Source organism: Eucalyptus grandis, chromosome 2 (genome assembly GCF_016545825.1).
Source record: "Eucalyptus grandis isolate ANBG69807.140 chromosome 2, ASM1654582v1, whole genome shotgun sequence".
Classification (NCBI taxonomy): domain Eukaryota; kingdom Viridiplantae; phylum Streptophyta; class Magnoliopsida; order Myrtales; family Myrtaceae; genus Eucalyptus; species Eucalyptus grandis.
In genome coordinates this window covers 37,099,063-37,171,151 of record NC_052613.1, presented here as the reverse complement: position 1 = coordinate 37,171,151, position 72,089 = coordinate 37,099,063, and the positions used below count along the sequence as shown (strand labels likewise).

The following is a 72,089-nucleotide window of genomic DNA, read 5'->3' as shown; positions in this document are numbered from 1 at the left end:
CGGTATGGTTATTTATACCTCATGAAGTATAAATCTGAATCCTTTGGAAAGTTCAAGGAATTCAAGGCTGAAGTTGAGAAACAAACAGGAAAATGTATTAAGGCTCTTCGATCGGATCGAGGAGGTGAATACCTTAGTACTGAATTCCTGGACTATCTTAAAGAGAATGGCATTTTATCATAATGGACACCTCTTGGAACTCCAGAGCATAATGGTGTATCTGAACGAAGAAATCGTACTTTATTATATATGGTACGATCTATGATGAGTTACACCGATTTGCCAATATCCCTTTGGGGATATGCCCTTGAGACAGCTGTATATATACTGAATAGAGTGCCGTCCAAATCTGTTCCAACTACGCCCTATGAGATATGGCATAGTAGAAAACCTAGTCTTAATCATATTAAGATTTGGGGTTGTCCAGCTTTTGTGAAAAAGCTGAAAGTGGAAAAATTGGAGGCAAGATCTGAACAAGGTCGCTTCATTGGATATCCAAAGGAAACTCTTGGATATTATTTCTATTTTCATTTAGACCAAAGAATTTTGGTATGCAAGCACGCTTCTTTTTTGGAGAATCAGTTCATCCAAGAAAGTGGTGCTAGGCGGAAAATAGTATTACAAGAAGAAAATAATGAAGTATCAAACAACCGAGTTCAAATACCAATCTCTGTTTCAGTGGGAGCTTCTGATACACAACCTTTTAGGAGAAGTGCAAGAACGTCTCGCCCACCTACTCGTTATAGACACTCGGTTGATCATATTGAACCATTATTCATTATGAATGATAGTGATCAACTTGGTGATCCTAAAACCTATGAGGAGGCGATGTTGGACATCGATTATGGTAAATAGCTAGAAGCCATGAAATCCGAAATGGATTTAATGTATTCCAATGAGGTATGGACCTTGGTGACACCGCTTGATGGTATTGTACCAATTGGCTGTAAATAGATCTTCAAGAGGAAGATGAATGTTGAAGGTCAAATTGGAATTTACAAAGCACGGCTGGTGGCAAAAGGATATCGTCAAAAAGAAGGAATTGATTATGACAAAACTTTCTCACTTGTGGCCATGCTAAAATCCATTCGGATTATGTTGGCTATAGCTGCACACCTTGATTATGAGATATTCCCGGATGGATGTCAAAACGGCTTTTCTAAATGGTTTTCTCGATGAGGACATCTATATGGAACAGCCACAGGGTTTTGAATCCAATAGTGAAAAACAGAAAGTGTGTAAGCTTAAGAGATCCATTTATGGACTCAAACAAGCCTTCAGAAGTTGGAACATCCGTTTTGATGAGGTAGTCAAATCGTTTGGCTTCATAAAAAATCCGGATGAACCTTGTGTATATAAGAAGATCAGTGGGAGTGCAATTGCATTTCTAGTTTTGTATGTCGATGATATACTTTTGATTGGAAATGATGTACCAATGATATCATCGATGAAACTATTCTTGTCACAGAAATTCTCCATGAAAGATTTAGGAGAGGCAACCTACATTTTAGGTATCAAGATCTATAGAGATAGATCAAGACGATTGATTGGCCTCTCACAATCTACGTACATAGACAAAGTGTTAACATGATTTAACATGCAATGTTCCAATAGAGGATTATTGCCTTTTAGGCAAGGGATCCGTCTTTCTAAGGAGATGTGTCCCAACACTCCTGAAGAAAGAGAGCGGATGGCAAAGATACCATATGCATCCGCTATTGGAAGCATAATGTATGCTATGCTATGTACTAGACCTGATATTGCGCATGCTTTGTAAGTATTACTAGCGATATCGACTAATCCAGGAGAAAACATGGATATCGGTCAAGAATATTCTTAAGTACTTGCGAAGGACTAAAGATTTATTCTTGATATATGGAGAATGAGAATTTAAAGTTGTAGCTTATACTGATTCCGATTTTCGATCGGATCCTAATGATTATAAGTCTACGTCCGGGTTTGTCTTTACATGCAATGGTGGTGCAGTTAGTTGGAAAAGTTCCAAACAAAGTATAACTGCCGATTCCACCACTGAGGCAGAGTATGTAGTTGCTTCTGAAGCAGCAAAGGAAGCCGCTTGGATGAAGAAATTTATTTCTGAACTTGGAGTCGTTTCTTCAATTGAGCAACCGATCACATTGTTCTGTGACAATAATGAGGCGATAGCTCAAGTTAAGGAACCAATGTCTCACCAGAAGTCCAAGCATATTGAGAGATGCTTCCATCTCATCAGAGAAATTGTTGGGAGATGTGATATTGCCTTGTAGAAAATTGCCTCAGCAAAAAACGTGGCAGATCCCTTCACTAAGGCCTTACCTCAGTCTTCTTTTGAAAGACATATTGACAAAATGGGTTTGAGGTACCAGACAAGTTGGCTTTAGTGCAACTGGGAGATTGTTGGATGTATACCCTAAAGCTACTATGTAATTGTTACATATTAGGGATTTCAGTTGTACTTTCATTATTATTATTTAATTAATGGCAATGACATATTCATTCATTTGTCCAATTATTTTATATTGATGAATGATTCCATAAGATCAGTTGCAACTAGACTTATTCTTGAGACGTCAAGAATATATGTGACGGGTTCATAGTTAGACTGAATCTTTAAATCATTCCCGATCGATGGATTATTGAGTGGATATTAATAATCCTGTCGAGACCGGTGTGTTCTTAACTTTGCCATTAAGTATTTGATACTTAAGGGAATGATGAGTCACATGTCATTGGGTATTATGATGCCTGAGTTAGAACACAGGTGTTTGTATTAGACAAATTCACTGAACGTGACACATATGGAACGATTAGCGACATGGAAGCTTTTAGCGTTGTCAATGTCTAATTTTTCCTGCTTTGATCTTGTGTAAATAATCCTTAGACGTAAGGCACAGTGTTAACTTGTGTATTGAACAACTATGGTTCACAGGTACACATAATGCCGGGTCATTGATCCGTTTTTATATTTGATGGTCATAGTTTGTTCATATATGAAATTACACGTGTGCGCAATATGGAATCTATCTCCTTGTTATATGCAAGGTATGATAATGATGTCCTATGCAATCTAATTGTGACAATGCATTGAAATCCTCGGCAGGGGTTGTAATCGAGAATAAATTGTCTATGTCTCGAATAAAATGCATGTCAATTAGATTTGTGCATATGATCGAATTAATGACTTGACAAATATTCCATGGTCTTTGTTTGATCGGGACATAGTAAGACAGAGGGATTGAATTACACAGCCAAAGCTGACAGGTTCATTATGTTCTTAAAGTATTCACACTATCCGGGTAGCCATGACATATTGCTAGATGTCAATCATGGCTTGTATGACCTAAAAGATTAATTGGGACAATTAATTCTTTTGGAAGTACTAATGTGTTAGTACAAGTTTTACTACCAGTTTAGTGATGAACCTAGGGATGTCACACACCATAAACAATTAGGATAACGTGAAACAAGAGAGAAACATTATTGCAAATGTGTTTGCAATTACTACAATCGAATTGAGTCGATTTGAAATTAAATTAAATGAGATTTAATTTAATTTGTATTATAGTCACAAGCCTACTTGCATATGATGCACATGCATGCCCAAAGTGGATATATGTTAACATACCAAACAAGTTGGCTTTAGTGCAAGTGGGAGATTGTTAGATGTATGCCCTAAAGCTGCTAAGGATTATGCTATTTTAATTAATTCTTTATTCATTTAATTAATTAATTAACTAATTAAAAGAGTTAAATTAAAGCTTCCTGCATGTGCACGAAGCGTAATGGTCAGCGGTTGCTGACCATTATGCACGAAAAGCATGGATGGTCGGCAATCGCCGACCATCATGCCAAGATCGTGCATGAGCGGTTGCTCATGCATGATGTCGTGCATGAGCCACCGCTCATGCACGATCGTCTGCTGTGGATGATTAGCAACGGTTGCTGATCGTCCATCGATTAGCAACCGTTGCTGGTCGGTTTTATTATAAAAACCATTGAGGGACGAGAGTAAAAGAGCTGCTGAAAAAAATTGAAAAGGAGACTTCGTGTGTTTTGTCTTCTTGTTCTGGATCGGCTCTTCACCATGAACAAAAATTTGGAGTTCTCTAGTTGCTGAATATCGAGAAAAAGTGTGCGTGTGTTCTTGTGTCTTCGAGACACGAGGAAGAAAAACAATTCTCTCGTTCGGGCCGTGACTATTATACATCAAGAATACGACGGATTCTTTCCATGTGATTGCTAGCATGATCGAAGTGGTGGATATCCAAAAGTTCTCTCTTCTGTTAAACGTTCGTTGTTGGTGTGTCTGAACTAGAGGTCCGACGCTTGTGGGACTCGAACTGTAGAACATCCGAACCGACTCGTTTCAAAGCGCGCTTCGAGAGGTATTTCGTTTAACTCCCTTTTATGTTTAGATTTTTGATTAAAACGCACGAACAACGCCTTAGGAGAATCATGTGTAAAATATATTTTTGTTTCCGCTGCGTTCATTTCGTTAATTTTTTTTATACATGATTCATGAAACCCCAACACTGATATGTGAGAGGAGATTGTTAGGATTAGTGAAAGTGGCTGGTAATCAGTTTATAAGTGAAAGAAAAATTTTGCTATTTAAATTAGCTTTTGGGAGTGAGAGAAGTCCAAGACCATCAAACATTCTCACGGCATGCAAGTGTTGATTAGGATTGCAATAGCAAGATATGTTCCTATTATTATTTTGGAATTTTTAGGCCAAAAATAGAGAAATCTCTTCTTCTTGTATTAATTAAAAAAAAAAAAAACCTGGCTTACCAAAACTTTCGGGAAAAAGTTTTCCAGATTTTCCACCATTTGGTTCATAGAAAATAAGCTAATTAAGAAAAACATTTTTCATCAATAAGAAAACATATTCAAAAGTGGGAAAATGATTTTGAAATCATTCTCCATCCCCTTTCTGTTAACCAAGACCAAGCACATTCTCCTTCGTGCACTCCTTTTAATTATTATTTTTCTACTTTTTCTATTTTTAAAAATAATTTTTTAATTGTTTTTCTTTTCTTTTTTCTTCTCCTTCGGCTTGTTGTTGACCATACCCAAGGCTACTGAGGCTTGAGCTCGCCAATTTGGTGAGGCTAGGCCTCGTTGATCTCCGGCGAGGCGTTGGCTCGCCAATCTAGCAAGACTCGATCTTGTCACTCTTTGGCGAGTTCAAACTCACGCAAGGCTAGCTTAGCTCAACTCGTCAAAATCGGGAAGCTTGACCCTTGCTAGCCTTGGGTGAGCTTGTTCCTCACTCATGGCCGATCGTCAACCATTGCTGTGGTTGGCAATTGGCGAAGGAAAACGAAAAAGAAAATAAAAAATAAACACGAATAAATATTGTCATTTTCTTAAAAAATGAATTATTAGAAAATATTTTTTATAAACTATGAGTTTGCTAAGGTAACCCCAAAAAATAGATCGAAGTTTTCATTTATCATCTTTATCTATCTCTCTCTCCATTTGTCCCTTTTCAACGTTATGCATGGCAGCAAAACAATTGGTGTGCCGTGGAGCCATGCGTAGCGTGAGTTCTATGCTAGATGGGCTTTTAAACAAAGACACCAAGACCCAAACTCACTCCTCATAGGACTACACTGAAATACAATCGAAATTAAGATTATAAACATAGTTATAAACATCTACAATCTGATGGCCATAAAAGGAGACCTACATCATCAATTCTATCCGTTTCTGTTTTGTCACATATGTGACTGGAGTAGGTGCTACTGATATTTATCTATGCTTGTCTAATACTAGTACTAGTGTGCTCAAGATGCGAAGCTTCATAAGTTGTTCCACTAATTGATGAAGTAGATATAGTATCATTGCCTTTGTCGGTCCAAGTTTCATCATCCCTTGTTGACATTTCTGTTGGATAAAAGAGTGGCTTGGGAGGTACTTGTAGATCATCTGCTTCTCCTTCAAGCATTTCCAAGACTTTACGCATCGAAGGACGATCACTGGGATTCAATTGTATGCACCAAAGAGCAACTATTATCATCTTCTTTACTATTCTCTTATCCTCCTCGCTAACCTCTTCCATTGGAATATTCGATCCCTCACTAAGTTTGTCATGAACCCATAAGGGAAAGTAAATATCACTAGAATACTCTACAACCATGTCTGCATTCTTCCTCCTACTAGCCATTTCCATTAACAATTTCCCAAAACTATAGACATCAGCTTTGTAAGAGATACTCCCAATGTTCTTATAGACCAGCTCCGGAGCCATGTATCCCAAGGTTCCTCTTGCGGCAGTTAAAGACACGGTGTTATGGTCTGGGGAGTACAATCTTGCCAGCCCAAAGTCAGAAATTTTTGGAGTTAAATCCTTGTCAAGAAGAATATTGTGAGGCTTAATATCGAAGTGTAGAATTTGCATGTCGCATCCTCGATGAAGATACTTGATCCCTCTAGCCACTCCGAGAGCAATCTTGTACACTTCCTTGCAATCAAGATAAGTCTCTTGTCCTCGTGAGAAAATGTGCTTATCCAAAGACCCATTGTGCATGAAATCGTAGACGAGAGCTTGTTTGGAGCCTTCAAAGCAAAAACCAATGAGTCCAACCACATTAACATGATGAATTCTTCCGATGGTAGCCACTTCACTGATGAAGTCCTGCCCATTTGCTTTCCCATTCTTCAGGATCTTCACCGCAACATCGCGACCACTTCTCAGTCTTCCTTTGAACATAAAACCATACCCTCCCTCGCCTAGTTTGTCCTTAAGACCGCCCGTGATTTTCTTGATCTGCGAGTAAGAGTATCTTATTGGCAAGAAGTTATTGTTAGATTGCAAAAATTCTTCAACGTTTTGATCCATTGCTAAGTGTCTTCTCCTCCATTTGCATATAAGCAACATCATCACACATGGGACTCCCAAGATGAATTTCACAACTGTGAATGCCCCTGTATTTTGGTGAAAACGCAAGAGAATTGATGATGTGTAATTTTTATGATAACCAATTTGTGGGTATGTTAAATGTTTGCTTCTAGAAGCATTAAATCAATTTCACAATGAGAAGATTGTAGTAATGCTACCTATGCCAGCTAACGCGAGCACCCCTTCAATACAGCTGAGCCAAAGAAGGATTGTTCCTGCAAGGGAGATTGAATAAGTGACAAGCTGAAAAAATTTAAAAGATAACCTATTTACCATAATCAACTAATGAGTGTCTTGGTTCAATCCGTTAAGATTTGTCGGCGGAATCCGAACTAAATAAATAAACAAATGAATAAAATGCATTCATTATTATACTTACAAAATACCACAACAGCATTTATCAAACTACTTAATTTTAATGGCCATTTTGAAATTACTTGAGCTCCGAAAAGATATACAAATGACCGAGCTCAATTTCACATTTAGATGAAAATTCACAGCCAGATATATTTGTTGAGAAAACTGAACAAATCATAAGTACTTACGGATCTCTCCTGTGCAATAAATTTGGTTCCTAGCGTTGATGGCGCAGGAATAACAATCTTTGAATTGCATCAGACAGGCTTTTTGAAGCCATGAAAGCTCAAATCCATAAGACATCTGTTCATGAATTTGTGCATAGGAACGAAGATCACTACGATTAACACACCATGGTATCATTGCCAAATGCTTTATAGTGCATGCAGTTTCCACAGACGAGACACTCGCATTGATCATGGCGTATACTCGCCCTCTTGTACTGGAGAAATTCGAAAGTTCGACCCCATCAAAGCATGATGAAGTGTCGACGTAAAGCCGAGAATCAATGGCCTTCGTGCAGTCCAAGATTGTGACAGTCGCGGATGACATGTGATCCCCGTACAATTGACTCGAGCATGCATACCGCTCCCATTTATAGCTGGAGGGGGCACACGACAAAGAGCGGCGAGGAAATGATGAGCAATTTCCCTCTTGCAGCCCGACATCAGCAATCCTAATTGTGTAGTTCGTATAGCTGATGTGCCGTACATAATACTTGCCTGGATACAAATCGAGAATGGTGTGGTTGTTTATGCAGGCTAGCTCATAGTTAGGGTCACCACAGCCCTTTGAATCGCTCTTCAGTCGAAACGGGTAGGTTATATTCGAGATCTCCCCACAAGAGTTGCTGCATTGATTATTTTCGATTGCGATGCTAAACGACTGATGTAATAGTAGTAGAAGGAGAAGAAGAAGATATATAATAAAGACTCGATTTTTAGCATGGTTATGCAATGGCAGAGAGCAGGAATTGAGCAAGCAAGTCGAGTGTTTCAGAATTGAGATGCAAAACAAGGGAAGATAACGAGCGATGAATGGTTTGTGTTGCCCTGTTTCTTTCTTGAAGTAACAACGGGAGAAGGAAAAATCTCCGACTACGAACTCAATTGTGTGGAGCCGAGTGATTCGGGGTGTAGCGACCACAAAAATGGGACGTGTCAGAGGCGGAAAAGATTGGGATCGGTCCGCTCAAAAGTCGAAAGCCGGTCAACGTACGGTACAAGAACAAAGATGCCAATTTATGCACTGTGACGAACCTAAACTTCCATCGACCTCAGGCCCACCCCGACGCTACCAGCTGAGAGAGAACATGGGGCAGGACCGGCCCGGCCTGGCCCAGTGGATTGGAAAGAACAAGCGAAATGCTAAATGCAGGAAGAATATTAATTTTCTGACCAAAAGAAAAAAACAAGAATATTAATTAAATCTTGTGTACAGAATGGTATGTACAGTCGAGTTCTGTATAACCTTCAGCAGATCTTAAGCACACTCTGGGTCCAAGGCCTTTCGGTAATCAAACTCTAACGGGCTGATTTCACTTAATTATAGCTCAATAAGCCCCTTCTCCTCGTGATTTTCTGCCATGCGCGCTCCATGGGCTTGGCCGAATTTTGCTTCATTTGCGGGCGTAGTTTATTTAATCCAATTAAGTTCAGAACCTTTAATCCATGGCTAGTCTAACTGAATGCAAGTTTGATCATCTATTCATGTGAAATGCTCCTAAAAACTACATGCAATTTTACAAAAAGATTTTTTTGTTAGGGGTTGGAGTTGATCCCCAATTTTTGTATATAATAAATAATTAAACGTATTGTCAAAATATAGGTATCAACACATTATCTCCACACTTTTCTATTTTTCACATGACATCTTTGAATCTTTTCCCACACCGGTTCAACTTGTCGTATATCTTGTTCATCGGACTTGCAAACACCGGCAAGGTGTGGGCCTCATCGACACAATTCTTAAAAGCCTTAATTATCAACCAAACTATAACCTCAAATGTGAAACACACTTCGATAGTCCTCACTCCTAACAGATGGGTGCGGAAGCATTCACTGGAGCAACTTGGACGTACAGGTTCTCGCCGCCGCTTTGGTTGAGGTTGACGAAGCTAGGGATTGAGCCGCTCACAGGGGCATTCAAGCAGCTGGGGTGAAAGCTCGTGGGGCGAGCCTCGCCGGAGATCCATCTGGCGGCGTGCTGGTTCCTGGGATGCGCCCATGGCTCCACTGGCATCCCCACGCAAGTGTTGATTTTGACTGCGATTCTAGAAACTATAGCACAATAAAAGGGAGTGGAGATGGAATTTGGAAAAGGGGAGAGACCTCAATAAGATGACGATAGAGAACGATAAACGAGAACCGAAATCAGAATGAGAATGTGATGATTGATGGAGTGCTGTGAAACACTAGCTAGGTGATTTTTTGCATCCATGGACGCATCTTTCCATTATTTTGGATTTGGTCCCCTAAACTTTTCATTATTTATCATTGTATCCCAATTTAAGGAACCTGTTATAAATGTTCTTTACAATTTTTGAAGGCCAAAAACAGAGAAATTGTATCTTCCCCCTACCAAAAAAAAAAAAAAAAAACAGATTGTAAATGATGAAACTCGCCGTTTTATAATTTTTTTCCTTGTTAACTAAAAAATACAAAATGAAGTTATATGATTATTGGGCTTCGGGATAAGGAGCACGTTCACCGGCCGAAAAATCTCAACCTTAAAAGTGACAATATTAAATTCACGAAAATTGTAAATTTTTCATATCCATGCCTAAATTGGGACTTCGTTTGCCCACTATTATTTCTAATTCATTCATTTTGATAGAAAGAGTGTTGTGTTGCTTAAAAATGATAATAGGAAATGTTTGGAATAGTCAACATGATCTTGAAAACTGAACATGAAAATACTTATTTACACTTGAAATGAATTTAAATTTGAGCAAAATACTCAAACCTAATTTTAATAAAGATGACATATATTTTTCCGAATAAAATTTAGTCGTGACACAATAGCCTTAGACAATGAATCTTAAAAGGAAAACTAATACCATTTTTTAAGAGGACATTTACCAATATAATAACTTTAGCAACCTAATAAATAGAGTAAGAATTTAATTAATCGTATGTATTATCTTTATTAAGGGAGAGATGATCTCTCCCGGTACTCTTTGATTCAACTTTTACAAAATCTTTTAAAGTTTCCACTATATATTATTTAGTTAACTATCTTGCACTGCCTTGCCTTTAAATCAAAGTTATTTATTATCTCTCTTTGTCCATCATTTTCCTCCTCCTCGCGATATCTTATTTCTCTGCTTCTTCATCGATTTTTTCATTTAGAAGAAAGACTATTGTTGGAGCTGGAACACTTCACATAATAGGATTTCTTTCAAAAAATATGGCAGTGAATTACCTGGCAACCTTAAATAAAATTCCACCATCATCAAATTATATCCACCACCACCAAAGTCATGGAACAGTCCTAGCCCATCACCTCTTTCTATCACTGACCGTGTGAGGAGGGCAAGGTCAACTCGAGTCCCCAACACCTGAGATCCTAAGGCCTCTTGCTATCCGAAGCCGGAGACCTCAAGGAGTAGACTTTGGTGCCTAGGGCTTGAACAAAACAAAGGCCTAAAGGCATCTGATTCTAAATGAAGTGCTAAAACAGTCCAAACAACTAAAAACTAATTATCATTATGAGTGTGCTTATACGGAATGAGATTTTGTTAAAGAAGTATTCATTATCACTAAAACCAAAGGGCCACTTAACATTAATCAGAAATAAATCATAATATGAAATTTGTATAGATTTGAAAGACATCAATTTTAGCCATAATTTACCTGAAATTATCATAAAGTTGGAGGCACTTGTAGGTAATGAATTAGCTTCATGAGTTGTAATTTTACCCGTAATGGTCGTAACTCATTTACACTAGTAATTTTATGGGTCGTGATTTACTTGTGATATCCACAAATGATGAAATCGAAAAGAAAATCTTCTTTTATCGTTTTCATGTGCACATTTACCACTAATAACCATACAAACCTAGTAAAAAAAAAAGAATTTAATTAATCAAATCAATTAATGTTATTAAGAGAGAGATCATCTTATGATGTCCCCTACTATTCTCTGATTTAATTTTAGCTAATTTTTTATGGAACAAACAGTCAATGAAGATGAGAGGAATGATTTGTATTGCTTTGTTTCTTTCTTGAAGTAATGACGAGAGAAAGAAAAATCTCCAATGACAAACTCAATTGTATGGAGGCGAGCGATTTGCGGTGTAGCTACCAAAAAAATTGGGACGGACAATATAAGCAAAAAAAACAAAAGAATTTAATTAATCAAATCAATTAATTTTATTAAGAGAGAGATCATCTTATGATGTCTCCTACTATTCTCTGATTTAATTTTAGCTAATTTTTTATGGAACAAAAAGTCAATGAAGATGAGAGGAATGATTTGTGTTCCTCTGTTTCTTTCTTGAAGTAACGACGAGAGAAAGAAAAATCTCCGATGACAAACTCAATTGTGTGGAGGCGAGCGATTTGGGGTGTAGCTACCAAAAAAAGTGGGACGGACGAGATAAGCAAAAAAAAAAAGAAGAATTTAATTAATCAAATCAATTAATTTTATTAAGAGAGATCATCTTATGATGTCTCCTACTATTCTCTGATTTAATTTTTAGCTAATTTTTTATGGAACAAAAAGTCAATGAAGATGAGAGGAATGATTTGTGTTGCTCTGTTTCTTTCTTGAAGTAACGACGAGAGAAAGAAAATCTCTGATGACAAACTCAATTGTATGGAGGCAATTGATTTGGGGTGTAGCTACAAAAAATTGGGATGGACAAGATAAGCAAAAAAAAAAAGAAGAATTTAATTAATCAAATCAATTAATTTTATTAAGAGAGAGATCATCTTATGATGTCTCCTACTATTCTCCGATTTAATTTTTAGCTAATTTTTTATGGAACAAAAAGTCAATGAAGATGAGAGGAATGATTTGTGTTGCTCTGTTTCTTTCTTAAAGTAACGACGAGAGAAAGAAAAATCTCCGATGACAAACTCAATTGTATGGAGGCGAGCGATTTGGGGTGTAGCTACCAAAAAAAGTGGGACGGACGAGATAAGCAAAAAAAAAGAATTTAATTAATCAAATCAATTAATTTTATTAAGAGAGAGATCATCTTATGATGTCTCCTACTATTCTCTGATTTAATTTTAGCTAACATTATTCGTAACGATAATTGACCCACCATGAAGATGAGAGGAATGATTTGTGTGCTCTGTTTCTTCAATGGAGTGCTATCAGAGAACGCATATACAAACTCAATTGTATGGAGGCATTGGTGGACGAGATAGCTAATTAATCAAATCAATTAATTTTATTAAGAGGGAGATCATCTTATGATGACTAGAGATTTTAAGCAAAACTTTAAAACCCAGACACGCTCCAAACTCATAGAATTATCCTAAAAAAGTCATCATTAAATTTTATTAAGAGAGAGATCATCTTATGATGTCTTACTATTCTCTGATTTAATTTTTAGCTAATTTTTTATGGAACAAAAAGTCAGAAGATCCAAATGACAACCAATGGACATTTTTAATATGATAATTAATCAAATCAATTAATGTTATTAAGAGAGAGATCTAAAGATGAGAGGAATGGTTTGTTTTGCTCTATTTCTTTCTTGAATTAACAAAGAAGGAAAAATCTCCGACCACAAACTCAAGTGAATGGAGGCGAGCGATTTGGGCGTAGTGACCAGAAGAATGGGACGATGTCTCCTACTATTTTCTGATTTAATTTTTAGCTAAATTTTTATGCAAAAAAATTCAATGAAGATGTGGGAATGGTCGGTTGAAAAGTCAAAAGCCGGTCAACGTAAGGAACAACCACAAGGGGCCAATTTATGCACCGCGGCGAACCCAAACTTCAATGGACGTCGAACCGGCCCGGCCCAACCGGAGCAGCAAGCTTATAGTGAACCTGGGCCAGGCCGTGCCGGGCCTGGCCCAGAGGATAGTAGTTGGTTGGGAAGAAGACAAGCAAAATGTTAAATGCATGAAGAATATTCATTAAATCTTGTGTACTGAATGATGCGTACGTTCGATATTTGGATAACTTTCTGCAGATTTTAGCACACGATCTACTTGACTTTTACTTTTGGCCAGAGACTCGCGTGACGCATTTGGCTTGAAAATAAAATCTTTTTAATCTTGAAGATGTTAAAAGAAAATGCTAGCAGAGTAAATAAATTTTCCCATATTTATTGTTTTTCAATTATGAATCCCATTTTGAATTCTTTTTTAGATGTAATGTGATTTATACCATTCCCTTTGTCTCAGTACATTTTAGGCATGTTGACCATGTAAAGATCACATTTTATCTTGAAAATGTAAAAATAATCAATGTGATGCCACCCTCATCTTACAATTTAGTTGCTAGTGAGTTTACTGGTGGTGGAGAGTGCTCCACCTCTTAGAAGGTCAAAGTCAAAGTCTTCTTGAACTGATAGGCCTTGTGGCGTTAATTGGGCGAGGGAAAAATCTTAGTGCCATAGAATTTCCACGGGAAAGTCTTCATGAAACTTCCTCCTGGGCGCGACGTCTTCCCACTTGGATGACCCCTACACATCATGGCACTAATAACTCTACTTGACTAGAGACGAATTTGACTTTAGAAAATGAGAAGATGATAGCAATGTTACTGTTTTAAATGAGAGTAACGGTGCAGCCTTCATGAAAGGTTTCACCCCTTAAATTAAAATAAATACTTATATAAATCAGATGAAAAAAGGAAAAAGAAAATAAAAATATCTACAGTATAAACATCTTTTTGTTAGCCAAAATAAATGTAGGATTTCTATTAAGAATATCCTTTGAATCTCCTAGATACTTTAATTGCATATTTTTGTTGATATTTGTGAATGAGCTAAAAAGTGTATGCTCGTCGATGCCTAACAATAAGTATTACTTAATGAGAGAGCTCCATTTTATGAATTTGCAAGTGATTCTTTGAGCCTGAACTACTTGCAGTTTCTTTTTTAATTTAATTTAGGAGTGAATCCCAAAATCTATTTTATCTTTTCTCATATCCAATATTTTGACACGTCATATATATAGTATTTGAGCATCTTACTTGAGTATATCAAATTAAAGATTAGCTCCTTTTCCTCACCCAAATGGTCTAGTGACATTTCCTGCTGATCACTTAAGCCTCAATCATCAACTGATTAATTATGATTCTTTGTGAACCTGGCAATGTCAGCTGCTCCCTCAGGCACAGGATTTCTCTCTGTCTCCCATTATGTGATCCAAGAATCTAAAGCGGAAATTTCGGTCACAAATGAATTCATGGCTTTACTTAAAAATCAATTGACGAAATATCAGGTGGATAGAAAATATTCTTGAAAGAACAGATAATATTATGGGTTTGGCCACTGGCCAAAGTACAATTAGATGTCATTTGAAAAGTTGAATTTCATGCTCATTCAGCACAAATTCACTCGCCTTGATTCCCTAACTCTCCATAGCCCAAAAAGTACACAGATTATGAAGCACGAATGTTAATTCCAAGGTGGTGATTGCAATTGAACTGATTTCCAAACGAACGCTACTGAAGAACAAGGTGCCGAATTCTTTGATTTGAATATTTTTTTCGACAACATTCACATATATTGCAAAAATAGGTCAATAATATATGCAAGCAAGCAATCACCAATGAAATACCTCTCCATGAATAAATCCAAAATGTTTTTATCTGTTTATACAGACATGTTTGGCGAGAAAATATGTAGATAAAACCCATGGTGATGCCGGTCATTTTCTGCGAGCGCCTCTGCTTTTCGCAGAGCATCTTCGAACCTCTTCCCACACCTGTTCAATGCATCTCATATCTTGTTTATCGGACCTACTATCACCAGCAAAACGTTGGCCTCAACTACGCCATTCTTAAAAGCCTAATCATCAACTAGAATATAACTTCAAACGTGAATTTGAGGCCTCGATAATCCTCACTCTTGCCAGACTGCATAGAAGCTTTCAATTGAGCGACGTGGCGGATGGGTTCTCACTGCCGCTTTGGTTAAGATTGCGAAGCTAGGGACCAGGCCGCTCGTCGTGGCACTTAAGTGGCCAAAGTGAAAGCTCATAGGGCGAGCCTCGCCAGTGACCCATGCGGCAGCGTGCTGGTTTGCGGGATGCACCTACGGCTTCAGGTGGCCCCACCACGCATGTGTCTCACCGCGCCGCCGCTGATTCACCTCCACCGTTTATCGCCTTCATCTTCGACTTTGTCTTCACCTTCCTCTCCCACGCAAGTACTGATTGGGATTGCAATAGCGACGGATCTTTCTATTGTTATCTCGAAATTTTTGGGGGCCAGAAACAAAAAGAAATTGGAAGTGATGCAACTCGCCAATCTCTGCTCTCTTCTTCCCTTATTAATCAACAAATAACCTCACTTGCCACTAAATAACCTTAGAAACCTCATAAAAGAAACAAGAATTTGAAGTCCCCACCATCTATTGGGTAGGTAGCCGCCTCGCACTCACCCTCCATTAGACCGAAACTGTTTTTGTAATCTGTCCTAAAAATTTTAGCTGTCTCTCTCCGTCCGTCAATTTTCAAGATTACACGCAGCAACAATCGGTGTGCCATAAAATGACTCATACATACACTGCTAGAGTGGCATGAAGCCACATGTAGCACGAGTAGTGTGCTAGTTGGGCTTTTGAAAAAACGAATCCGAAACCCAAACTCATTTTTCGGGAGGACTATGCTAAAATACGGTGGAAATTAAGATTCATAAACATAGTTATAAACATATCCAATTTGGTGATAGCCATGGAAAGAGATTTACATCATAAATACGATCCATTTCTATTAATCACATGTGTCCAGACTAAGTGCTATTGATATTGATCTATGATAGTGTAATACTAGTACTAGTATGCTCAAGATGAGAAGCTTCATGAATTGTTGCACTTGTTGATGAAGTGGATATAGTATTGTTACCTTCATCGGTCCAAGTTTCATCATCCCTTGTTGACATTTCTATTGGATAAAAGAGGCTTGGGAGGTACTTGTAGATCATCTACTTCTCTTTCAAGCATCTCCAAGACTTCATGCATTGAAGGGCGATCATTATAATTCAATTGTATGCACCAAAGAGCAATTACTATCTTCTTTACCATTCTCTTATCCTCCTTGCTAACTTCTTCCTGGAACATTCATTCCCTCACTAAGTTGGTCATGAACTCATAAAGGAAAGTAAATATGATTGGAATACTCTGCAACTGCGTCCGCATTCTTCTTCCCATTGGCCATTTCCATCAACAATTTGCCAAAATTGTAGACATCGGTTTTGTAAGAGATGCCCCCAAGGTTCTTGTAGACCAGCTCCGGAGCCATGTACACAAGGTTCCTCTCATGACAGTTAGAGACACGATGTTATACTCCATAGGATATGATCTTGCAAGCCCAAAGTCGAAAACTTTTGGAGTTAATCCCTGCCGAGAAGAAAGTTGTGAGGCTTAATATCGAAGTGTAAAATTTGTACATCGCATTCTCGATGAAGATACTCAATCTCTCTAGCCACTCCAAGAGCAATCTCGTACACTTCCTTGCAACCAAGAGAAGTCCCTTATCCTCGTGAGAAACTATGCTTATCCAAAGATTATGCATGAAATCGTACATAGGAGCTTGTTTGGAGCCTTCAAAGCAAAAACCAATGAGTCCAACCTCATTAACGTGATGAATTCTTCCAACAGTAGCCATTTCGCTATCTTGACCATTCGCTTTCCCCTTCTTCAGGATCTTCACCGCAACATCATGACCACTTCCAAGTCTTCCTTTGAACATGGTACCATACCCTCCCTTGCCAAGTTTCCTTAAGACCGCATGTGATTTTCTTGATGTCCGAGTAAGAGTACCTTATTGGCAAGAAGTTATTGTTAGATTGCAAAAATTCAATGACATTTTGATCCATTGCTAAGTGTCTTCTCCTCCATTTGTGTATAGGCAACATCATCACACATGGGGCTCCCAAGATAAATTTGACAACCATGAATGGCCCTGTGATTTGGCGAAAATGCAAGGGAATTAAGGGTGTACAATTTTTCAGATAATCAATTTTTGGGTACATTAAATGTTTGCTTCTGGAATTATTAAATCAATTTCAAAATGAGAATATTGTAATAATGTTACCGATGACGTAGGTGGCAAGTGCTGCGATATTCCAGCCGATAAGTAAGAGGATAGAATTTTCCTAAAAGGGAGATTGAATATGCAACGAGTGAAAGCTGAAAAAAATTAAAAGATACCTATTTACCATAATCAAGCAATGAGGGTATTGGTTTAATTCATTAAGATTTGACAGCAAAATATGAAATAAAAAATAAACAAATGAATGAATAAAAATGTATTCATTATTATACTTATAAAATAGAACAACATTTTTCTAACTATTTGATTTTAATGGCCATTTTCAAATTACATGAGCTCTGAAAACATATAAAAATGACTGAACTCAGTTTCACATTTAGATGAAATTTCACAGCCAAATATATTTGTTGAGAAAACTGGACAAATTAGAAGTACTTACCTTCTTTGCAATAAAGTCAGTTCTTAGCGTTTAAGCTGCACAAAAAAAAAAAAAACAATATTCAAAATGCATCGTAGAGGCTTTTTGAAGCCATGATAGGTCAAATCCATAAACCATCTATTCATGAATTTGTGCATAGCTATGAAGATTATTGGCATAACAAACCCCCCAACCCCCAAGTATCATTGCCATATGCTCAATCGTGCAAGAAGTTTCCACCCACGAGACGTTCACTTCTACTATGGCGTATACTCGCCTTCTCGTACTAGCGAAATTCGAAAATTGAAGCCCATCAGGGCATGGCAAAGTGTCGATGTAAAAGCAAGAATCGATGGCCTTTGTGCAGCCCATGATTGAAATGGTCTTGGATAACTTCTGACCAAAGTACCAGTTATCCCAGCAACCATACGGATCTGATGTGAAGCATGAGAAAGAGCGGCCAGGAAGAGATGAGCAATTTCCGTTTTGTAGCTTGACATCAGCAACCCTAATTGTGTAGTTGGCATGGTTGACGTACCGGACATAGTACTTGCCTAAGTACAAACCGAGAATGATGTGGTTCTTCGTGTAGGTTATCTCATAATTAGGGTCAACCTCTAAGCCAAAATGGGTTGGTTATAGGGGTGAGCATGGTCCGGGTTGATCCGGGCCACCCCCTAACCCTAGGACCAACCCGTACAAAGGTGTCGGTTCTCATTTTTTAGGACCGAGGACCGACCCTATTGAGTCGAGACCAAGGACCGGACCGACCCAATGGGTTCGGTCCGGTTCCGTCAACCCGGGACCGATCGATAATTTTTTTTTCTTATTTTTTATACTTCCTAAAAAGCAAATCTACAAATTCAAATTACACATCCATCGACAATACAGCATTGTGCAATTCCAATACATATTTAGCAAATCTAAGATGACACAATAATAAAAATTTCGTACCTACTAACTACTCATCGAGATATGGGACAAGATGGAAAGTTCTTGTAATCATCTATCTTTAATATTCATAATACCATATGCAAAAGCATTTTCCTGCATTCGATCACGTAGAGTCCACTTAACCAAAAAATGAGTTTCACACCACTTGACTAGCAAATCACCGTATCCACCTTGGACTACTCTACTCTTAAAAAACTTCTATCATTTGACACAAATTGAAAAGCAAAGTGCAACTGAAATTCATTAGTACAATTAAACCATAAAAAGTCAAAATACTTAATATAAACCATGAATATATAACTTTACATCTTGTTAATTCACTTGAACTTCTAAACACCTAAAAACAAAACAAACTACATATAATTAATACTCAATAAAAGTTTTAAATTGAAATTATTATTAGTACTATTGATAGAACATCTCAATATAATATAATATAATAGACATTTTACTTAGGTTTGAATATATAAAAGAATTATAAATAATATAATATAATATAATATAATATACGGATTGATCCAGGTTGGACCGACCCAAAACTCTGTGACCGAGGACCAACCGCATAATGTTGGTCTTGAATTTCGGGACCAAGGACCAACCCCGTCGCCCCTTGGGAATCGGACCGGGACCAGGCGGGGTTGGGCCGGTCGTGGTCGGTCGAGGTCGACCCTAGACCGCCGCTCACCCCTAGTTGGTTATGTTCACAACCTTGTCACAAGAGGTGGTGCACGATTATGTTTGACGGCGTGGCTAAAAGACCGATGTGGTAATAGAAGAAGAAGATATTTAACAAAGACTTGTTTTTCAGCTTCAGTTATGCAATAGCAGCAGAAAGATGTTAAAAAAGTTTTAAATCTTTTGTATTTGTGCTAATTTAGTTATAAACATTTTTTTATGCCAATTAAGTCCTAAACATTTTTACATTGTGCTAATTCAATTCTTTCTGGTCAATTTTGGCCGGATTTTGCTGACTGGACGCCGACCAATTGACGTGACTTAATCAGCGCTGACGTGGATAACTTTCAATAATATTTTAATAATTTTGAATTTTTTTTTTTAATTTTAATTTTTAATTTTCTTTTTCTTTTTTCCTTCTCCTCCTATTTTCTCCGGTCAGTCGTCACTGATCGGCGTCCAATCGCAAAATCCGACCAAAATTGATCGGAAAAATTGAATTAGCACAACGTAAAAATGTCTATGACTTAATTAACACCAAAAAAAAAAAAAAAGTTTAGAACTAAATTGACACAAATGCAAAAAGTTTAAGACTTTTTTAACACTTTTCCTCAATAGCAGGGAGCTCACTTTAGCGTTGAGATGCAAAAGAAGGGAAGATAAAAGATGAGAGAAATGATTTGTGTTGCTGTCTCTTTATTGAAGTAACAAGGAGAGAGGGAAAAGTCTCCGACTACGATCTCATTGTAGCGACAAAAATGGGACGTGTCAGAGACGGAGAAGTGCGGGAATGGTCGGCCTAAAAGTCGAAAGCCGGTCAGCGCAAGGCACAAGCACAAGGGGACACTTCACGCGCTGCGATGGACCTCGGCCCGGCCCTGCCCTGCCCACCCCTACGCAGCTAGCTCACTGTGAACCTGGCCCGGGCCAGGGTTGGCCCATTGGATAGGAGTTGGCGAAGAAAACAAGCAAAATGCTAAATGCACAAATTAAACAAGCAATTTTTGCCCGGTCCACCCGGACTCAGCAAGCTTAGAATGACGTGTGCAGTCGACATTTGGATAACGTTCGGCAGAGACTCGCATGACGCATCTGGCTTGAAAATAATCTGTAGAATACTAAATTTTCCCATGTTTATTGTTTTCTAATTCCCAACTTTCTAATTTTGAATTCTTTTTTAGTTGTAACGTGATTTATGCCTTTTCATACATTCAAGTACCGTCCATATGCATTACACAGGTAAAGATCACATATTTTCTTGAAAATGTAACAAATCAAGCGTGAGTAAAAATATGACTTGAGGATTATATATTCAAGTTTAAGTGTTATTAAATAAATGATATGAATTGATTAATCATTTTTCTATTTTTATTTTTACTAACGTACCTCCATCATTGTAACACTTCTCCATAATTCATAAACTTAAAGGGCATATCAGTGAATAATTATCCTCTTATCTCATAATTTTTTAGTCAACAATAACATTGGCAATGACAAGAAAAAATAATAACGTTGGCAATCATATAATCATTAGTTTTTCTTAAATGTCGTAAGTTACTATCTCTTTTAAAATAATCCGATGATCAAAATTTGTTATATTTTTATCCAATGATCCTGATTCCGCAATTTAGATTTCCCTTGGCAATAGAATGATTTAAAAAAAAAAAACATTATGGGAGAAGAGTAATGGGATAGTCAGTCATCAATGTATAGTCATCACTTCGTCAATAATACATGCTAACTTTCACAAAAAATAAATAAATTATAATAATAATTCTGGGAGAAGAGTTATCTGAAGAGAGATATTGGAATTGAATATTCTGGAATTATCAATTCTATTTTATTTATCTTCATCTTCAAGAGAGATATTGGGATTGAATAATTTTGGAATCGAATGAAAAAACGGAGGAAATTCGGGAGCGAAGGCTTTTAAATAGAAGAAAAATCCGCATGCGTCGAAGTTTGAATGGAACGAAATCTGCCGTTCTGTCGTAAAGTCCTTATCAACAAGGGCAGCCATCCCCAGAAATAGAGACGCTCATTGAGAAGAGAGAATAGAAAGAATTTTTCTGGAGATCTTTCATGGCCGTAGGGCGGTGGAAGCACGGAGAAGAAGAAACCAAAGTAAAAGAGGTCGTGAAGCTTTGAGACGCCATTAGCGAGTGGAGATTTTTAGAGAGTAAAACACGTGAATCGCAGGCATTATCTCTCGGCAATTCTCCCATCTCGGAAGTCACTTCTCCGAGACCAACATCCACAACACCAGTCCTCGCCCACTCCGCAGCTTTCCGGCGTCTCATCCGGCGATTCCCGCTGCTACCGCATTGATTCCAGCAACACCACAGCGAGTCTCGACGGCCCGCCGCACTTCCGCTGAGACGACGCGGCCGCTGCTTCTCTTGACCCGCTGCCAGCCCTGCTACAATAACAACGCTGCTGCCGCGAGACCACACGTCGATCTGTTGTCCAGCTGCCGCCCCGTTGACGACGTCCCTGCCCTGCTGATCTGTTCCGAACCGAGAAGGCCCTGCATCGTTTCCTAGCCACGACCTTCCATGGCCGAGCACCACCGTTCGATCCACTGTCCTTCAATCACGAGCCACCGCCACTATATCCCGATCCGTGGTCCGTCCATCCCGATTTGGAAAGGTGAAAAATTTCGAATTTGGTGAGAATCTATCCGAATTTCAATATTCTATTTTATCGCTTAATTTGAACTATTTGATATCTAATTATGCATATTTTTTGATGTGTTAGGCCAAACCGCAAATTAACAATGTGCTTCAATTGATAGTTCGATATCCGAGATATGACTTGCGATTGCACATCTCGTACATGGATAATCTTTTATTGTTGAACATTTATTTCTCCATGTACTAATTATGCATGCCTACGTCTAGAGAGATTGAAGAATGGATGTCCTCATATTTATGTTAATGATGACGTGTATTGAATGGAAACTAACTTTTTTTTTTTTTTTGACAGAATGGAAACTAACTTAAAGATGCAATTTTTGGAATTACAGTAAATAACCAATATCATGAACTGTACTGGTTAACAATATTGAAATCATTCCAAAGAATAAAAAGATTTCAAAGTAATCAAATGAAAATTAATGGAGTACTCAATTAGAATAAAGTATTTTAGTGCCCTTAAGAAGTCTAGTTCTATCAACTCTAAAAAATTTAATTTTTTTTTTGCAATAATTGGATGTCCCCCATTTTAATTTTATTAGAATAATCAACCGATGTTAGAGGGGATTTTTACTTCATTTTATGATATACAAAAAAGGCTATATAACATTTCGCAGTAACCAAGTACAGAACCACTGTTTTGTAAGTCCACTGTACACAAGAATTCTTCAATTAATGAGGAAGTAGGAAGAGAACGGTTGGAACAATACGTGGTCAAATGATAAAGCTTTTTCTTTGTTAAGAAAGTTAGAAAATAAACATTTGAAAGAGAATGCAACAGTACAAATGCGATTCATTTCAAAACTTTAGGCATTACCTGAAGATATTGTGTTCAACGAAGACGCTGCGCTAAATGAATTGATAAAAATGCTGTGTTTCGCTTGCTTTGATGACGCAAGCATAGCTAATCACTTAAAAAGGGCACGAAATCTTGGATGATTGGACCGAATCCGAGTTTGCCCCCATCAACTTTCAACTGCACGGCTCCCTTGGATAGCCACACATCATAATTACGGCCAAAATTATGTCTTTTGAATTTTTGAGATACGCATATTTTGACTGCATAATGGGCATGGCCATATATACAACCCATTTCGGATCACTACACGTAATCATGATTTTGAAACTTTACGTATTATACGGTGATGTGAATTGGACAACGTGTATTTGGTCATATGGATGTGGAAGGGATATTTTTTAAAGACCCATCAGAACGAACACAGCTCTTCTGAAAAATATTTTCTTAAAAATTATTTTTAAGAAAATTATAATATTTTTCAATATTCGACTGAAACTTAAAAATGAAGTAGAAAATTTTCCATCACTTATAGTATGGAAAATCTTTTCCTCAATACAATCCTTTCAATATATATATATATTTATTTTAATTTTTATTCAATTTTCTAATTTTTTTCTTTTTCTTCCTTGGTTAGTAGCTAGCCATAGGCAAGCTTGAGCCTCGCGATAGGTCGGCGAGGCTCTAGCTTGCCGGATACCAACAAGTTTGAGCTCGCCTAAGACGGCAAGCTAGCGGAGGCTCGAGCCTCACCCAACATTGCTAGAGCCTTGCCGACTTTTGGCAACCTCAAGTGAGGCTCACGCCCCGCCTTGGTCACTAGATTTAGTGAGGCCACCAATTGCCGATAGGATAAAGAAGAAGGGGAAAAAAAATAAAGTTAGAAAAATAGAAAAGAAAGGAAAGGAAATTTTTTTAAATGAATAAAATTTTGAATTTAAAAAAAAAAAAAAAAAGGTACATGTATTTGGTAAAAAGAAGTGCTTGGTGTAGAAGTGAAAGAAAGAAGCGAAAAACATTTTTCGGTATTTTAGAAGACTTTTCCATTGATGGAAAATATTTCCTGCAATTTGTTTAATTTTCTATGAAACGAATGCTAGAAAATTTAAAAATATTTTTTTAGAAGTTATTTTCTACGACATAAGTCCCGTGTCAGCCATGGCGAATTGAGTAAGATCTTTTTTATTTCTTTGGGCAATGTCCCAATTGTCTCCCGAGCAAGTCGAGCCATTGCGGCGTTGGTGATGCGCGGCCAGTTCTAATTGTTTCAACCCAAACACAGCACAATTACCAATTAGTCAATGTTAGACAAGAATTTTGACCCCCCTCCAAAAAAAAAAAAAAAACATGTCAGGCAAGAATAGAGTTCGTAGCATCACAAGAACCGACGAAATTACGGGCTTTGTCCTCCCAAATAAACTGAAGAACGGACAACAAGCCAAAGCCAAGCTCATCAATTGCTGCAGTGCTTGCTCTTACAGGACAAAGCTAATTTTTCTCTACTTTGGCCAATAGATGATCGTTCATCTATGTTCCAAGAGCCCAGCTGGTTCTGATACCCTTGGAAAATGATAGAAAACAAACCATGTCCTCCACGGAAGTGCCATGTTAACAAACACCGAAAATAGCACCACACATCAAAGTTGATCCACTCGACTGCTAATTGGCAGATTAAATGCACAGGTTATAAGGCAAGTATCTTAGCTCCTAGGTGGCAATTGCAAAAGAAGCCGATGGCTGATCGTTTGAACTGATTACCAATACCATAGGACCGAAATGTTGTGAGGCCGCCGTGCTGAGCAAACGAAGTCAATTAAGAACAAAGAACCAAACTGCTTGGACTGAATGATTACTCCAACAGCAATCACGTAGATTGCAGAGACAGAATGATAAATATATGGAAGCAAGTAAGCAATCATCTATTAGACAAGTCTCCATGAATAAATCCAAAATGTTTCTATCTGATTATACCAGCATGTTTAGCGAGACAAAATGTAGAGAGAACTCAAGGTAATGCCAGACATTGTCCCCGGAGCACCTCTGCTTTTCCCGTAGAATCTTCGAACCTCTTCCCACACCTGTCCAATGAGTCGCATATCTTGCTCATCGGTTCTGCAAAACCCTGCAAAGCGTTGCACCTGCCGGTCGACAAGCCAGAGTATGAGACGGAGAGAAAGAGAGCGGTGGGAGCCGAGGGAGTCCGAGAGTGCAAGAAGGAGCAGAGCTGGAGGCAGCGGTGGAGGGGGATGGAGGAGGGAAGCCGAATGCAAGGGGCTGAGCGACGGAGACGAGATGAGAATTGCGAAGAGGGAAAAGGAGGAAGGAGAAGAAAGGCGGTGAGAGGAAGATTGAGCGTGACTGCGATCGTGTGAATGCACAACAAAGCAAGAACCTCCTCCGGGTTTTTATCTCTCCCGTTTCACTCTCTATTTTTTTCTTCTTTATTTTTGTTTTTGTTTTTTTGTTTGTTTTTTTTTTTTTTTTGGGTGAGGTTTTCACTTTTATGATTCCGCACATGGCTGGAGCTCCTATCGAGGCTAAACATGAGATCGTGAATTGCGTGACATGACTTGGAAACTGAGATGTGAAATCTTTGGGCCGCTGACGGAAAAGAAGAATAATCAAGGGTCGATGGTCTTTCTAAAGGGGGTGGGCGTCACTAAGATTCTCCCGGGAGGGGCAACGATAATGATAACTCAGGCTAATAATAAAGTGTTAAATTGCTAAAGGGAGGAGAGATGAGACTGAAACTTCATCTTACGTACAAAGTAAAAACAAGTCTTTTACAAAAGACAAAATACATAACGTAAAACACACCATAACTACCCATGTTCCCCATAGAGCACTTACCCCACCAACACCTAAAAACTAGGATAACCAACACACATGACTCCACTAACTCTAATAACTAAAAACCAAATCAGCAATATGTGAAAAAAGGAAATAACTGTTATATTAACAATCCCTCCCTTAAACCGATGTTTGCTAACATTCAGTTTAAAGCCTTGACTTTTTCACCGTGCAAGCACCTAGTAACCTTCTAAGCTTCACAAATGACTCCATCTTGAGGGCCTTGGTGAATATATCAGCAACTTGATCTTCACTCCTGCAGTAGATTAGATCAATTGTTCCATCATTACTAAGATCTCTCAAGAAATAAAACTTCACATCAATGTGCTTGCTTCTTCCATGTAACACTGGATTCTTGGAGAGTTTTATTGCTGAGTTATTGTCACAAAATTTTTTAGTAGGTCCCTGTTGCTTGAATTGTAACTCCTCAAGAATTCTCCTTAGCCAAATAGCTTGACAAACACTAGCTATTGCAGCAACAAATTCAACTTCTGTACTTGACAATGTGACAATTGGTTGCTTCTTGGATGATCACGAAATAGCACCTGTTCCAAACATAAAAGCATAACCCGAAGTGCTCCTCCTATCATCTTGATCTCCTGTATAGTCACTATCAGTAAATCCCAACAAATCAGACTTTTCACCCTTCTTGTAAAATAGCCCAAAGTCTCTAGTTCCTTGCAAGTAACGAAGAATTCTCTTGGCAGCTAACAAATGCATTTGTGTAGGATTCTCCATATATCTACTAATTAAACTCACATAATACATTATGTCTGGTCTTGTTGCAGTTAAATACATCAAACTGCCCACAATTTGTTTATAAAGTGTGCTGTCAACCTTCCTCCCTTCATGATCTTTGTATAACTTTAAGCCAAACTCAACGGAGTGTTTACGGGATTACAGTCCTTCATCCGAAACCTGTTCAAAATTTCTCCCACATATTTCTTTTGAGAAATAAAGATCCCATCATCCGATTGTACCACTTCTATGCCAAGGAAGTAATGCATCATACCAAGATCGACATTTCAAACTCATCCATCATAGATTTCTTGAATTCTTCAAACATGCCATCACAACTTCCAAGAAATATAAGATCGTCAACATACAAGCAGACAATAAGCATTTTCCCTTTATCTCCAATCTTAACAAAAAGCGTATGCTCATAAGGACATTTTGAAAAACCAACTTTAAGAAAATAAGTTTCAATACGACTATACCAAGCTCGAGGGGCTTGTTTTAGCCCATAAAGAGCTTTCTTCAATATATAAAATTTATGCTCATTTCCAATCTTGACATAACCAGGGGGTTGCTCAACAAATACCTGTTCCTCCAAGTACCCATGCAAGAATGCCGATTTGACATCTAGTTGGAAAATAGGCCAAGAATTTTGTGCCGCCAATGCAACCACCAATCTGATCATGTCATGTCTCGCAACTGGAGAAAAAACCTCTGTATAGTCGATCCCATATTGCTGCTTGTATCCCTTGGCTACAAACGTGCTTTGTATTTGTCAACTTCACCATTTTCTTTCAGTTTTGTTTTAAAGACCCACTTCACACCAATGGTTTTTTGTCCATCCGAAAGATCGGATAACTCCCAAGTATCATTTCTTTCAATGGAATTAATTTCATCATCCATCGCCTTTCGCCATTTTTCTTCTTTGACAGCACTCTCAAAAGTCGTAGGGTTATAGTATGAAAATAAGGCAAAGTGAGTTATTGAATCTCCAATTCCAGTTACCTCATAATCTTCCATCCAAGTAGGCTTTCTTCTAACGTGGCGAAGAGATTGGGCTTCTTCTTCATTGACTTCAGTGCCTGTTGGTGAAATTCAAGCAGCTGTAGAAGTTGTATTTGATGAATTTTGGGGCATATAAGGTGCTGAAATTTGCTCTTGTTCAGCATCATTGTCATAAAGAACTTGGGTAGGTTGCTACCTATTCCATTCCCAAGTGTTCTCTTTATCGAAAACAACATCCCTGCTATTCACAATCTTCTTTGTTAGTGGATTGAATAATTTATATGCTTTGGATGCTTCACTTACACCAAGAAAAACACATTTTTCAGCCTTGTCATCAAGTTTCTTCATTTTCACATTCGGGACATGGGTATATGCGATGCATCCAAAAATTCTGAAGTGATCTACAGCCGGTCTTCTACCACTCCAAGCCTCTTCAGTGTCATATTCTGAACAGCAAAAGTTGGACTTACTCAAAACATGAATACTCCAATTTACTGCTTCGGCCAGAAAGTCTTTGGAACTATTCCTCTTGCCAATAAACTTCTCACCATGTTGAGAATTGTTCTATTTTTCCTCTCAGATACACTATTCTGTTGTGGTGTATATGCAGCAGTAAGATCTTTTCGAATGCCATACTCTGCACAAAAAACTTCAAATTCTTTTGAGCAATATTCACCGCCACGATCTGTTCGAAGAGTCTTAATGGTCTTTCCTGCTTCATTTTCAACACGAGTTTTGAAGCTTTTAAATGTGGAGAAAGCTTCTGATTTTTCCTGTAAAAAATAAACCCAAGTTTTTCTGGAAAATCATCAATGAATGTAATTAAGTATCTTTTACCTCCATTAGAAGATGGATTTATGGGACCGCAAATGTCCGAATGCACCAGTTGCAAAACATCCTTTGCTCTCCATGACTTTTAAATTGAGAACGATGCTGTTTGCTAACAACATATTCTTCACAGACTTGGGAATGAACGGTAATTTGAGGAAGACCCGTCACCATATTTTTCTATTGGAGGGTCTTCAATCCACCAAAACTCAAGTGACCATAGCGAAAATGCTAAAGCCATGAGGGATCTTTCTTTTCAGCCATCAAACAAGACTGAATATTTTCAATCTTTAATGGAAATAATCTATTTGAACTCATAGGAACAACTGCAATAGCACCTCTAACAGAATCATAAATTTCACAGACACCCCTCTGAATGGTGATTACATAACCCTTTTCTTGTAATTGGCCAGCACTCAACAGATTACTTTTCAAGTCGAGAACATACAACACATTAGAGATCGTTTCCACAAAACCATTCTTGGTTCTTATCTTAATATCTCCTTTTCCCATCACTTTCACAGTAGAATGATCCCCAAAGCTCACAGTGGAATGAAAATCTTCATTTAGATGAGAAAAAGAAGACTTACTTCCACTCATGTGGTTACTGCAGCCTGAATCCCATACCAAATATCTGACTCGCGCTCCTTTTCATCTTGAACAGCCATCAACAACGTTTCTGCTTCCTTTTCTTCAACAAAGTTTGAACTCTCTGCCTTTTCTTTATTATTAGGCAGCCTAGTATAACATTCAGATGCATAATGACCAAATTTATAACATCTAAAACACTCTACCTTGGCTTTGTAAGGATCCCGTCCTTTGCCTTTGCCTTGAAATTGGTCATTATTGGCTTTGAAATTCCTGCCAACATCTCTATTTCCTCGATCTCCCCTTCCTCTACCTCTACCTCTACCCCTTCCTCTGAAATTGTTGGAATGAGTATTGGTAGAAGCCTTCAATGCTTGCTCCTTTACTGTTGAACTTCTGTTCATCTTCTGTTCATGGACCAATAAGGAGCTTTGCAATTCATCAAGAGAGAGCGCATCTATGTCTTTTGACTCTTCAATTGAGTAGACAACATAATTAAACTTTGATGTCAAGGAACGCAAAATCTTCTCCACAATGGTGACGTCGTCCATCTTCTCGCCATGGAATTGCATCTTGTTGCTGATCTCCATTGTTCTGGCACAATAACTAGTGACAGATTCTCCATCTTTCATCGCTAATGTTTCAAAAATCTTTTTCAAGGCTTGAAGCTGTGCACGCTTCACTCTAACAGAGCCTTGATATTTCTTCTTCATAGAATCCCATATATCCTTGGAAGTTTCTTTGCAAAGAATAGTCTCAAAGATGGAACGATTGATAGCCTGAAAAAAAATAATTTTTTGCCTTCGGGTCCTTCAACTTTCGAGCTTCCACCCCGCTCTCTCGGGGATCCGTCAAAGCCATGCCTGCTGGTGGCTCTTGAATTCAGATTCGACAACCAACCAATACTCATTTGATCGTAAAAAAATTCTCCATTAGCATACTCCAATGGTCATAGTGACCATCACAGCGTGGAATTGCTGGTTGAACAAAATTGTCGGTGGCCATTGGCAATATTGTTGCTGCAATTTCCTCACGAAAGTTTTTTTTTTTTTTTTTAAAAAAACTCTCTTACGTTTCTCTCAGGCTTTGATACCACTGTAAATTGCTAAAGGGAGGAGAGATGAGACTGAAATTTCATCTTACGTACAAAGCAAAAACAAGTCTTTTACAAAAGACAAAATACATAACGTAAAACACACCATAACTACCCATGTTCCCCATAAAGCACTTGCCCCACTAACACCTAAAAACTAGGATAACCAACACACATAACTCCACTAACTCTAATAACTAAAAAACCAAATCAGCAACATGTGAAAAAGGAAATAACTGTTATATTAACATAAAGGGGGAAACAAAAATAATAACTCAGGCTATGAAATTGTAATGCATAAAAAAACTCATCATGATTTAGACAAAATGCCAGTCTTGTTCGACAAATAGTGTCCCAATGACAGGCCCAGTGGAAGTGGATAGATAGCAAGCATATGCCTTCACGAGCTTCTCTCCCGGCAGAATCTCAAACGTCTGCTGAAATACCTTATCCGTCCCCCTCTGCAAGCACTTTTGTCCCCCGAGCAAGTCGAGCCATTGCTGCGTCCGTGATGCTAGGGCTGGTTCTAACTATTTCACAAAAACATAGCACAATTGCAAATTGGTCGAGGTCAGGCATAAATAAAGTTCTTAACATCACAATTCCATCGATTGAAAACCGTGAGGAGACAAGAATCAAAGAAATTACGGGCTTTGTCTCTCACAAGTCACAAATAAACTAAAGAGCAGACAACAAGCCAAAACCAAGCTTATTCAGCTGCTGCAGTGCTTCCTATTACAGGACAAAGCTAATTTTTCTTCTTTACAGGAAAATAACGAAGAGCCAAGAGGTGATCACTTATCTAGTCCAACGTTCAGTCATGCAAAGAGCCCGATGGGTCTGGATGGCTTTAGAAAATTATGGAAAACAAAGTATGTCCTCCACAGAAGTGCCATGTTACACATTTGGCAATTTGTTGTAAGTAGGAATCGACATAGATTAGCAAAACAATAAGCTCTGAAGATAGCACCGCACATTAGAGTTGAATCTCCCCTAGATAAATAATCAAAGGACTTGATCCACTCAACAGCTAATCGGCAGATTGAATACACAGATTATGAAGCATGTATGTTAGTTCCTAGGTGGTGACTGAAATCGAACTGATTCCCAAACGACGTCAATGAAAGACAAGGTGCCAAACTCTTACATTGCAGAAACAGAGAAAAAAAAATATATATGCAAGCAAGCAATCAGGTACGTGTCCAGGAACAAATCCAAAATGTTCCTGACTGATTATACAGACATATGTTGCGAGCAAAAATTGTAGAGACAACTTACGGTGATGCCAGACATTGTCCGTGAGCATCTCCGCTTTTCGCGTAGCGTCTTTGAACCTCTTCCCACACCGGTTCAACGCGCCGCATATCCTGTCCATCGGACCTGCAAACACCAGCAAAGCGTCGGCCTCATCGGAACCATTTCTCAAAGGCCTACAATCACTGATCACTCACTCCCAACGCGAAGCATGCACCTCGATAGTACTCACTCCTGCCAGACGGCGCGGGGGCATTCAGCGGAGCGACGTGGACGTACGGGTTCTCACCGCTGCCGCTGCTGCCACCGCCACCGCCGCCACTCTGGTTGAGGTGGGCGTAACCATAGGCCGAGCTGCTCGGGGTGGCGTGCATGTAGCTGGAGTGGAAGCTGGCGGGACTGCCACGAGCCACATGGGCGACCATGTGGCGGCGGTGACGGGTGGCTGTTCGGTGTTCTCAGTGAAGCGGCTGCTGCGGCTGAGGTTGGCGGCAAGGTGGGCTGACTGTGGCGTTGCTGTGGCATTGCAAGCACTAAATCGCAAGTTGCGACCCCAAATTCAAGTTTTTCTTCCTCTTCAATCTATCACCCTCTTCAATCGTTTTCGCTGCACCAAATCATTTTCGTTGCTCGTCTGTTCACTAGTTTAGCAGAGCATATTCTATGCATTAAAAACATATAGGATAAGATGTGTTCTCTCTGAGGAAAATTGAGAACCAATATAGGGCTATTGGCATTAATTCCAAACTTTGTTGAGGCACATTGAGTTCACAAATAGTATGCCTAAGATCACACACCCCAGTCAACCTTAGTTATAACTTAATCACTACCAAAAAAAAAAACCAGTCAATCAACACAGGTCATAAGCCCGATGCTTTAAAAATACATGCCATAAAAAACCAAACAAAATGTTCACGTTCAAGTGTGCCTAAGTTTCGACCAAAGAAAAAAAAAAGTGTGCCTAAGCTTCCTTCTTGTCATTTTCTCGGTGCCCTTTGGTGGAGTCCCTTTGATAACTTTGGCCTTCAATCGAGGAGTTGACCTTGTCACTCCAACATTGTCCTGGTTATGAGCAAAATCATATGCATCAATTCGGATATGACATTCACTTGAATGACCAACTGACGACTGAGCTGTCTTGTCGGGTTTCATCATGGACTTCAACCTAGATGATGATCTTGTCGGGGTATTAACAATCCTACCACTGTTGTTAGCGTTTTCTTGGGTAGACAAAAGTCCCAGACTCTGAAACTCTTCACTGCTTGGCTCTGATCTTCCTCTGTTCCTTGAATCCCTTTGCTTATGTAATCCACACGATATCAATGAGTTTTTATGGAAGGGACAATATGCAGCAGTTGACTTATTGGCATCTCTATTGGTCCCACTGACCACCTTAACCTGGATTTTCTCTCTATCAGGGCACACTTCGTCAACCATCTCCACATGAATCTCCTGGCCAACAACAGACTAATTGGCTTTCCCTTTCTTATGCACCCATGTAACAGAGACAAAAAAAGAAGAGGAAAATCTTCGTAAGTGATTCAAAAATTCTCCACACTTTTGCATGTTGCTATACACCCCCCCCCAACTAGGTGCTCTCCAACCAACCTCAGAGTCACCTTGCTCCTTGATCATTTTCTTCTTTTCGGGCGTTCCTAGGAGCTTCTTAATTGGGGGTGCAACACGGGTTCCCTTTTTACTTGGAGGCCGCATTGAATCTCCATTAATCGGCTATAACACATTGGCGTATGCTTCTAGGAACTTGTTTTTTTGTACCAATGGGACACATTGTTCTCCATATCATCCGCTTTTTGCTGAATTGCACAGGCAACATGAGGGTAGGGAATGCCATTCAAGGACCAACTCCTACAGGAACATGTCGTCCTCCTCATGTCAACGGCAATTCTATCTTCTCTATTGAGTCAGTTCTTATCCTTCAGCTCCCATTCCAAACTACATGACAAAACGAACTGTTGTAAATTAATCGGCGTCGCAGCGGAAGCGGATCGGAATTTTACAATTATGTCGGGAGCTATAGAAATCGATCGAAATAAAACGAGGAACAATAAAAGGACAAGGACACCAGAAATTTACGTGGTTCGGTCCGAATGTCGGAACCTACGTCCACGGGGAGAGCCAGCAAATCAATCTACTATAAATCGGAGAATTACAGGATTAGAATCACATATGCACTCAAGTATTTCCCAGTCCTACTATACACCCAATACCCACGGTGTTTAATAAAATAACTCACTGAACTCAACTCAGCACAAAACCTCTCTGAGCTCTCTCGTCTCTCACACTCTCTCGAGCTTTTTCTTCTTGCTCTCTGCCAAGCTCCTTTTTTTTCGCTCACCTTGCATCTTCGGACGTCTTCTCCTCATATAGAGAGAAGGGCAGAAAACAAGACAAAACAAATGAAAATAAATGGCCTCATTAAATGCAACGCAGGCGCCCACAAGACAAGCCCACAATCGGCACCGAACGCCCACCATATTTGAAGGCATGCATGCGGATCGTGCATGTGCATGGGCAAGCATTTAATGAGGAGGAAGAGAGTCAACAAACGTGCGCCTATGATCCTTGAAGATAACCGTGAGCTGAGGTGGGCGGCCGTCTTCGAATTTCTTGTTCATGGAGAGAAGCAAGCGTATGACCATCATTCACTGACACACACGTAGAATAGTTTCTGCCTTCTCTCTTTCTTTATTCTGCCATCCCTCTTTCTTTATCAATAAAAACAAGAGAAACCCACAAAAGAGAAAACGTGGAAGAGGGAATTCGGCGCCTACAATTGTTGACCAATTTTCTACGTGCATGGCCATGTGCATGCAGCAGGTGGTGGGTTATTTATTTAATATAGAATATTGTTGATCCCTTCATTTGCTTGCATGCTTGAAGAATAAAACCCCATGCAGCTTTTGGCTTCTTCCTTCTACGCATACGCACGAAGAGATGGGATTAACGCCGGAACAAGAAAATTCGAAGACATCACAAAGTCTCCCTTGAACTTTGTTATTTGACCAAACTTATGCGTATTAATCTAACGGGCTCAAACTTGAGACACAATATAACAATTCTCCACCTTGGCTCAACGTTTGAGGCCAAGTTATAGTGATTATTTTCCTTGCTCGGCTCTCCCAACGCCGCGATGGGCGCTCATACTCTACAGACGCCAATCGAGCTCATACAGAGCTCGAGCTTTGCTGAAGGAACATGCTTCATCATCATATCTGCTGGGTTCTCCGCCGTTGCTATTTTCTTCACAACAATTTTACCCTTCGCTATGACATCTCGGATGAAATGGTACCTGATGTCGATATGTTTTGTTCGCTCGTGATATATTGGATTATAAGCCAAATATATCGCACCTTGATTGTCACAGTGTATGGTGACACTTTTCTGCTCCAGTCCAAGGTCCGAGAGCAAACCCCTTAGCCATATCGACTCCTTTGCAACAAAAGTTAGTGCCATGTACTCCGCCTCAGTCGAAGATAATGCAACATCATCTTGTAAAGACACTTTCCAACTTATTGCACCACCGCTAGCGTAAACACGTACCGCTAACGATCTGCGATCATCCAAGTTACCGGCGTGATCTGAATCCACGTACCCTGTGGTCTCATTGCCATTGACGTTCCTCCGATACATAATGCCGACGTCTGTTGTCCCCTTTAGATATCTGAGGATCCATTTCACGGCTTCCCAATGAGCCTTACCTGGGTGCTTCATGTAATGGCTGACAACACTTACAGCCTGTGAAATGTCAGGTCTAGTACATACCATGGCATACATAATACTACCCACTGCACTAGAATAAGGAACACGGGACATATGTTCCTCCTCCTCCTCAGTTTGCGGTGATAACTTGTCAGAAAGTTTAAAATGTGCGGCTAAAGGGGTACTTACAGATTTTGCTAATTGCATATTGAAACGTGCCACAATCTTCTCAATGTATTTCTTTTGAGACAAACGCAACGTTCCTGCAGCTTTGTCACGCAAAATTTCCATACCCAATATTTTCTTAGCAGCACCTAATTCTTTCATTTCAAACTCAGCACTCAACTGTCGCTTTAACACATCAATATCAGACATATGTTTAGCTGCTATTAACATATCATCAACATATAATAGCAAATAAATCAAAGACCCATCCTCCAATCTCCTAAAATAAACACAACTATCAAACTGACTTTTCGAATAATCTTGACTAGTCATGAAAGCATCAAAACGCTTATACCACTGCTTGTCTAGGAGATTGTTTCAGTCCATACAAAGATTTCTTCAATAAGCAAACATGGTCTTCCTTACCGGAATAGCAAATCCCTCAGCTGCTTCATGTAAATTTGTTCCTCCAATTCACCATGAAGAAATGCCGTTTTCACATCTAGCTGCTCCAGCTCAAGATCCCGTGCAACAACTAATGCAAGTAATACACGAATAGAGGTATGCCTTACCACAGAGAGAACACTTCATTGTAGTCGATGCCCTCTCGTTGAGTATACCCCCTCGCAACAAGTCTCGCCTTAAACCTGGCTGCCTCTACACCGGGAATGCCTTCTTTCCGTTTGTAGACCCATTTGCATCCGACAATTTTCTGACTTTTGGGTACTTTGACCAATTCCCATGTATGATTCCGATAGAGTGATTCTATTTCTTCACTCATAGCCTCTAGCCACTGTGATGACTCAGCACTAGCCATCGCCTCAGAATAGGATGAAGGCTCATCCATCTCCACCTCATCACCTACAGTTAATGCATAGGCAATATCAAAATAACCATAACGTACCAGTGGTTTAATTTGTCTTCTTTGTCTGCCCGTGGCTATGTTGTGTTGTGGCTCTGCTGGTTGTTCAGTATCACTGTCTTCAGGAATTGTGGCCTCATCAGCAATCTCTTCCTCTGTTACCTCTGAGGTCTTTGGAGACTCCGCCTGAATCTCCACCTCACTTCTGACACCATGATCCATTTGCTTTGCTGGTTGAGTCTCAAGACTCCTCTTTTGAAGCATTGCGCCTCGTCGAAGATCACGTCTCGCCGATTAGAAAACCGGGTGATCTCGGGATCGGTGCACCACGGCCGGTAGCCTTTCACCCCTTGTGCATAACCCGAAATATGCACTTCTTCGCCTCGGCTCAAGCTTACCATCTCTCGCATGAGCATACGCAGGACATCCGAATATTCGTAATTCGGAGTAATCAACAGGTTTCCCCGACCATACTTCTTCAAGAGTCTTCCACTCAATAGCAGAAGATGGAGATCTATTAACTAGGTAACACGCCATATTTATTGCTTCGGCCCAAAATTCCTTGCCCAATCCCGCATGCGAGCATGCACCGAGCTCGCCGAGTAGAGTTCTGTTCTTCCGTTCGCTACGCCATTATGCTTTGTGGTGTCCCGAGAACCGTGCGGTGTCTCACAATCCCTTCATTTTGGCAGAACTGCAAAGTCCTTACCACGTAACTTCATGCCATTATCGCCTAGGCACTTGATTTGTTTACTTGACTGCTTCTCAATCAATGCCTTAAAATTCTTGAACCGATCAAATACCTCGGATTTGTGCTTCAGGAAGTACACCCATACCTTCCTTGAGTAATCGTCGATGAATGTCAGCATATATCTGGCACCTCCTTTCGATGGAACTGGAGACGGTCCCCAAACATCTGAATGAATGTATTCGACGGGTTGCTTGGTCGAATGTAGAGCTGTACCAAATTTGACACGACGCTGCTTCCCGAAGATGCAAAGCTCACACAGTCCAAACTTTCCCGTGTCCTCGACCTTTCAACAACCCCTTTTCACTCAACATTGTCATACCTGCCTCACTCATGTGTCCCAATCGCATATGCCATAATTGAGTCAAATTTGAGTCTGACTCACCTGATGAAACTGCAGCAACTCCGGTCACGGTTTCTCCCAGTAAATGATAGAGAGAATTCGCGTTCTTCCCTTTCATCACTGTCAGGGCACCTTGAGAGATCTTCAACACTCCACCTTCAGCTGTGTATTTGCACCCGAGGTCATTGAGTGTTCCCAAAGAAATAAGGCTCTTCTTGAGCTTCGGTACATGCCTTACGTTTGTCAACGTCCGTTCTACGCCATCATGCATTCGGATCCGAACTGTTCCTATCCCCACAACCTCGCAGGCTGCATTATTCCCCAAAAGAACTCTACCACCATCTGCAGTCTGGTAGGTAGTGAACCAGTTCTTATGAGGAGTCATGTGATAGGAACATCCAGAATCTAGCACCCATTCGTCTCCTGACGAACTCGTAGATACACATAGGATAGCTTCGGCATCACTGGTACTCTCCTCGGCAACATTTGCCACACTGCTTGTGGCATTTTGCCAAACGCCTTTATTTCTTAGCTTTGGACAATTTTTCCTTATGTGCCCCTCCTCGTGACATTCGAAGCACTTCACGCGACCTTTTGATTTTCTATGTCGCGACTTCGACCTGCTTTTGCTTTGGCTTCTGTTGCTGGGCCTTCGATGTTGGTCTCTTCCCCGAATCACCAGTCCACGCGCTACATCTTGCGCTAGACTGTCATCACGCAACTTTCTCTGCCACTCCTTTGAAAACAGGGCAGATTTTACCTCCTCTGAGGTAATCGTAGTACGCCCTTGTAACAAGGAGTCAGTAAAGTGCTCCCATGACTCCGGTAGAGACGCCAACAACATCATGCCTTGTTCTTCATCATCTAAAATCTGGCCAACATTCTTCAAGTCCATCATGAGTTTATTAAACTCATCTAAGTGGGATCTAATGGACGTACCTTCAGTGTATCGGAACTGGAACATTCTCTTTAGCATATATAAGCGATTGTTCAAACCCTTCTTTACATAGAGGGCCTGAAGTTTAGCCCATAACGCTGCGGCATCCTCCTCCTCGGCCACCTCTATTAACACTTCATCCGATAAGTTCAACAGGATGATGCTCATGGCCTTCTCCATTAGCTCGTCCTTTTCAGCATCTCGCATTGTTTCGGGCAACTGAGCCTTGCCCTCCAATGCCTTGGCTAATCCTTGAGTTGTTAATAGCGCCTTCATCTTGACGCTCCATAACCCGGTTGTTCCTCCCGTTAAATTTCTCAATTTCTACTTTTGCTCCAGACATAATTGCAAAGTCTTAGCTCTGATACCAATTGTTTTAAATTAATCGGCGTCGCAGCGGAAGCGGATCGGAATTTTGCAATTATGTCGGGAGCTATAGAAATCGATCGAAATAAAACGAGGAACAATAAAAGGACAAGGACACCGGAAATTTACGTGGTTCGGTCCGAATGTCGGAACCTACGTCCACGGGGAGAGCCAGCAAATCAATCCACTATAAATCGGAGAATTACAGGATTAGAATCACATATGCACTCAAGTATTTCCCAGCCCTACTATACACCCAATACCCACGGTGTTTAATAAAATAACTCACTGAACTCAACTCAGCACAAAACCTCTCTGAGCTCTCTCGTCTCTCACACTCTCTCGAGCTTTTTCTTCTTGCTCTCTGCCAAGCTCCTTTTTTTTCGCTCACCTTGCATCTTCGGACGTCTTCTCCTCATATAGAGAGAAGGGCAGAAAACAAGACAAAACAAATGAAAATAAATGGCCTCATTAAATGCAACACAGGCGCCCACAAGACAAGCCCACAATCGGCATCGAACGCCCACCATATTTGAAGGCATGCATGCGGATCGTGCATGTGCATTGGCAAGCATTTAATGAGGAGGAAGAGAGTCAACAAACGTGCGCCTATGATCCTTGAAGATAACCGTGAGCTGAGGTGGGCGGCCGTCTTCGAATTTCTTGTTCATGGAGAGAAGCAAGCGTATGACCATCATTCACTGACACACACGTAGAATAGTTTCTGCCTTCTCTCTTTCTTTATTCTGCCATCCCTCTTTCTTTATCAATAAAAAACAAGAGAAACCCACAAAAGAGAAAACGTGGAAGAGGGAATTCGGCGCCTACAATTATTGACCAATTTTCTACGTGCATGGCCATGTGCATGCAGCAGGTGGTGGGTTATTTATTTAATATAGAATATTGTTGATCCCTTCCTTTGCTTGCATGCTTGAAGAATAAAACCCCATGCAGCTTTTGGCTTCTTCCTTCTACGCATACGCACGAAGAGATGGGATTAATGCCGGAACAAGAAAATTCGAAGACATCACAAAGTCTCCCTTGAACTTTGTTATTTGACCAAACTTATGCGTATTAATCTAACGGGCTCAAACTTGAGACACAATATAACACGAACCTTCTTTTCTGCTCCCCAAACTGCATGACAAATGAGCCCTGAACCTATATTTTGGTTCGATAGACATCATATCATTTCTACCCCCGTTTGTGGACTCAAGCAGCTCAGACAGAAGATGCTTCTCCAGTAAGCTTGGTACAATACCTGCCCTCACACACATCCATAAATGCCTTTCTACATTCATCAACTCTATTACATGTCATCTCCCCCATTCGAACAGTCGAGCTTGAGCGAGAAACATCAATGAAGATAAGTCGATGAAGAAAAGAGGAGGGTTGGAGATGAAGAGCGCAGGAAGATTGAACAGACCTTCTGTTTGGGGCTTGCCATGGACTCACCACCGCAACCAGACGAATGCCATGAGGATGTTGGGGCTCAGAACCGGACGAAGAACAGACGAGCATTGAAGACGATTGAAGAGGAAGAACAGCTCCGATTTAGTAGCACGGCTTGCGATTTGTGGCAAAACAGAGGAGCGACGCCGTTTTGGCGATGCACACTTTGTGCTTTGATTTTTTGCCACATAGGAGAAAGAAATGATAAGGAGTAATGAAGAGACTTGATTGCATTAACTTTACAAATTTTCAGATTTAATTACAATTTTTGTAATTTTCATGATTTAATTACATTTTTTTTGTAATTTTCACGATTTAATTACATTTTTGTAATAGATTTTAAAATTTTTACTGAACATATTCTACACGTATCTGACCAAGAAAAAAGCTGTGAAATTGTAAATGATGCAACACACTGCTTCCTCACTTCTTGATTAAAAAAAATGCGAATGAAGTTATAAGAACATTAGTTCAATGTTCACATGAAATCCATATGATACTGGACTTTGGGTCAAGGATCACATTCATCGGCTAAAAGAAAAAAAAAAAAAAAGCCAATCTTAAAAATGGCGAAATTAAATTCACAAAAATTATAAAATTTCCTAAATTGAGATTTAGGTTGCTCTCGCTTAGATCTAGTTCACTCAATTTGATGTGAAGAGTGATGTCCCACTAAAAAATGATAGTAGGAAGCGCTTGGAATGGTCAGCGAGATCTCGAAAGCTGAACATGAGAATGCTCATTTGCATTTAAAATAAATTTAAACTCAAGTAGAACACTGAAACCTAGTTTTAATAAAGATGACATTTATCTCTCCCTCCGTAAAATTTCCCCCGACGTAAGAGCCTCAGACAATAAATCTTAAAAGGAAAACTAATATAATTTTTTAAGTGCGCGTTTACTACTAAGTAACTTTAGCAACCAGTTAAGTAGAATACGAATTTAATTAATATCATGTATTATTGTTATTTTGGGAGAGATCATCTTTTGATATCTCCCACTATTTTTTATTCGATTTTTACGGAATCAATAAAAGTGTCCCTATTTATTGTGAAAGTCGTACTCCCCTTCCTTTATTATCTCTCTACATGAATCATCTTTCAACATGATTTGGGGTAACAATTGAGTGCAGTGAAGCCACACGTAGAGCGGGTTGTGTGCTAGCTAGATTTTTAAGCAAAGACTTCGGAACCCAAACTCGCACCTCATAACACTAGGCTGAAAGTTGTCACTAGAATTTCTATTGGATCTGAAAGTCCAAATTATAGCCAATGACATCTTTAATATGATAATGCTAAAGGATGATATCGGCATAATTATGATCCGAAAACATAGTCATAGATATCTACAATATGATGATGGCTAAGAAAGGGGAGCTACACAAGAAACATCATAAATGCCATACTTCAATTTGCCACATATGTGATGCGATCAAATGGTTAATTTGCCACATATGTGATGCGATCAAATGGTTTTGATTTGTGTCTATGCTTGGGCAATACTAGTACTAATATAATATTGACGAGAATCTTCGTAAGTTATTTCACTAGTTGATGGAGTGGAGATAGCATCATTGCCTTCGTTAGTCCAAGTTCCATCATCTCTTATTGACATTTCTACTGGATAAAATAGTGGCTTGGGAGATATTTGTAGATTATCTACTTCTACTTCGAGCATTTCCAAGGCTTTGCACATTGAAGGGCGGTCGCTAGGATTCCATTGTATGCACCAAAGAGCAACTATTATCATCTTCTTTATGATTCTCCTCTCTTCCTCGCTAACTTCTTCCACTAGAAATTCCAATCCTTCACCGAGTTGTTCATGAACCCACAAAGGAAAGTAAATCTGACTGGAATATTTTGAAACTGCGTCCCCATTCTTCCTCCTACTAGCCATTTCCATCAATAGTTTTCCAAAACTATAGACATCAGCTTTGTAAGAGATGCCTCCAAGGTTCTTGAAGACAAGCTCTGGAGCCATGTACCGTAAAGTTCCTCTTGCATTAGTTAGAGACACAGATTGTAACTGTGGGATACACTCGCAAGCCCAAAGTCAGAAACTTTTGGGGTGGAATCCCTATCCAGAAGAATGTTATGAGGCTTAATATCAAAGTGTAGAATTTGCACGTCGCATCCTCGATGAAGATACTCAATCCCTCTGGCCACTCCAAGAGCAATTTTGTACACTTCCTTACACTCAAGAGAAATCCCTTGTTCTTGGGAGAAAATGTGCTTATCCAAAGACCCATTAAACATGAAATCATAGACAAGAGCTTGTTTCGAGCTCTCGAAGCAATAACCAATGAGTTCAACAACATTAACATGATGAATTCTGCCGATAGTAGCCACTTCGCTAATGAAGTCCTGCCCATTCGTTTTTCCCTTCTTTAGAATCTTGACTGCCACTACACGACCACTCCGGAGTGTTCCTTTGAACACGGAACCATACCCTCCCTCGCCTAGTTTATCCTTAAGACCACTTGTGATTTTCTTGATGTCCGAGTAAGAATACCTTATCGGCAAGAAGCTATTAGATTGCAAAAATTCTTCAACATTTTGATCCATTGCTAAGTGTCTTCTCCTCCATTTGCATATTAGTAACATCATCACACATGGGACTCCCAAGATGAATTTCACAACCATGAACAGAAACGCTGTATTTTCGATAACCAATTTGTGGGTGTGTTAAATGTTTGCATTAAGAAATTTAAAGTCAATTTTCATAATGAGAAGACTATAGTAATGTTACCGTTGCCAAAGAGCGAGAGCGTCGCATAAGGGTAAAGGTTGATCCCTTCTCCACAAGAGAGATTGAGTTTGTAACAAGCAAGACTTGAAGAAGATTTAAAAGACACTTATTTAGACCATAATCAAGCAATGCGTATGTCGATTCAATCCACAAAGATTTGTGGGCGGAATTTGAACTAAATAGATAAACAAAATGAATAAAAAATGTATTTGTTATTATACGAATAACCGATATGTGGGTGTGTTAAATGTTTGCATTTAGAAACACTAACTTGATTCCACAATGAGAAGATTGTTTTAATTATTACCGATGCTAATGTGCGAAATCATTACAATTGTCTCAACGATACCCGTGAGGTAATGGCGGATATCTGCAAAAGAGAAAAAATATGTGACAAGTAAAAGCTTAAGAAAATAAAAGACACTTATTTAGATCATAATCAAGCAATGAGTAATTGAGTATATCAAGTTCCATCCACTAAGATTAGGTGGCAGAATTTGAATTACTTAAATTAACAAATGAATAAAAATGTATTCGTTGTTATAGTCACAAAATACCATACACGATTGAACTAACTATATGATCTTAAAGGCCATTTTCAAATCGCGTGGACACTGAAAGAATATACAGAAAAACGAACTCAATTTCACGTTTATATGATATTTGACAGTTCAATCAGATATACCCTCACAATATTTTTCATTTTTCAAGGAAATTAAACAAACTCAAAAGCCTTTACCTTTCTTGGCAATGCACTGAATTTGGTTCTCGTCGTTGACGTCGCACACATAATAATCTTTGCAATACATCTTACAGGCAATTGGAAACCATGAAAGCTCAAACCCGTAAACCATCAGATCATGAATTTGGGCAAAGGAACGAAGGTTGTCTCCATCGGCCCACCCTGGTATCATTGCCATACGCTCTATAGTGCACTCACTTTCCACATTGGAGACATTTGCTCCGACCATGGCATATAATTGCCTTCTTGTACTGGAAAAATTAGAAATTTCAACTCCATCAAGGCATGATGAAGCATCAATGTATAGCCGAGAAGCGACGGCCTTCGTGCAGTTCACAATTGAAACAGTCTTGGATAATTCTAGATCATTGAACAGGTATCTCCCACATCTATACAGATCTGATCCGTTGAAGCGGCATGACAAAGAGCGGAGAGGAAGAGATGAGCAATTACCCTTTTGTAGATTGACATCGGCAATCTTAATCGTATAGTTGGTATAATCAATGGAATGTACATGGTACTTGCCTGAGTACAAATCGATAATGGTGTGGTTATCTATGCAAGCTAGCTCATAGTTAGGATTGCCGCAGACCGTCGGATCACCCCTCAGTCGAAATGGATAGCTAATGTTCATAACCTCGCCACAAAAGGTGCTGCACTGATTATTTTTGACAGCACTACTAAAAGACCGAGGAAGAAGGAGGAGGAGGAGGAGGAGGAGGAGGAGGAGGAGTTGTTGATCTTCGTGCATAGCTTTTGCAATAGGAGGGAGCACGAATCAACTGAGCAAAAGCAGAGGTTCAGCGAGGAGATGGAAAAGAATGAGGGATGAAAATAAGAGGAGCAATCTCCGACTTAAGAGGCATCTGGGATTTGGTAATGGTCCGCTGAAAAGTCAAAGCTGCTCTCCGTTCGAGGCAATTTTGCACTACGAAGTTATTATCAAGTCGCGATCAGCGTGCGTAGATGCGTGCGTAGATAAGCAACAGAGAATCGGAAGAAAGTCAAAAGCTCGTGGGTTGCGAGTGGCGAACGATCCTGTAAAAGCTCGTAGAAGAGCCTGGGGAAGGTGCAAAACAGGTGTCGTCATCATGGACAGTAATGGGTCAAAATTCAAAGGATGCTCGAGCAACAGGTGCGCCCATCTTTTCCGGGTCATTATGAATTTAGTAATGAAGGATTTAGTAAGCCACCAACCAAAAGAACGATGACGGGTCATGAACTGTCGACTTCTCGTCGGATAAAGGAGAAAGAACGGGTATTTTGATCCATTGGATTGTCGTAACCCCACGCCTAGTGCAGGTTGAGTGCTAGTTGTGTTTGGAAGCAAAGACTCGGAAGCCTGAACTTGCTCCTCATACCACTATGGTGAAGGTCGTCATTAGTTTTTTCCATCAGGATTCGAGAGCTGAAATATAGCTCGTGAAATCTTTAATCTAATAATTCTAAGGATGATACAGGAACATCCGTAAATGTAATCATAAACATATACAATCAGATAATGGCCGTGATTGGTTTCTATTTGCTACATATGTCACAGGATCAAATGATATGGATGTGTTAATGCTTGAGTAATACTAGCACTAGCATACTTAAGATGAGAATCTTCATAAGTTATTGCACTAGTAAATGAAGTGGATATAGTATCCTTGCATTCATCAGTCCGAGTTTTGTCATCCCTTGTTGACATTTCTACTGGATAAAAGAGTGACTTGGGAAGTATTTGCAAATTGTCCACACTTCTCCATCTTGCAGTTCCAAGACATTGCACATAGAATAGTTCACTAGGATTCCTTTGTATGTATCATCTTCTTTACTATTTTCCTATCCTCACTAATTTTTTCCACTGGAACATTCATCTTTCACTAAGGTGGTCATGAGCCTATAAAGGAAAGTAAATATGACTAAAACACTCTGTAAACACTTCCCCGTTCTTCCTCCAACTAGCCATTTCCATCAACAATTTGCCAAAACTATAGACATCAGCTTTGTGAGAAATGCCTCTAAGGTTCTTATGGTGTCGCAACTTGAAATTTTCCATACAATTTGAACCTCAGATGAATGAATAATATGACTTTACTTTAATCCTCAGATGAATAACTAATCTATCCTTGATCATACACATAATTTAATTGCATCTAATATACATCAAAACCTTATGGAAGCCGTGGGAATGGTCGTCAACATTAGGCTGTAAAAAGGTAACTGGTCTCTTCCTCTCTATCCTTTGTTTAAGTTCTGAAAATGAATTAGACCATGTTGATTATACTGCGACCGAAGAAGTGATACTAGGTAGCATTGAGGCTCATTTTTAGAAAGGTTGCTGAAGGAATTGGATTAAACTATTCGGTTAAAATGACGATTTATCGTGGCTTTCAAAGTCGTCTTTAGTCAAAATCTCGAGTAAATAAAGTTACACAACCTTTACTTGTCGTTGAAGCATTGGTGTTGGGCAAAACTATTTGTATATACCAAGCTCAAGGGTAGGAATCTTCCATATTTATTATGTGTAAGTAACAGACTAAGTGTGACATCTCAATTTTCTAATTCTATTTTCAAAAAATTGAGACAGGCATTTTGTTGGCACGCATATAGTTCTTTTCCTTTAGTCGGCCACTCATGTGAAAAATAGTCTATCGGGTGAAGTCGTTAAGTGTTTCTAATGCATCAGACTCGAGAATTTGACCAGGAAGCGACTTTTCGACCGAGCTAATCTGTAAGGGTTATTACGGCACAATTAAAAATCGATTAAAGACCGGAGATAGGTCGACTCGATAGAGGCATGTGATCGAGTGTGGGTGATTCCATCAGATCGCACAATTCTTGTCGATCGACACTAGACTGACTTTTCTGTCGATTGGGTACCCTGTGTCCGTATTTGAAACCTTGAGATTACCCCGACAACCGAGAGTCACTGATGTGTCAAAGATGTACATTGCAACTTGATCAACCACGGGTCAAATGCACGGAAATTTCTAGAAGCTACCCGGTAGATTAGGACGCGCTAATATCGTGCTAGAGTGAAATCAACCGTAAAATTGAGATCGAATTCAGAAATTGGAAGTCTGGGTGTGTCACAAATCATTTTAGGAATATTGACTCATCTTTGGAAGATTTTTCATGCAAGCTGAGCTTTTCAGCAAAATAATCAAGGTATGGTTAATTTGGTTTAGAAATTTGGTAGGCCTGCTTTTGGTGGTTTTTTTAGATCAAGATGGTTCTATGGTCAAGTAAGTATGTGAATTGAAGGGTGGTGACATTGGATTAATTTTACGGACTTTAATTTGGTTCAATTAGAAGAGAATTGAAGAATGTGATGTACAAAGTTTAAGAATTCGTGTGCCACGACGGAGGATGGAATTGGACCTATTGAAAATTGTTGTGGGAGATTTGAATTTAGTGGAAGGTGATGTCATATTAGGTCATGGTGGGTCATTCTTGTTGGATTAAAAAAAAGAAAAAGAAAAGAAAAGAGGTGGTCGCCTTTCTTCTCTCTCCTCCCTCTCTCTCTCTCCCCGACAGCACCCCATCTTCTTCTCCTTCTTCGCACGCCTAGTAACCGAAGAAGCCGGATGCAAAGAGCCCACAGCTTCATTCATTGCCGGTTGCTGTTGCCATTCGCATTGCCGGCCGCTCGCCGCCCACTCGCGCCACCACCGCGCCATCGCCTCTCTCTCTCCTCCCTCTCCCCGCCGTGCTTGACGTCCCAGAGATTCGAGAGCACCAGCAGCGAGCGAAGATCGACCAGCAAGCCACTGGAGCTAGGACCGCCGTTGCCACTCTCCGTCTCGCGCTCCACCGCTGCCCACGCTTGTCCACACTTGGCCGACGCCCGACCATCTTTGTTGGCCTTTGCTCGTGCGTCCAGGAGGCTGTTCAGCCAGCACCAACCTCAGATCAACCACCTCCAGCCACCGTTCGGGCTCCGCCTATGTTCGGTTCTACCCCTTAACCTTCCCCAGTCCTTCTTCGTCTCATCCAAGCCCAGATCTGCTCATTTTCAGCCTCAACCAGCAGCGGACAACAGCCAAAAAAGTGGGTTTTACAACTCAGTTATGGCCCGTTTTGGCCTGCTTTCCGACCCCGAATGCTTGGCCCGCTTTGAGGAAAGTTGTTCCCCTCACGTCCCCGTCTTTTTGGTCTGCTCGGCTCGCTAATTCGGTGAGTTTAACTCACTAAATCTTGATTAGAGAGTTAATGATTCCCTAAGTGTGCTTAGTCTAAGTTAAGTAAGTTTAGGTGGTTAGTTTAGTTTATTTAATTGTGATTTAGATTAAGAGATTTGTTTTATTTAAAGCATGTTTAATTAAGGCTAAGAGAGTTTATTTAATAATAAACCTTGATGGGACATAATAGGGTTTAATTTTTTATTTACTTAAATGTTTCGAAATTCTGGAATTTTTAATAATATATTATATTACGAAATTATTAAAATATTATTATTTAAAAAAAAACTGAAAAATTATTTCTAACCTCAATTGCTCAAAATTTCGTCTTGATTGCTGTGTATTCGGATTTTGAAATTGATGGTTGGATATTATAAATTAAGTATGGATTGTGAAAAATATGGATATTATTATTTAATTAATTTTGGGAATAAATTTAATTGTTTAATAAATTCCGAAAATTATTTCGGGACCCTAAATTCTCAGAATTTCACGCCGATCGCTGCTATGTATTTAGATTATGAATTTGATGATTGGATAATGCAAATTGAGTATTGATTGTAAAAAGCATGGATTTTATTTAGAAAATTCCAAGTGTTGGTTTGGCACCGAAATTGGATTTTTAACGATTAATATTGTAATTGGAGTATTTGAGTGAAATGCAAAGTATCCGGGGGTCAATATTGAATTATCGTGTGCTGGTTGAAGGACTCGGTCGCAGTAGTGGCTACGCCAACTGGACCTTTAATCCTTTAGAAATGCCGTCAACAGAGTGACGTGGCTCGGGTCGCAGTAGTGGCTACGCCAACTGGACATTTATTTATTTAGAAATGCCGTCAACAGAGTGACGTGGCTCGGGTCGTAGTAGAGGCTAGGCCAACTAGACCCATACTCCTTCGGGAATGCCGTCGACGTGGTGACGAAGCCACGCTCCAAGGGGGGAGGTGATGCCTGGCTATATGTCAGTAAATAGCCGAATTGCGAGTAGGCTATGCCCTTGTGTGGCAGTGAATAATAATTGGAACACTTGCTGTGATTATGAATTATGTGAGATTGATTGTGTTCTAATGGGTTAAGTTCTTGATACTACCCGTGATTAAGTAATATGAATTTTACTAACCTACAGGAAGGAACTAAGGTAAAGTAAGTTCTCTGTGTGATGTGGCTAGGCTACCCGGAGTGTATTTTCTTTCTAATAGGGGTTTAGGGGGTTGAACTTGCTGAGACAATATCTCATCCCGGTTGTGGGATTACAATTTCAGGTCCCTAGTGGACGGAGCGGCCGGATAACTTTGGTTGGCCTCGAGGAGTTGCAGAGGTGAAGTCATAAGGATTGGATAACATGTCCGACTTGTAGGTTGTAGGACAGTTCCTTTTTAAGAGCCGGTCTTTTGTAGACTTTTGGTTGTAGGCCTTCGTTTGTAATTATGTTGAATTATGAAAGTGTTGTGTTGTGGTTTTGCTTCCTGCTTTTCTATCCCGCATTTCATTGTTAGGGGTTTTATAATACATTTCGCTTGTGCAATAATAAATGAATGGGGTCGGTGACAATACCTGAGAATGTAGCATTTGCATGACCATGGTGGGATGTTGGCGCGCTCGAGATTCGGGGCGTGACACTAAGTGTAGATAGTTAGCCCCTCTAAAAGATAACAAAATAAAAGAGAGAAGAAACTTTTCAAATCTGGCAGGCGAATTCGAAGTCGCTGCCTTCTACAGGAAAGTTCGCAGGGGTTTCAAGTTCAAGCTAAGCATTTCCAAGGGAAGTCATTTGTCCAATCGACGAAGAGTGCTCCCTCAAAATCACCGCTCTTCTCCGGCCTCCTCCTCCCCGCGATATCCTATTTCTCTGATTCTTCATCGATTTCTTCATTTAGAAGAAAGACTATTCTTGGAGCTGGAACACTTCACATGATAGGATTTCTTTAAAAAAATATGGCAGTGAAAATACCTAGCAACCTTTAATAAAATTCCAAGATCATCAAAATTATACTCCATCACCAGCAAAGTCACAGAATAGTCCTAGTCCATCACCTCTGGCTATCACTGACTGTGTGAGGAGGGGAAGGTCAACTCGAGTACCCAACACCCGAGATCCCAAGGCCTCAAATCAAGATCTGGAGGCCAGCCTGGAATCCCCACCACCCGAAATCGAGATCCTAGTGCCTAAGCTTGGTACACGGAGGACCAAGGACGGGACGGACACTCAAGGGCTGAGCATATGATGGTCGGGCTCAACTAGGGACTCCAGATCCCAAGCCGAAGACCTCAAGGATTAGACTCTGGTGCCTAGGCCTTGAAGAAAAACACGATCTGGAGGCATGTGATTCTGCAGTGCTTGCTCTTACAGGACAAAGCTAATTTTTCTTTACTTTGGCCAATTGATGATCGTTCATCTATATTCCAAGAGCCCAGCTAGTCCTGATACCCTTGGAAAATGGTAGAAAACAAACCATGTCCTCCACGGAAGTGCCATGTTAACAAACACCGAAGATAGCACCACATATCAAAGTTGATCCACTCGACTGCTAATTGGCGGATTAAATGCACAGGTTATAGGGCAAGTATCTTAGCTGGCAATTGCAAAAGAAGCCGATGGCTGATCGTTTGAACTGATTAGCAATACCATAGGACCGAAATGTTGTCAGGCCGCCGAGCTGAGCAAACGAAGTCAATTAAGAACAAAGAACCAAACTGCTTGGACTGAATGATTACTCCAATAGCAATCACGTAGATTGCAGAGACAGAATGATAAATATATGGAAGCAAGCAAGCAATCATCTATTAGACAAGTCTCCATGAATAAATCCAAAATGTTTCTATCTGATTATACCAGCATGTTTAGCGAGACAAAATGTAGAGAGAACTCAAGGTGATGCCAGACATTGTCGCGGAGCACCTCTGCTTTTCCTGTAGCATCTTCGAACCTCTTCCCACACCTGTCCAATGAGTCGCATATCTTGTTCATAGGTTCTGCAAACCCCTGCAAAGCGTTGCACCTGCCGGTCGACGAGACGGAGAATGAGATGGAGAATGAGATGGAGAGAAAGAGAGAGCGGCAGGAGCAGAGGGAGCGCGAGAGTGCGAGGAGGAGCAGAGCTGGAGGCGGCGGAGGGGGATGGCGGAGGGAAGCGGAATGCAAGGGGCAGAGCGACGGAGACGAGATGAGAATTTCAAAGAGGGAAAAGGAAGAAGGAGAAAAAAGGAGGTGAGAGAAAGATTGAGCGTGACTGCGATTGTGCGTGTGCACAACGAAGCAAGAACCTCCTCCGGGTTTTTATCTCTCCCGTTTCACTCTCTATTTTTTCTTCTTGTCTCTTTATTTTCTTCTTTTGTTTTTGTTTTTGTTTTTGTTTTTTTTTTTGGTGAGGTTTTCGCTTTTATGATTTCGCACATGGCTGGAGCTCCTATCGGGGCTAAACATGAGATCGTGAATTGCGTGACATGAATTGGAAACTGAGATGTGAAATCTTTGGGTCGCTAATGGAAAAGAAGGATAATTAAGGGTCGATGGTCTTTCTAAAGCCGGCGGGCGTACTTGATAACTAAGATTCTCCCAGGGGCAACGATAATGATAACTCAGGCTAATAATAAAGGGGGGAAACGAAAATAATAACTCAGGCTATGAAATTGTAATGCATAAAAACTCATCATGATTCAGACAAAATGCCAGTCTCTTGTTCGACAAATAGTGTCCCAATGACAGGCCCAGTGGAAGTGGATAGATAGCAAGCATATGCCTTCACGAGCTTCGCTCCTGGGAGAATCTCAAACGTCTGCTGAAATACCTTATTCTGTCCCGCCTTAAAGCTGAAGTTCCCCTAGATAAATAATCAAGGGACTAGATCCGCTCAACAGCTAATTGGCGGATTGAATACATAGATTAAAAGGCAGGTATCCTAGTACCTTGGTGGTAAATGCTGAAGAAGCCGATGACTGATCATTTGAACTGATTCCTAGAGCCACAGGACCGCAATGGTATCAGGCCACCGTGCTGGACAAACAACGTCAACGAAGAAGGAGCCGAACTTTTTGCATTGAATATCTACTTCAATAGCATTCAATTATATTGCGGAAACAGAGAAGAAATATACGCAAGCAAGCAATCAGATACAAATAAATCCAAAATGTTTCTATCTAATTATACGGACATATTATGTGAAGAAAGAACTTAGAGAAAACTCACGGGGATGCCAGACATCGTCTGCGAGCACCTCTGCTTTTCCCATAGCATCTTTGAATCTCTTTCTGACACCAATTAAACGCGTCGCATATCCTGTTCATTGAACCTGCAAACACCAGTAAAGTGTACCCTCATCAACACCATCCTTGAGCCTAATTATAAACGACAAAACAACTTCAAACGTCGAAATACGCATCGATAGACTCAACTCCTGCCAGACGGCACGGTAGCATTCACCGTAGCGACGTAAACGTACGGGTTCTCGACACCCCTTTGGTTGAGGTTGATGAAGCCAGGGACCAGGCCTCTCGGGGTGGCATTCAAGTAGCTGGAGTGAAAGCTGGCAGGGCAAGCCTCGCCGGCAATATGCGATCACGGCTCCATGGAGTCCCCACCCCACACGTGCTGCATTGCATCGCCACCAATTCACCGCCGCCGCTCATCACCTTCTTCTTCCTCCTCGGCTTTGTCTTCTTCTCTCACGCAAGTCTCGATTGGTACCGCGATTCAAGAAACTATCGCACTAAAGGAGAGAATGGAGGTGGAATCTGGAAAAGAGGAGAGATCTCGATAAGATCACGAATGAGAACGATAAACGAGGATCAAAATGTGATGATTTTTATTTTTTTGCTTAATTTTTGAATTAACTTTTCACTGTGAGTGTAGGAGTGACCTCCCCCGTTTAAGCAAGAGATCACAAGGACGCAATAACGAGGCAAATCTTTGCCTTGGAGGACGCATATTTCTAATATTTCGTATTTGGTACTATAAACTTTTGTTGTTCCTCTCTATATCCCAAATTAAGAAATCTGTTATTAAAAAGTATCCTTCGGAAATTTTGGAGGCCAAAAACAGAAACATGGTATCTGCGGGCACGCTCCCGCCGCCCCCCTTCCAACCCCCAACAAAAAAGAGAGGAAATAATAATAAAACAGAGAAATTGTAAATGATGCAACTCACCATTTATCTCTTGTATCTTTGCATGTTGATCAAAAAATACAAATAAAGTTACATGACTATCAGTCCAATACTCACATGAAATCCGTATAATTATCGGGTTTCGAGTTAAGTTGCAGCGTTCACCACGCAAAAAAAAGTCAATATGAAAAACCGCAAAATTAAATTCACAAATTTGTAAAATTTCACGTCCATTCTCAAAGTGGGACTTTGTTTGCGCTTCCCCATTTGTAGTTCAGTCAACCGATGTAAAAGAGTGACAAACTGCTTAAAAATGACAATAGAATGCTTTGAAACAGTTAACACAATCCTGAAAACTCTCATATACATTGATCTCTCCCATTATCTTTTAACGTAATTTTAAAGTAATTTTGGATGGGATAAAAAAGTCAATAAAAGTCTCCACTGTATATTGGGTAGGGAACTGTCTCACACTCCCCCTTCTTTAAAGTCGTTGTTAATCATCTCTCCTAATGTTATATCATCTCTCTCCATATGTTAGTTTTCAACATTATTCGTAACGATAATTGGAATGCCATGAAGAGACACGTACATAGTGACCACCGGAGTGCCATGAAGCCATGCGTAGCACAAGATGTGTGCTAGTTGGTTTTTGAAGGAAAGACTCCAAACCCAATCTCGCTCCTCGGAACACTCCACTAAAGATGATAAATGACACTTAAATATGAAGATGCTAAAGATGATACGATCATAATTAAGATCCATAAACATAGTCATAAACATATACCATCTGAAAATGAACATGAAAGGAGAGCTGAACATAAAAATCATCGATACAATCCATTCCTTTTTGCCGCACATGTCATAGGATCAAATGGTTTTGAAATGTGTCTGGGCTTTTGTAATGCTAATACTAGTATACTTAAGATGAGAATCTTCATTAGTTATTGCACTAGTTGATGAAGCGGATATAGTAGCATTGCCTTCCCCGGTCCTAGTTCCATCGTCCCTAGTTGACATTTCCATTGGATAAAAGAGTGGCTTGGGGGCATTTGTAGATCATCTTCTTCTCTTTCTAGCATTTCCAAGATTTTGCGCATCGAAGGGCGGTCCCTAGGATTCCATTGTATACACCAAAGAGCAACTATAATCATTTTTTTACTATTTTCCTATCCTCCTCACTAACTTGTTCCACTAGCACATCCAATCCTTGACTAAGTTGATCATGAGCCCATAAAGGAAAGTAGTCTGACTAGAACATGCTGTAATCGCGTCCCAATTCTTCCTCCCACTAGCCATTTCTATCAACAATTTGCCAAAACTATAGACACCGGAGTGCCATGAAGCAATTGCATATACTTCCTTGCAATCAAGGGAAGTCACTTCTCCTCGTGAGAAAATGTGTTTATCCAAAGACCCATTGTGCATGAAATTGTACACAAGAGCTTGTTTGGAGCCCTCGAAACAATAACCGATGAGTCCAACCACATTAACATGATGAATTCTTCCAACGGTAGCCACTTCACTGATGAAGTCCTGCCCATTCGCTCTACCCTTCTTCAGTATCTTCACTGCAACATCGCAGCCACTCCGAAGTCTTCCTTTGAACACAGAACCGTACCCTCCCTCACCTAGTTTGTCCTTAAGACCGCCCGTAATTTTCTTGATATCCGAATAAGAGTACCTTATTGGGAAGAAGTTATTGTTAGATTGCAAAAATTCTTCAACATTCTGATCCATTGCTAAGTGTCTTCTTCTCCATTTGCGTATTAGCAACAGCATCACACATGGGGCTACCAAGAAGAATTTCACAACCATGCACGAAAACACTGTATTTCAGGAAAAACGCAAGAAATTTGTGGGTGTTATGTTTCCGATAACCAATTTGTGGGCGTGTTAAATGATTGTGTTTAACATTAAATCAATTTCACAGTGAGAAGATTGTAGTAATGTTACCGATATCAAAGAGCAAGAGCATCACTCGGAGGTAGAGCCCCCGGTTGCAATAGAGATTGAATCGTCTAACCTGAAGAAAATTGAAGAGATATTTAATTAGACCATAATCAAACAACGAGTACATCGGTTCAATTCACTAAGATTTGTAGGCGGATTTTGAACTACATAAATAAACAAACAAATAAATAACGAAATTATTATTATATGTATAACCAATTTGTGGGTGGGTTAAATTGTTTGCATGTAGGAAAACCAAATTAATTGCACAATGAGAAGATTGGAGAAATGTTACTGAAGCCATAGTACGCCAGCATCTGAAAAGGCCGGCCAACCAAGCCATAGGACAACAGCATCTCAATAAACGGGGCGATATGTTCGCTGAAATTAAATAGAGAAGATCGCCAAAATTTCATGATCCGTTGGCCGAGTTTTCCTGCAAAGAGTTTGAGAATTGTCCAAAAAGCCCTAAACCTATTGCAGTTTTGCTAATTTAGTCTTAAACCTTTCAATCTTGCTGATTAAGTCCTAAACCTTTTGTCAGTTTGCCAATTGAGTCCATCCGGCCAATTTTGGCCGAAAAATGTTGACATGGATGCCGGCGGTGCCACGTAGGATTGCCAGCGATGACGTGGACAAATTTTAATAATATTTTAATATTTTTAAATTTTTTTGAATTTTTTAATATTTTCTGTCTTCCCCTACTTTTTTTTTCTTTTTGGCTTTTCCTTGTCATTTTCCGGTGGCCGGCCACCGGCCACAGCCAGCCAGCCTGGCCTCGCCCGCCACGGGCGAGGCCCGGCTAGGCGAGGTCAGCCGGCGAGGCCGGCCTCGACAGAATCCGGCAAGAGGAGCCCTCGCCGGGCTCGCCCTCGCCCGCAAGTGTCGGCCTCGCCCACAGTCGGGCGGTGACGGCTGGCCATTGCCACAGGCCGAGTTGTTGTGGCTTCGGCTTCCGCGGTTCGTTGCTACGGAAGCCGAGTTGGGTCGTCGTCTTCTCCAATCCACCCTCTACAAAACGAGCCGAAAAACCCTCGCGTCCTCAGCAAGCTCCAACAATGGAGGCAGCGAATAGGTCGGCTGGCCGTGCTCACGAAAGTCGTTGGCGAGGGAGCCCTCGCCGAGGCTCGCCCTCACCCGCGAGCGTCGACCTTGCCCGGACTAGATCCGGCGAGGCCGGGCGTCGGCCGTGGCCGGTGGCCAGCCGTCGCCCACCCGGCCGGGGCGAGGCCGAAGCTCGCTCGGGCAAGGCCGACGCTTGCACAGGCAAGGGCGAGCCACAGTGAGGGCTCCCTCGCCGTATCCGGCGAGGCCGGCCCTCGCCGGGGCGGGCCTCGCCCGGTGTCATTGTCGCTCGACCGGGTGTCGCCCGTGGGGAGCGAGGCTTGGCCGGCCGGGTGTGGCCGATGGCCGGCCATCACCCGTGGTTGGTGGCCGACCACCGAAAAGGGCAAGGGAAAAGCCAAAAAGAAAAAAAAAAAAAAGGAAAAAACAGAAAATGTTAAAAAAATTAAAAAAATAAATATTGTTAAAATTTGTCAACGTTAGCACCGGCAGTCCTATGTGGCACCGCCGCGTCCATGTCAGCATTTTCCGGCCAAAATTGGCCGAATGGACTCAATTGGCAAACTGACAAAAGGTTTAGGACTCAATCGGCAAGATTGAAAGGTTTAGGACTGAATTAGCAAAACTGCAATAGGTTTAGGACTTTTTGGACAATTCTCTCCAAGTGAAAGCTGAAGGAAATTAAAAAAAAAAAAAAAAGCTTTCTTTTGGTAAATATATAAAATACAAAACTAAGAAAAATTTACGTCTAAAATCTATAATCCCAACCTTATCACTAAGCAAAACGTGAGATAATTCTTTTTAGGAGGCTGCAGGAAGAATGTAGTATCCAAACAGTTAAATGAGTAGGCCGATTGCCTTCCCAAAATATGTGACAAATTTTGAACTCAAAATAAGAGTTCAATAATCTTCTGATATCCTTAAGAAATGTCTGCCTAGTGTTATTCGCCATTCTCTCTTAGTTATGATCTAAATAGGTGTCCGTGCAACCAAGATCAGAACCAAGATTTGTTTGCCATATTTGAATTAAATAAATAAACAAACGAATAAATAATGTTTTGTTAATATGCTTATAAAATACCACGATAGCACTTACCTAACTATTGATCTTAACGGGCATGTAAAAATTCACAGGTTTGGACCGAATATATCTTCACAACTATTTTGTTTTTTTTTTTAAAAGAAAACTAAACAAACTGAAAAGTTCTTACCTTCCTTGGTGGGCAGTCAATTTGTTTCTCGTTATTCAGGGTGCACGAAGTTGGAGGTCATGTAAGCTCGAATCCATCAACCATCACTTCGTGAATTTGCTCATAGGAACGAAAATGATTGCCCGACCATGGTATCGGTGCTATAAGCTCTATAGAGCATGCGGTTTCCACAGATGAGACATTCGCATTGATCATGGCGTATACTCGCCTTCTCGTACTAGAGAAATTCAAAAATTGAAGCCCATCAAGATATGACGAAGCATTGATGTAAAGCGGAGAATCGACGGCTTTTGTGCAGCCCACGATCGCCACTGTTGGTGGTGGGTATGGCTGAACCACGCAACCATAACTATCCTGGCTGTTGATGGTGTAGCCGCAAGAGAAAGACCGGAGAGGAAGAGACGAGAAATTGCCCTTCTGCAGCCCGACATCCACAACCCTAATCGTGTGGGAGGTATAGTCGATGGAGCGCACAAAGTACTTGCCTTAGTTAAAATCCAAGATGGTGCCGTTATTTATGCAGGCTAGCTCATAGTTACTGTGGTTGCAGGCCTTGATGCCGCTCCTCAACCAAAATGGGTAACTTATGGTTGCAACCTCACCGCAAGAGGTTGTGCATTGATCATTTTTTATGGCAATGCTAAAACACCAATGTAAAAGAAGAAGAAGAAAAAGAATAAGGAGTTGATCTTGGCCCATAGCTTATGCAGTAGCGGAGAGCACGAATTGGCTAAGCAGATCTAGTGTTTAGTGTTGAGATGCAAAAGAAAGACAAAGATGAGAGGAATACTTTTAGTCGCTCCGTTTCTCGAAACAATGATGAGATAAGGAAAAATCTCCTAAAACCTACTTGTGTGGAGGAAGCAGGGAAATTTTGTGGTGTTGAGATGTAGGGTGAGATTAGATAAAGATGCATTGGACACGGAATAGGTACGGGAATGGTCGCTGAAAAGTGGAAAATAACTTGCAAAGGGTTTTTGATTAAGAAGAAATGAGATGAAATTACAGGAATATGGCCATTTTCAAGTCACGAATTGAATTGGATCGGAAAGCTGGTTGCCCTAAATAATGGGAATAGGAAGAAAAAGTCAAAAAAGATCACGCGTTGCGAACCATCCTGGAAAAGCTGGTGGAAGAAAATCCGCGGAAGGTGAGAAACGGGTGTCAGCATCTTCGACTATGATGGGTCACCATCACAACAAGCGTGTCCATCTTTCCGGGTCATTCTGAGCACCGACTTCTTTACCCAATTCATTACTCAAAGTATACAAATAAAAATATGAGATGATTACACAAAAATTAATGAATTTTAACCCAATGAGTAATATTAAACAAACTTGATACTACTATGTAATATCATTCCTAAATTTTTAATTTTTTAATGTTCAATTTAGTCCATAAATTCTATAAAAATGTTCAATATTATATGCATCAAAAGTTATGAGATTATATTAAATAAATTGAAATTTAATGGACGAAATTACATAATAAATAGGGATTGGGAAGAAAACAAGTAAAATGCTAAATGCATGAAGAATACTTATTGAATCTTGATGTGTACAATCCCCATTTGTATAAACCTTCAGCAATTTTTAACAAGTGATCCACTTGACTTTTACTTCTGGCAGAAAACTCGTGCAACGCATTTGTCTTGAAAATAAAATTTCTTTTTCATCTTGAAGATGTTAAAAGAAAATGTTAGCTGAGTAAAAAAAATTTCCCATGTTTATTGTTTTTTAATTATGAATCCCAACTTTTCTAATTTTGAATTCTTTTTTTTTTTGGTCGAAACTGCTACTTTGATTAATACTTCGAAGGCGGATTACAACTCATAGTAAGATCTAAACATAGTATAAGATAAAGTTCATACGGGGGTAAAGTACCCAATTAGGTGGAAGAGTACCGGTGTTGAAGGATTTGGCAATCCAATCCGCTGCCCGGTTCCCCTGTCGCGGTTCAAACAGTAGCGAGATGTTCTTCATTTGGGCCAGCATGTATTGACAGTCCAGGATGTGAGGTCGCAAGGCCCAAGGGATCTCACTACGGCCCAAAATGGAGTCCACCACAGGGAGAGAGTCGCTGGATATGTACACTGCAGTTTCAGTTCGCGTGTTTGAAGTACTTTCATTCAACTCAGTTCTGTTCTCCTTCAACCACACGAGGGCACGCCGGATAGCTAGGGTTTCACCCAACTTGGCCGATTGGGCGCTGATTTTCTCTGCAAATCCCCCAATACATCTTCCGTCGGCTCCTCTGCAGATTCCAGCAACTGAACTCCTCTCGCCGTGTTCCACCCATGAGCAATCCACGTTGATCTTCAGCGTACCCGGCTCTGGAGGTACCCAGCTGTGTGGTTTTGCGGTACGTTCTTCCCTCCTTGGCTGTGATTTCTCATATAACTTTTGTAACAATCCAGCTTCGCTGATGAGGTGGTGTTGTTACTTGCTTACCTTGAAAAATCAGATTGTTGCGTGCCTTCCATATAAGCCAAAGGGAAGTCGCAAAGATCGCTTTTTGGCTTGCTGACCTGTCCGAGGAGAGGTAATCACATACCCATTGATCTACTCTTGTGATAGCTGTTGGGATAACATCTATTTCGACATCATAGTTCAGCCAGATGTTTTTTGTCCATTGACACAGGATAAATAGGTGTTCAGATGATTCTGGCCATTGATGGCAAAAGGGGCAAGTGGGCTCAGGTATGATTTTCCTCCGGTATAGATTGATTCGTGTTGGTAGACCTTCATTACATAGACTCCACATGAAGTGTCTGACTCTGGGGTTGATTTGGAGATGCCATATTTCTCTCCATAGTCTTTTCGGAGCTTGATATGAGGATGACGCCTGTTGTCTTGTGGTTGCTGATGTTTCTGTTCTAAGTTGCTGGTATCCACTTTTAACATTATAGTTCCCTGAGTAGTGCCCTATCCATATCAGACGATCTGATCTGGGAATAATGTTGAGTGTGGTTTGTTGAATCTCTTCTAATATAGGGCTGTTGAATATCTCTTGTATAAGTTGATTCTTCCATGTGCGTGTGTTTGTATCGATGATATCTGCCACACATTGGGGGTCGTTTATGTTTGCTAGTCCCCCAATTGGTCCAGACATTAGCCACCGATCCTCTCTCAAGTTGATAGATTTACCATCACCAACTTCCCATTTTAGATCAGGCCTTAGGGCATCTCGGCCTACTAGAATACTTTGCCAACCCCATGATGGTCTGGCACCTCTTGTAGCATTCCATAGATTACCATGAGGGAAGTAGAGGCCTTTAAAGATTCTGCTCCATAAGGCCTCGGGAGCTTGATCTAGTCTCCGTGCTTGTTTCCCCGATCGCCTTGTTAAAGTCCACAAGGTCCCTAAATCCCATTCCCCTTGCTCCTTTCTCTTCTTCAAAACTTCCCAACTATTCCAATGAACACCTTTTTTTTCTGCATTGCTCTTCCACCAGAAAGCTGAAATTTTTCTTTCAATGGCTCGACAAATGGATAAAGGAATTTTGAAAATATTCATGGCATATTGGGGTAGAGCCTGAACAACTGTTTTTATTAATATTTCTCTCCCCGCCTTTGATATTAACTGCTCTTTCCAACCCTCAAGTTTTCTATCCACTCGCGCCATGATCCAATTAAACATCTGTTTTCTAGTTTGTCCCCAATCTGATGGTATCCCCAAGTATTTTCCGGTTTTTTCTAATATGGGGACCCTCATTTCAGCTGCCATGTTTCTTTTCAAGTCCTGTGGACAACTTGCCCCAAAGAACAGCCCAGATTTATTGAGATTAATCAACTGACCAGATGCGAAGCAATAACAGTTCAGTATATTTGCAAGATTCTGAGTTTCCCTGATTGTTCCATCCAGAAAAAATATAGCATCATCCGCGAAGAGTAGGTGGGATAAAGTAGGACACTGAGAATTCAGTTTAATACCTTTTAAGCTCCCGTCTGTCACAGCCTTGTGCACCATGTTAGAAAGAACATTGGCCAGAATTATAAAGAGATAAGGTGAGAGAGGATCCCCTTGTCTAATGCCTCTAGTTGGCGCGAAACTTTCTCCTGCTTCCCCATTAATTAGGATACGAAATTGAGCTGAGGAGATGCAAAATCTGACCAGACTAACCCATTTCTCGTTGAAGCCCATCTTTTCCATACAATCACAAAGAAAGTCCCACTCAACTCGATCGTATGCTTTATGCATATCCAGCTTCAGCACTGCTTGGAATTTTTTGCGTCGTTTCCTCACTCTAAGTTGATGTAGGACTTCTTGAACTATGAAAATATTGTCCTGTATTTGGCGGCTTGCAACAAATGCACTCTGTTCTTGGGAAATAATGGATGGAAGCCAAGGTTTGAGTCTGTTTGCCATTACTTTAGTGATCATTTTGTAATTAAAATTACACAAGCTGATGGGTCGGAATTCAGTAATGCTCTCGGGGTTGGCCACCTTGGGGATACGTGTGATAAATGTCTCATTTAATCTTGGATCAAAGGAACCATCCCTAAAGAAAGAGTCTACCATTTGAAAAATATCTTCCTGAATAAGATGCCATTGAATTTGATAGAAGAGGCCACTCAAACCATCTGGTCCTGGGGCCTTAGATGCCCCCATTTGGAAAACAGCTTGCTGCACTTCTTCCTTTGTAATTGGGCTTATCAACATGTCGTTCATTTCTTGAGAAACAACCAGCGGGCACTGCTCTAGGATTGGCTGGTAGTATCTAGTCCCCACAGATGAATATAGATCTTTATAATGGCTTGTGATATGCTGTTTGATAATCTGAGGTTCACGGCTCCATACATTCTCCTCAAGCCGTAACATACTGATTTTGTTTCTTTGTCTTCTTTGAATGGTTGTTGCATGAAAGAATTTCGTGTTCTCGTCCCCCCACTTGAGCCAATTAATTCTTGATCTAATGCCCCAATACATTTCTTCCTGACGCCATAGAGTGCCCAATTTCTCAGTTATTCTGTTATATTCCTCCCTCATATTTGTCTGATCTGTACTGTTGGTTATCTGAGTAAGCTGGTTTCTGAGTTGATCAAGTTGTATTGATGCATTTTTAAATGCTTTTCGGCTCCACTTTCTCAATGCTTGGGTCACTTGTTCTGTCTTCTTAACCAGGTATCCTTGCTGGCCATGGGATTTCTTCCATGCCTTCTCCACTACATCTGCACACTCAGGGTGATCTAGCCAGTAAGCTTCGAATCTGAATAATCTTTGCTGTGTCTTTGTAAGTGAGTGTAAGCATAATAGGATAAGGCCATGATCATATCCTATGGCTGGATATGCAAAAGCTTCAGCATTAGGGAAGAGAAGTCTCCATTCTAAATTGCAAAATGCTCGATCAAGCCGTTCTTTGACTAGATCCTCTCCTGCCCTGTTATTTGTCCACGTGAATGCACACCCCCTGCTTTCCATATCTATTAAAGAGCATGAATCAACAAATTCCCTAAATGTCATCATTCGAAATCTTTCCACTTGACGTCGACCCACCTTCTCCCAATTATATAACACTTCATTAAAGTCACCTAAGCAAAGCCAAGGTAATGATATCATACCGTTTCTAGCTCGAAGTAGGTTCCAAAGAGAGACTCTCTCTTGAAAATTAGTAGAGGCGTGTAGGAAGGAAATCTTCATTTGAACTCCAGTACCAGCATCTGTGCATACACTATCAATCATCTCCGGACTGCTATACTCCACTGTGATGTGCACCGACTCATCCCAAAATAAGACCAAACCCCCCGCAATACCTATAGGATTTATAGCAAACATAGATGAATACTTAAGTCTGTTTTTGATTTTTTCAACCACCTGGAATTGATTCTTCGTTTCCATAAGAAAAACCAGATTAGGTCTCTCACGAGCCACTAAGGCTCGAAGGTGCTGGACTGTCAAGGGAGAGCCTAAACCTTGACAGTTCCAGCTTAATACTTTCATGGCTTTCTTGGTGGCTTATTAGGGCTAGCCACTGAGCCCCGCCGATTCGCCTTCCCATATTTGAATGGGTGTATCCAGCAGCTGATCCATATCATCAAGAGTCGTTAGTGAGACCCTTTTTCATAAGGGGCAAATCTTTTGAGTTTTTGGGTGGTTGTTGCTTTGAACTAGATTTGACTACCCTTATATCTTGCATTGAACGCCCCTTTGGCTGTTCCGAACTCTGCTGAATTCTTTTCCCTCTCTTCGGTGCAGCATACTCATCCATAACTGACACTTCTGAAATTAACTGTGTGGCAGGGTTGTAAATCACCAGGGCTTGGCCACCTTCAGAAGAACTCTTCCTATTCGATTCCTCATTAGACGGGATAACAGGGGTCTCGGGAACCATCTCATCCTCAGTTAAGGTAAGATCTATCTCACCATAAAATGTATCCCAACAAGGGCTGGAATTTTTAACCTCAGCTTTCAACCAAGAACCATAGCGCCCAGGTTTATCTTGTGGAAGTCCAGAATTTTCATATGGTATGGTCGGACAATAGTTAGCGTAGTGACCAATGTAACCGCATGAATAACAAAAGTGCGGTAGTCTCTCATATTTAAAGTCTATCCACCAATTACGATCCCCCACATGGATAATCGTTCCAGTTTTAAGAGGATGTAGCAGATTTAACCTCACTTTTGCTTTACCGATTTTTCGAGATCCATTGGTTCTCGCATCAATTCTGACTTCCTCCACCTCTCCCATTTTTCCAGCGATCATTCGGATACACTCCTCCGCCAATGCAGCTCTTGGAAGTCCCATCAAATGCACCCAGAAAGAGCAATGATTAAATTCATAGCAGTGCTCGGGAACAGTAGGATCCCCTTCCTGTAATACTAACAGATTGCTTGAAAAGACCAGGGGCTGTTTGGAGTATTCTTCTCTGATCTACCGCTGACTTAAAGGAGAAAGCAAAGAAACCCTGTTGTATTACCTCACATCTAACTTCATCAACCTTCCAGGCCTTCTTCATGGTTTCCCAGAATGCTTGAAAATTAGCATTTGGTTTCGAAAATAATTTCCCATATAACAGATATTCATCAGCCTGTTTATCTCTCGCAGGAATATGGGCATTCAGTTCAGTTATGTCATCCCCAGTCCATAGATCGCCCATTCTTTGGCAAAGGGCTAGCAGTCGGAGCTGGTTTTCCTGGGTACCCTCCATGCAACTAAGAAACAGAGACCTCCGAAGATGAGAAAGATTCCGTGGGTTTCAAAGTCAAGTAAACAGGAAAGGGTTGGTTGGGAGTGAAGGGAGTTCTATTCCGGGAATACCCCATATTAGGTTTGCAGAGAGCTCAGTATCCATATTAGGGTTTGGGAACAAGCTTACAAAGATGATAATCAGGGGAGTAAATTGGGGCACCACACACTCTTTGATGGATGCGAATCAGGTTGAAGAAACGAAGCAATCGTCACCCATCGGGATGGAGGAACACGCACCTTCAGCGAGGGAGAAAACCATCGAGGACAGGAGGGATATCACGGTGACGAGAGAAAAAGGCATCTTCCATTGCCGAGAAAGGATTCGTGATGAGAGAACGAGGGAACCATCACCCACAGGGATGGAATAGCGCTCACCTTCAGCGAGGGGAAAAGCCATCGACGGCAGGAGGGACGTCACCATGACGGGAGGGAAAGGCGTCTTCCATCGCTAGAGAGACCTAATTTTGAATTTTGAATTCTTTATTAGACATGATTTGTGCAATTTCATTTGTCCTAGTACATTTCAGGCGTGTTGCCCATGTAAGGATCACATATTATCTTGAAAATGTAACAAATCAAACACGATGCCACCCTCATTTGGCAATTTAGTTGCCAATGAGTTTATTGGTGGTAGAGATTGCTCCAACTTCTAGAAGGTCAAAGCGATAGGTCTTGTGAGGTTAATTGGCGTGGGAAGTTCTTAGTGCCATAGAATATCCACAGAAAAGTCTTCACGAAACTTCCTTCTGTGCATGATGTCTTCCTAATTGGACGGCACCCACACGTCACGGCACTAACAACTCTACTTGACCATTAACGAATTTGACTTTAGAAAATGAGAAGATGAAAGCAATGTTGCTCCTTTAAATGAGAGTAATGATGGGGCCTTCATGATAAATTTCACCCTTTATATTAAATAAATAGATATATAAATCAAATGAAAAAAAAAAAGGAAAGAGAAAATTAAGACATCTGCAGTTTAAACAGTTTTTTGTTAGGCAAAATAAATGTAGGATTTCTATTAACAATATCCTTTGACTCTCTTAGATACTTTAATTGCATATTTTTGTTGGTATTTGTGAATGAGCTAAAAAGAGTGTGCTTGTTGATGCCCGACTACAAGTTTTACCTAATGAGAGAGCTCAATTCTATGAATATGTTAGTGATTCTTCGAACCTGGCCTACTTGCGGTTTCTTTTTTAATTTAATTTGGGAGTGAATCCCGAGATTTATTTTATTTTTTCTCAGATCTAATATTTTCACACGTCATATATATAATATTTGAGCATCTTACTTGAGTATATCATGTTAAGATTAGTTCCTCTTCCTTACCCAAATGGTCCAGTGACATTTCCTGTTGACCATTTAAGCCTCAATCATCGGCTAATTAATTATGATTCTCTATGGACGTAGCAATGTCAGCTGCTCCCTTAAGCACGGTATTTCTCTATGTCCCCCGTATTTCTCTAGTTTCGAGGTGGCGACTGCAATTGAACTGATTCCCAAACGAACGTCAATGAAGAACAAGGTACCAAACTCTTTAGTTTGAATATTTACTTCGACAGCATTCACATATATTGCAGAAACAAGTCAATAATATATGCAAGCAAGCAATCACCAATCAAAACCTCTCCATAAATAAATCCAAAATATGTCTATCTATTTATACAGACATGTCTGGCAAGAAAATATGTAGAGAAAACTCACGGTGATGCTGGACATTGTCCGCGAGCGCCTCTACTTTTCGCTTAGCATCTTCGAACCTCTTCCCACACCTGTTCATCAGACCTGCAATCACCAGCAAAGCGTTGGCCTCAACTACGCCATTCTTAAAAGCCTAATCATCAACCAGAATATAACTTCAAATGTGAATTCGAGGCCTCAATAATCCTCACTCCTGCCAGACTGCGCAGAAGCATTCACAGAGCAACGTGGATGGACGGGTTCTCGTCGCCGCTTTGGTTGAGGTTGACGAAGCCAGGGACCAAGCCGCTCATCGTGGCATTCAAGTGGCCGGAGTGAAAGCTCATAGGGCCAGCCTCGCCAGCTACCCATGTGGCAGCGTGCCGGTTTGCGGGATGCACCCGCGGCTCCATGGTGGCCCCACCACGCATGTGCCGCACCGCGCCACTGCCGATTCGCTTCCGCCACTTATCGCCTTCTTCTTCGACAACGTCTTTGCCTTCTTCTCTCACGCAAGGGTTGACTGGGACTGCTATAGCGAGGGATCTTTCTATTGTTATTTCGGAATTTTTGGGGGCCAAAAGCAGAGAAATTGTAAGTGATGCAACTCGCCAATCTATGCTCTCTTCTTCCCTTATCAACCAACAAATAACCTCACTTACCACTAAATAACCTTAGCAACCTCGTAAAAGAAACAAGAATTTTGAAGTCCCACCATCTATTGTGTAGTTAACCGCCTCGTACTCCCCCTCCGTTATACCGAAGTTTTTATTTATCATCTTTCCTAAAATTTTATTATCTCTCCCCATTCGTCATTTATCAACATTATGCGTAGCGACAATTGATGTGCCATGAAGTGACTTGTACATACACCGCTAGAGTGCCATGAAGCCAAATTTAGCACGAGTTATGTGTTAGTTGGGCTTTTGAAAAAAAGACTATGAAATCCAAACTCATTTCTCGTAGGACTATGCTAAAATACGGTTGAAATAAAGATTCATGAACGTAGTTATAAACATATTCAACCTGATAATGGCTATGAAAGGAGACCTATATCATCAATACAATCCATTTTTATTTGTCGCCGTTAACACCTAAATTTTGACGATCCAGTCATTTATTTATTGCATAGAAAATTATGGATTAATTTTATCTCTGAAAAAATATTAATTGCATAGCATATAAATTTAGGTGCATTTATTTTTAATTTTAATTTTTTTCATTTATTTATTGGACTGGTGGCGGATGGGTTCAAATTAGTGGTTTTGAGCTTTAACTTGGCAAGCCGGACTAAGCCCACAACGAGAGCAAATCTCATAAAACTTATGGTTCTTCACAACGCATACAAAACAACTTTTTACTACGTTATTTGCAATAATTGGATGTCCCCTATTTTTAATTTTATAGATTAATCAACTGAAAGATGTTAAGGGAATTTTTATTTCATTTTATTATTTATTATAAAGGCTAATGTCATGATCTTAACTCGAGCTCTATCAAACCCATATCAATTCTAAATTTTTCAATTTTATCAATTTTATCCTCAACTTTAGGATGAAATTTCAAAGTAATCTTTAAAACAGATTTTCGCCAAAGCTTGTTGATGTGGCAATGTGCTGCGTAGGATGATCAACAACTGCTAAACCACCACATTAATGTTTTCCTGTAAAAATTTACCAAAATGACTTCATAGGAATATTGCTTGAAATTTTTACAGATTTTTTTACTATAATTTCGAAATTTGCATCTTTACTTAGTTTCCATTCAATACACATCATCGTCAATGTAAACATGAGTATGACCATTCTTCAACTTCTCTAGATATAGGCATGGAAAATCAGTATGAGTTGAAATATAGGTCCAAAGAATAAAAAGATTAGATAAGGTGAAGAAACTTCTTCAACTTCTCCACAAGTTGTGCATCGTACATGGATAATCTTTTTATTGTTGAACATTTATTTCTCCACATACTAATTATCCATGCCTAGGTCTAGAGAGATTGAAGAATGGACGTCCTCATATTTATGTTGATGATGATGTGTATTGAATGGAAACTAACTTAAAGATGCAAATTTTGGAATTGCAGTAAATAACAAATATCATGAACTATACTGGTTAACAATATTGAAATCATTCCAAAGAATAAAAAGATTTCAAAGTAATCAAATGAAAATTAATGGAGTACTCAATTAGAATAAAGCTTTTTAGTGCACTTAAGAAGTCTAGTTCTATCAACTCTCGAAAATTTTATCGTTTTTCACAATTCATAGAAGACAACCTATATTAGGTTATTTGCAATAATTGGATGTCCCCCATTTTAATTTTATTAGAATAATCAACCGAAAGATGTTAGAGGGGATTTTTACTTTATTTTATGATATACAAAAAAAGGCTATATAACATTTCGCAGTAACCAAGTATAGAACCACCTGTTTTATAAGTCCACCGTACACAAGAATTCTTCAATTAATGAGGAAGTAGGAAGAAAACGGTTGTAACGATACGTGATCAAATGATAAAGCTTTTTCTTTGTTAACAAAGTTAGAAAATAAACATTTGAAAGAGAATGCAACAGTACAAATGCGATTCATTTCAAAACTTTAGGCATTACCTGAAGATATTGTGTTCGACAAAGACGCTGCGCTAAATGATTTGATAAAAATGCTGTGTTTCGCTTGCTTCGATGAAGACGCAAGCATAGTTAATCACTTGGAAAGGGCACGAAATCTTGGATGATTGGACCGAATCCGAGTTTGCCCCATCAACTTTCAACTGCATGGCTCCATGGGATAGCCACACATCATAATTACGGCCAAAATTATTTGTATTTTCAATTTTTGAGATACGCATATTTTGACTGCATAATGGGCATGGCCATGTATACAACAAATTTCAGATCACTACATGTAATCATGATTTTGAAACTTTGTGTATTATACGGTGATGTTAATTGGACAGCGCGTATTTGGTCATATGGATGTGGAAGGGATATTTTTTTAAGACACATAGGAACGAACCTAGCTCTTTTGAAAAATATTTTCTAAAAGATCATTTTAAGAAAATGATAATATTTTTCAATCTTCAACTAAAACTTAAAAATAAAGTAGAAAATTTTCCACCACTTAGGTTTCATTCGTTTCACGGAAAATGACTTCTAAGAAAACGTTTTCCAAATTTTCTGGTGTTTGTTTCACAGAAAATAAATTACTCAAGGAAAATGTTTTTCATCATTGGGAAAAACAACCTTCAAAGATGAGCAACCTTCAAAGATGAGGAAAATGTTTTCCACTTGTTTTCCACTTTTCAAAAGTGGAAAACATTTTCCATAACTTCTTCCACCTCCTTTTTTCACCAACACATCTTTGTTTTATTTTTTGCTTTCTTTTTCCTTTTTCTTTTTTTCCTTTTTCTTTATTTCCTTTTCATTTTTCTTCCTTAGCCTTGGTCGATCACCGGCCACGACGGTGGCCGGCGACGGCCGCGGCTACGAGCCGGCAAGCTCGCCGGGCCGATGAGGCTCTACCTAGCCCAATTTGGAGAAGTTGAGCTCGCTCGAGCCCGGTGAGCTCGAGCCTCATTAGATTGGGCGAGGTAGAGCCTCACCGGCTGGGCGGAGCTTTGGCCTCGCCAGATCTGGCAAGCCGGGCGAGGCTTGGGCCTTGCCCAAGCTCGCCGGATCCGGCAAGCCGGGCGAGGCTTGGGCCTTGCCCAAGCTCGCGGAGGTTCACTAGGCTCGGCGAGCCGCGAGCTCATCGAATCCGGCGGCGGAGCTTGGGCTCCCGGCTCGCTCATCGGATCTGGTGGCGGAGCTCGAGCTCCCTTCGGGCGAGCCCAAGCTCTCGCGAGATTCGACGAGCTCGCGGCTCGCCAAAGCCCGAAGAACCTCCGGTGAGCTCGGCAAGATCGGCCGAGCCTCAAGCTCGCCGGATTTGGCGACCGGGTCTTGGTCGGCGGTGAAATGGGGCGGATTGGCCATCGTCGGGTGTGCAATGGCAGAGGAAGGAGGAGGAAGAAGGAGGAGGAAGGAGGAAGGAAAAGAAAAAGAAAAAAAGAAAAAGAAAAAGAAAAAGAAAGAAAAAATAATAAATAATAAAAATTTCGATTTTTTAAAATACATATAATTAAAATTTTTTTATTAAAAATAAATATAAAAATAAAACTAATTTTTGGTCAATTAAAAATATTAAAACTCAATTTTTTTGATAATTTTTCTTAAACAATTAAATTAGCTAACGAATGGTGGAAAATATTTTCCACTCAAAATTTAGGTTTCAGCCGAATATTGGAAAATATAATCATTTTCCAGAAAATGACTTCTCGAAAAACATTTTTCGGAAATAGCCCATTTTCCGCGAAATGAACAAACTCTTAATAAGGAAAACATTTTCCTCCATACACTCCTTTCAATATCTTTTTTATTATTTTATTTTTTTTTTAATTTGATTATTTAATTTTCTTTCTTTTTTCTTTTTCTTCCTTGGTCGGTAGCTAGCCACAAGTGAGTCGGTACTAACGAGGTCGACCTTGCCTGAGGCTAGCAAGTTAGTGGAGGCTAGAGCCTTGCCCAACATCATTAGAGCCTTGCCGACTTTTGGTGACCTTAAGTGAGGCTCGAGCCTTGCCTAGGTCATTAGATTTGGCGAGGCCATTGGTCGCCGAATCGGATAAAGAAGAAGGAAAAAAAAAAAAAAAGAGAGAGAAGAAAGGAAAGGAAATTTATTTAAATAAGTAAAATTTTGATTTTTAATAAAAAATAATAAAAAGGTAAATGTATTTGGTAAAAAGAAGTGCTTGGTTTAGAAGTGAAAGAAAAAAGCGAAAAACAATTTTCAGTATTCTAGAAGACATTTCCGTTGATGAAAAATGTTTCTTGTGACCTATTTATTTTCTGTAAAATGAATGTCGGAAAATTGAAAAATATTTTTCTTGAAGTTCTTTTCTACGAAACGAGCAAAGCTTAAGTGCTGTGTCAGCCACAGCGAATTGAATATGATTCTTCTTCTTTTCTTTCTTTGGGCAATGTCCCAATTGTCTCCTGAGCAAGTCGAGCCATTGCTGCATTGGTGATGCGGGGCTAGTTCTAATTGTTTCAACCCGAACATAGCGCAATTACCAATTAGTCAATGTTAGACAAGAATTTTGACCCAAAAAAAAAATGTCAGGCAAGGATAGGGTTCGTAGCATCACAAGAACCAACGAAATTACGGGCTTTGTCTCTCCCAAATAAACTGAAGAATGGAAAGCAAGCCAAAGCCAAGCTTATCAACTGCTGCAGTGCTTGCTCTTACAGGACAAAGCTAATTTTTCTTTACTTTGGCCAAGAGATGATCGTTCATCTATATTCCAAGAGCCCAGCTGGTCCTGATACCCTTAGAAAATGATAGAAAACAAACCATGTCCTCCACGGAAGTACCATGTTAACAAACACCGAAGATAGCACCACATATCAAAGTTGAGCCACTCGACTGCTAATTGGCGGATTAAATGCGCAGGTTATAGGGCAAGTATCTTAGTTCCTAGGTGGCAATTGCAAAAGAAGCCGATGGCTGATTGTTTGAACTGATTACCAATACCATAGGACCGAAATGTTGTGAGGCCGCCGTGCTGAGCAAACGAAGTCAATTAAGAACAAAGAACCAAATTGCTTGGACTGAATGATTACTCCAATAGCAATTGTCGCGACCTCTTTTTTTCTCGGCGCCCGCAATCGGGTACGAGCGCCTAAGGAGGCTAATGGTTCGGCTGAATTTAATTATGCCCGGACCCTCCCAAGTCCACCAATTCACGATTTTAATAGCCTGAGTTTTTAACCCGTAAATCAATTTTTAAATTGGAGTCGCCACTAATCGATTTGGGGTAGGTTGATTAGAAACCCAAGTGAAGTATCGGGAGAAATACTCACTCTGCGCAAGCAACCAGAGAAATTAGGATCGGGGACTTGATTACACTAGTTAATCACTAATGCCCTTTCGGTACCTAATCTTGTTTAAACCCTAAGGCTTTTTGGATTTTTGAGAGATTTTCCATGCATTTTGGGAGGAAAAACATTTTTTGAGTATTTTTCTCTTTTTTTGGATATAAAATGGATTTTTTTGGTATTTTTGGAAAATACAAGTCTTTTTGGCTTTTTTTGAATTTTTTGGCTTTTTTATGAATTTTTGGCTTTTTTTGGATTTTTGGCATTTTTTTTGGAAAATAAAATATTTTTAAATATTTTTCGAAATATTTTTGGAAAATAAATTATTTTTGATTTTCTCGATTTTTTAGAAAATAAAACATTTTTCGACATTTTTTTAAATAT

At 40.1% G+C, this 72,089-nt stretch overlaps 4 protein-coding genes and 1 long non-coding RNA gene across 6 annotated transcripts; 1 reads left to right on the top strand and 4 right to left on the bottom strand.

Moving 5' to 3' along the window:
• Positions 1-5,710: 5,710 nt before the first annotated feature.
• LOC104427072 (rust resistance kinase Lr10-like) lies at positions 5,711-7,043 on the bottom strand. Its single transcript, XM_039306448.1, has one exon. It carries the CDS (start codon positions 6,884-6,886, stop codon positions 5,759-5,761), a length of 1,128 nt encoding a protein of 375 aa, XP_039162382.1. The 5' UTR covers positions 6,887-7,043; the 3' UTR covers positions 5,711-5,758.
• A 9,499-nt stretch (positions 7,044-16,542) lies between these two features.
• Positions 16,543-17,145, bottom strand: LOC104427061 (rust resistance kinase Lr10). The gene is made up of 2 exons (XM_010040207.2): positions 16,844-17,145; positions 16,543-16,708 (listed from the first exon to the last, which is right to left on the bottom strand). Exons 1-2 carry the CDS (start codon positions 17,143-17,145, stop codon positions 16,543-16,545), a joined length of 468 nt encoding a protein of 155 aa, XP_010038509.2.
• Positions 17,146-41,415: 24,270 nt separating this feature from the next.
• On the bottom strand, positions 41,416-44,054 carry LOC104429364 (rust resistance kinase Lr10). Its single transcript, XM_039307065.1, is given in 5 exon segments — positions 41,416-41,969; positions 41,972-42,583; positions 42,679-42,723; positions 42,986-43,048; positions 43,418-44,054. Coding segments are annotated over 5 exon segments (1,911 nt in total).
• A 9,827-nt stretch (positions 44,055-53,881) lies between these two features.
• Positions 53,882-54,427, bottom strand: LOC120290701 (rust resistance kinase Lr10-like). The gene has a single exon (XM_039307064.1). It carries the CDS (start codon positions 54,425-54,427, stop codon positions 53,882-53,884), a length of 546 nt encoding a protein of 181 aa, XP_039162998.1.
• Positions 54,428-58,981: 4,554 nt separating this feature from the next.
• On the top strand, positions 58,982-64,564 carry LOC104445395. 2 transcript variants are annotated; one of them, XR_005548228.1, is made up of 7 exons: positions 58,982-59,277; positions 59,380-59,457; positions 59,557-59,615; positions 62,041-62,112; positions 63,157-63,263; positions 63,613-63,713; positions 63,962-64,564. It is a non-coding gene; the product is annotated as an uncharacterized LOC104445395 (long non-coding RNA). The 2 variants fall into 2 exon arrangements; XR_005548227.1 differs by lacking the exon at positions 63,613-63,713 and having other exon boundaries at positions 58,996-59,277.
• Positions 64,565-72,089: the final 7,525 nt, after the last annotated feature.

Bases quoted from the DNA above. Each gene is read 5' to 3' on its own strand.
- LOC104427072 (XM_039306448.1), bottom strand. From the start codon at position 6,886: ATGATGTTGCTTATATGCAAATGGAGGAGAAGACACTTAGCAATGGAT.
- LOC104427061 (XM_010040207.2), bottom strand. From the start codon at position 17,145: ATGTTCAAAGGAAGACTTGGAAGTGGTCATGATGTTGCGGTGAAGATC. The intron at 16,709-16,843 runs GTACAAATTTTA...CTGTCATGAGAG, and splicing joins ATCTTCATCGAGAATGCGAT to GAACCTTGTGTACATGGCTC.
- LOC120290701 (XM_039307064.1), bottom strand. From the start codon at position 54,427: ATGGATCAGAATGTTGAAGAATTTTTGCAATCTAACAATAACTTCTTC.